The sequence below is a fragment of the Eleutherodactylus coqui genome, chromosome 5 (assembly GCF_035609145.1).
Source record: "Eleutherodactylus coqui strain aEleCoq1 chromosome 5, aEleCoq1.hap1, whole genome shotgun sequence".
Taxonomy (NCBI): Eukaryota; Metazoa; Chordata; class Amphibia; order Anura; family Eleutherodactylidae; genus Eleutherodactylus; species Eleutherodactylus coqui.
Genome location: NC_089841.1, coordinates 58,225,066 through 58,297,154, shown reverse-complemented (window position 1 = coordinate 58,297,154; position 72,089 = coordinate 58,225,066). Strand labels below are relative to the sequence as shown.

At 45.2% G+C, this 72,089-nt stretch overlaps 1 protein-coding gene across 3 annotated transcripts; it reads right to left on the bottom strand.

Annotated features, from left to right (window-relative positions):
* Window positions 1–17,511: 17,511 nt before the first annotated feature.
* Window positions 17,512–71,728, bottom strand: SMAD2 (SMAD family member 2). Of its 3 annotated transcripts, XM_066602584.1 has the most exons (11): window positions 71,376–71,728; window positions 55,214–55,477; window positions 40,428–40,517; window positions 37,588–37,781; window positions 33,707–33,841; window positions 31,276–31,350; window positions 29,615–29,668; window positions 23,279–23,491; window positions 23,043–23,180; window positions 20,928–21,072; window positions 17,512–19,151 (listed from the first exon to the last, which is right to left on the bottom strand). In XM_066602584.1, exons 2-11 carry the CDS (start codon window positions 55,447–55,449, stop codon window positions 19,028–19,030), a joined length of 1,404 nt encoding a protein of 467 aa, XP_066458681.1. In that variant the 5' UTR covers window positions 55,450–55,477; window positions 71,376–71,728; the 3' UTR covers window positions 17,512–19,027. The 3 variants fall into 3 exon arrangements, with proteins under 3 accessions (XP_066458681.1, XP_066458683.1, XP_066458684.1); XM_066602586.1 differs by lacking the exon at window positions 29,615–29,668; XM_066602587.1 differs by lacking the exon at window positions 40,428–40,517.
* Window positions 71,729–72,089: the final 361 nt, after the last annotated feature.

The window sequence follows — 72,089 nt, the reverse complement described above, 5'->3', positions numbered from 1 at the left end:
CCAGCACTTTGTCAGTCACTGTCTCACATACCCTCCCCCTCTGTTCGAGCCAGTGGGATCGGACACTTTTAGCTGTCCTGCAATGCGTCCTCGACAAGGCCGTATCACCTTTTCTTCTTGGCCCTCCGAGGTCAAAGCTCCAGGCTTGGGGGTCTCCTAGTTTTACTTGTCTGACAAGTTCTCTCTTTCCACATGACTCATCACAACCTTGCAGAGTTTTATCAGACCGTGCTCTCACAGCTTGCAAGTTGACATCCAAGTGCAAGTTCGTATCCTCTGTGGCTTGTGACTTATAGTCAAGTCTCTCTACCTGACCTTTCATTTCTTCTATTTGCTGTTCCAAGGCTTTAATAGACTTTTCTACTTTAGGTACAGTCTTTTCACCGCCATCCTTGGAGCTAACACAGTCCTCCATTTCAGTGCAAGTCGGCTTGTGGAGACTTTCTAACTAAGCCTTCCTTTTGAAGGGCTCTTCTAGCTCAGGCTTTATAAAGCCTGGTACCAGCCTCACCTGGTACGTGGGAGTGGCCATCCCAGCCTCATGTGATCTAGACTCTATGCTTCTCTTAATACATCCCAGAATTGTGTTTGCCTTTTTGGCTGCTGCATCACATTGTTGTATTATGTTCAGTTAATGATCTATTAGTATACCCAAGTCTTTTTCACATGTGCTGCTTAGTCCAATTCCTCCCATTCTGATCATGCTTTTTTCATTTTTCTTGCCCAGATGTAGGATTTTGCATTTCTCCTTGCTAAATACTATTCTGCTAGTCGCTGCCCACTGTGTAAGCTTTTCCAGATCTTTTTGAATACTCTGTCTCTCTTCCTTAGTGTTAGCTATCCCTGCTAGCTTTGTATCGTCTGCAAATTTGATCAGATTCCTATCAATTCCCGCCTCCAGATCATTTATAAAAATGTTGAACAACACTGGGCCTAGGACAGAGCCTTGTGGTACCCCACTTGATACATTCTTCCACTTGGATGTGCAGCCATTTATGACCACTCTGAGTATGATCACTCAGTCAGTTGTGAATCCACCAGTTGCCTTGTCAATCCCATATTTGGTCATTTTTTCAATAAGTATGGCAGGAGATACTTTGTCACATGCTTTACTAAAGTCAAGATATACTATAGATCTACCGCATTTCCCTGATCAACCCAGTCGGTGATTCTGTCATAGAAGGAAATTAGATTTGTCTGGCATGACTTGTTTGTTACAAACCCATGCTGGCTCTGGTAATTACTGTTTGTTTTTTTTATCCAAGTACTTGCATACATGCAGTTTTTTAATTTGTGGAAAGATCTTTCCCGATATAAAGTCAGGCTCACAGGCCTGTAGTTTCCTGGATCCACCTTCTTCCCTTTTTTGAAGATAGGGACAACATTTGCCCTTTTCCAATCTTATGGGACTTCTGGTCTCCAGAAATTTTCAAAGATTATGGCAAGTAGTTAATCAATTACCTCTGCTGCTTCCTTTAGTATCCTAGGATGTAATTCATCTGGACCTTGAGACTTGACTTAAATTAAGTTATCCAAGTGTTCCCTCACCATCTTTCTGCTTATAGATAGCCTGCATTCTTTTATCCCCCCTTCCCTCCTTAATAGCACAGGGGAGATCAGTTGATGTTCCACCTTCTTTCTGAGAGAAAACAGATACAAAATAGGAATTCAAATGTTCGGCCTTCTCAACATCATTCTTAACCAATTCCCCATTGTCATCTTGTAAGCATCCAATAGCATCTTTGACTTTTCTTTTGCTTTTGACATACCCCTAAAATCGTTTTTTATTGCCTTTGGCCTCTGTTGCAAGCCTCAATTCATTATTAGCTTTAGCTTTTCTGACACTTGCCCTACAGTTTCAGCAGATGGCATTATATTCTTTTTTAGATATTCCCCCCCCCCCCTCTTTCTATTTGATAAACATATTTTTCTTCATTTTTAACATGTGTGCAAGTTCTGTAGTCATCCATCTTGGTTTCTTTAAATGCTTCCCATTCTTCCTTCTTTTAGGCACTTGTGTTTTGAGAATCTCATTTTGCAATATCTCCCAACCTTCTTGGGCATTTCTGTCCTTAAGAACATCCAGCCACTGGATTCTTCCTACCCTCTTTCTGAGTTCATTGAAATCTGCCTTTTCTGAAATCCAACCTTGAGGTCTGAGTTTTCTCAGGGCTCCCCCCCCCCCTTTTTTTATCCAACATTCAAGGATAGCCAGATCACTGCCTCCTAAGCTCCCAGCCACCATTACTTCCTCAACCATTCCCTCCCTGTTGGTACGAATTAGGTCCAAGATAGCAGATCCCCTTGTTTTCTCTTCTACCTTTTGGAAGATAAAGTTGTCAGCAAGAGCAGATAAGAATGTGTTGGATCCATTACTTTTACCTGAGAGAGATTCCCAACAAATGTCTGGATGGGTAAAATCTCCCATGATCACTATGTTGTGCGTTTTTGAGAGCCTGGCCATCGGATGTAGAAAGAGTTCATCCATATCTTCTGCTTGTCCAGGTGGCCTATAGTAAATGCCTACAATGGTGTCCTTTCTGTTGTTCTCTCCTTTTATTCTTACCCAAACAGTTTCTACAGAACTCTCATGCTCTGAAGCTGGACTCTCTGCGAAGATGAATGCTTTCCTAACATACAACACAATACTTCCTCCCATTTGTTTTAAGTCTGTTTCCTATAAATAAGTTGTATCCTTCAAGCCTTGTATTCCAATCATGTGTATCATCTCACCAAGCTTCCGTGATGCCTATGACATTATATTTCTCTTCCTGTGTTAGGAGCTCCAATTCTCCCTGTTTGTTTCCCATGCTCTGAGCATTTAAGCAGAAGCATTTTAGTTTGTGATCGGTGTCTCTTGCTCCTGTACTTGCTTTCTGAATTTTTTGTCTTTGTTTTTTCTTTCCACTTCTAATAGCAAGGTTCTCAAATGTATCAATTAGCTGTATATTTGTACATGGATACAAATAGGGATGGTATGCATACAAAGTAGACTGGATGGTCATCCCCCATGCATCAAAAACGCATGCATCCTACTTTGCACGCATCCATTCATCGCATTCACGCAGTCCGTCCATCCTCCACGCTTAAAAAATTAAGTAAACGCCTGTGTGAGGGAGGCCTTAACTGCTCAGCTCTGATACGTTTGCTGAAATGTTGTATCTAAGCAGATCTTGTGTGAGAGGATCTGCTTAGATACATCTGCTCAGCAGATGTATCACACAGCATCTGCGTAGATTCAGCAGACATATCGAAGTCAGTCTTGTGTGATACGTCTGCTGAGATGCTGTATCTAAGCCGATCATCTGTGATGCGTCTGTTGAGCAGACGCATCACACCGGATCTGCTTAGATACAGCAGCTCAGCAGACATATCTAAGCAGATCTCGTGTGATATGTCTGCTGAGACGCAATATCTAAGCCCATCCTTTGTGATACATCTGCTGAGCAGACATATCTGAGCCAATCCTGTATGATACATCTGCTGAGCAGACGTCTCTAAGCCGATCCTGTGTGATACATCTGCTGAGAACACATCACACTGATCCTGTATGATACATCTGCTGAGCAGACGTATCCAAGCCGATCCTGTGCGATACAGCTGCTGAGCAGACGTATCCAAGCCGATCCTGTGCGATACATCTGCTGAGCAGACGTATGGAAGCCGATCCTGTGCGATACATCTGCTGAGCAGACGTATGGAAGCCGATCCTGTGCGATACATCTGCTGAGCAGACGTATGGAAGCCGATCCTGTGCGATACATCTGCTGAGCAGACGTATGGAAGCCGATCGTGTGAGATACATCTGCTGAGTAGACATATCTAAGCCGATCCTGTGCGATCCTAAACCAATCCTGTGTGATACATCTGCTGAAAAAACATCACACCAGATCTGCTTAGATAAATCTGCCGAGCAGACTCACACCAGAGCTGCTTAGATACATCAGACGTATCCAAGCCGATCTTCTGCCATACGTCTGCTGAGCTGCTGCATCTGAGCAGACCCTGTTCGATACATCTGTTCAGCTGCTGTATCTAAGCAGATCCTGTTGGATACATCTGCTCAGCTGAAATATCAGATAGTATTGGCTTAGATACAGCAGCTCAGCACACATATCACATAGGATCGGCTTAGATGTATCAGCTCAGCAGACAGCATCACACGATAGTTGACCTAGTAGTAATAGTGCCCCCCCAATAGTTGCCCCTGCAGAAATAGTGAACCTCAATAGCTTCCCCAGCAGTAATAATGAACCCCAACAGTTGCCCCGGCAGTAATAGTGACCCCCAATAGTTGCCCCAGCAGTAATAGTGACCCTCAATAGTTGCCCCAGCAGAAATAGTGACCTTAAATAGTTGCCCTAGTAGTAATAGTGAACCCCAATAGTTGCCACAGCAGTAATAGGAACCCACAATAGTTGCCCAAGCAGAAATAGTGACCCCCCAATAGTTGCGCCAACAGTAATAGTGACCCCCAATAGTTTCCTCAGCAGTAATAGTGACCCTCAATAGTTGCCCCAGCAGAAATAGTGACCTTAAATAGTTGCCCTAGTAGTAATAGTGACCCCCAATAGTTGCCACAGCACTAATAGGAACCCCCAATAATTGCCCAAGCAGAAATTGTGACCCCCCCAATAGTTGCCCCAACAGTAATAGTGACCCCCAATAGTTGCCCCAGCAGTAATAATAACCCCCAATAGTTGCCACAGCAAAAATAATGACCCCAAAAGTTGCCACAGCAAAAATAATGACCCAATAGTTGCCCTCTGGCCATGTTACCCTCCAGTGATACATCGGGTCTTCTGTTTGTTACTCTCACTGTCCGGGCATACGCAGCAGCTTTCGCCAGCACCACAGCTCAAACACACCAATCCTCCTATCAGCTTTTTCCGCAATCCAGCTTTTACATCCATACATGGCTGTGGGGATAACGGTTTGCACCATCCTGCGTTTAGTTGCTATACCGATATCCCTACTTTTCCAGATTTTGCCCATGTGTAGCATCGCACTTCACCCCAATGCTATCCTATGTTTTATCTCTGGCATAGATTCTCCAGCCTGGTCATTTTTTGAGCCAAGGAAGATGAAGTATCGCACGCATTCCATGACCTCATTGTCAATTTTGATTTGAACTTGGCTATTTTTTGCAGTTCTCATAATTTTAGTCTTCTTTACATTCAGGTATAGGCCCATTTTTTCACTTTCAGTTTTAATCTTACATATCAGCTGCATCAGACCTGCCTGTTTTTGCAAGCAGAGTTGTGTCATCTGCGTAATGGAGATTGTTGACGTTTCTTCCACCTATTTTCAACCCGATTTCCAACTTACCTCGGTCCATTTTACACATGATCACTTCCACACTTGATACTCTGTTGGTCACGCAGTTCCATCCGATTTTTGACTTTGATTGTGCTGTTGTGTGCCAAGAAAGGTTTTCAGGCCATCTTGACCTGTGAAAATAGTCCTCACATATGGCCTTTCATGGCTTCTGCTTCGAGTTGTTTGCAACACTCAATCTAGTCTATTTCCTTGACGCTCGCAGAAGTTCAGCATTTAGTTGCTGAACTTTGCCTTTGTTGCTGTCCGCCTTTGCTGGTCATCTTTTATCACCCATTCTGAGGGTTTGTTCGGACAACTAACAGCCAGTAAGCATCTCACCTATAAGAAGCAGGAAAAACGACGCCGTTTCCATAACTGTGAACTGTATATCGTGCCATAGTTCCTCTGGATGCTTTCCTGATGTGTTAAGCAGTTTGAATTGGTTTGCTACCTCAATAGTATATGATTAGGGGATTTTAGAGGTGTCAATGGAGCACTTTTCTTAATGCTACAGAATTTGATCTTGATCTTAGCTGCAAGGAGTTCATGATCAGTGCCGCAGTCTGTGCCAAGAAAAGTTTTTATTGCAATGACTGAACTTCGCCAACGATTATTAAACAGGCTGTGTCCGATCTGATTTCGATAGAAGCTATAGGGTGATCTCCACATGTACATGTTGCATAAACCATGTGTTTGCTATCCTGAACCGGTTTTCTTGGCAGAACTGTACCAGGCAATCACCGGCTTCTTTTCTTTCACCAAGGTCAAATCTTCCTGTGATGGCTGCTTCTTGCTGGCTGCCGACTTTGGAACTGAAGTCACCCATAATGTGAATTATATCCTTTTTTTGGCACTTCATTTAGAGTTTTCTGGATGTTGGCATAAAAATCTTCAATGGTTTCCTCATCGTCATCAGTCATTGAGGCATAGACCTGTAAGTTTGAGATGTTCACTGGCTTACCACATCATCGGGAGATCAATGATACGGTCGTTGATTGTTCTAAAACTTTCTACTGCCTTTGAGGTCTGCTTGTTTGTAACAGAGCCTACTCCATTCCTCTTTATTTCCCCATGCCCATCGGACTGAAAACGGGAATTTTTCTTACCGATAATTCCCTTTCTTGAAGGCATCATGACAGCATACACCTGGAGGTTGCTCACCTGCTGACCTGATGGGACAGGAAGAGGCAGAACATAAAAGGCACCTCCCCTCCACCAAAACACCAGTGCGTTCCAAATAACCACAGCGACAGTATAGTTAAAGGAGATGTCTCGAGGCAGCAGTGAAATATTTTTTTTGCCCAGTCCCCCTTCTTCAGCATACATTACTAAGTACCAATGTAAATGGCTTTTAAAGGTGCTTTTTGCGGAGTCTGATGACTAGCCGCCCCGAAAGGGTAGGGTATATAACCTATTTTTGGAGGTCATGTCTCCTGACCACTACTTTACCCCTGGCCATGTTGGATAGGGCTGCAACGCGGGCTCCGAAGCGGACCCAGTCAAACCGCCACAGAGCGAGCCACCAAGGTGGCCGCAGTGTTAGCTTTATAATGAGACTGGACATGAACCAAGCCTTACGCATGGTCATGTCTACTTTGTTGTCCATGGAGTCCTTTAAGTGGGACGTATCCTCAGATGGTACCCAGTTCTTTTAGACACCATAGAGATAGCTGTGTCAACATTTGGTGTCTCCTCAAAGATAGCCACTTCATTGTCTGCAAATAAAGGACGCTCCGAAAATTCTTTAGAAATTAACGGAGCTTGATCCACACAATTCCAATCATTAAGGATTAATTGTTTAAGTGTGGCGTTTACAGGGAATGTAGATTTACGTTGTGGAAGCAGACTCGCAACATGACGTCCTGCACAGTGCAAGGTTTCTCTGTTGGTGTTTTTTCAAAAACGAGATATTTTTTCTCCCCCCGAGACACTTCCCCAAGATCTTCAAGATCGAATTCTTCCGCCATGTCAGAGTCGGACTCTAACACTGCCGGAGCAGACCTTCTTGTGGCCCCTAAGGGCCCTGGTTGGAGGTCCGAGAGGTAGGACTCCAGCAAGCGACTGCGCTGATTGGTTCATCAAGCGCCATATCAGCCAATCACAGCCATTCAATGTCATTCGTGAACCAATCAGAGCAACCGCTTGCTGTAGGTGGGGTATTTAAGCCCCGCTACCCGGAAGAAATGCTCTGTCCAGGAGTACACTGAACCCTGCAGCAGCGTCTGAGACCAGTGCGAGCAACCCAAACGCCGGCGGAGTATTGTAAGACACCCCCCAAAAATCAGACACCGTGCCACTTTTGGGGGAAAAATTAATATAAGACAGTGTCATTTTTTGGGACACACAGTAGTAGTGGCCAGTAAGTTTTTTCCATTGCCGAGACTTGGAGTTGCAGTCTCTAGGAAGTTTGAAATGATTTGTTCTATCTTGGCCTTTCCCTTCCAATAGGTTATTAATTTTCCATCTCATTACCAGCCCCATCAGCTCATTAAACAAGGTGGATGCAAGGCTGAGGCGATATCAGCTTTTCCAGTGATTAGTGTGACTTGTGTCTTCCTCAAAGAGTATTCTGGTATTTTAATATGCCCATGTAAAGGCCCATTTAGATAATGATTATCACTCAAATAATCGTTGCATGTAAATGTGCCCATCTTTCAGTTTTCTGCTGAACGACAGACTTCAGTTCAGCTTGAAATCCGTCGTTTAGCAGAACATTATTCACATGAGAGATGTTTTGTAGCAATGATTTTGTAGTGAGATTGTGTAGCCCATCTAAAAGAGGCCTTATGACTCCAGAGCTGCACTCACTATTCTTCTACTAGAGTAAAAAAAAAAAAAAATCAATACAATACAAACAAACTCTATATTTCATGGCCCAAGGCTGCAGTGCCACATTTAGAGGCCATGGTGTTAATACCAATTTTTGAAAAACACTAATAGGTGGTTCTCCATTTTGGATCCTTATCTAGTAGCGAGAGCAACTGAAAAGAGCCATTTACTCTGTAAGAGCTGATGAATCCATGCATTACACCAGTGCTCCCCAACCTGTGGCCCACCTTAGGAGTCCTGCATTATGACGGAATACTCACGCTATTGCAGACATCATATAACCACCAGTCAGCACCAATGTGAACGGTCTAATCCGAGCGTCAGATGTCACAGTGAAATATGTAGCAACAAATGTTTACAAATTCATGATATCATGTACCTCCATATGAAAATAGGTCTCTCCAATGTGGTTCAATCAAATTTTATTAATTTTCCAGATAGACACTTTAGAAACAGTACAGCCATCAGGGATACCTTCACATGACCATATTGGTAAGACAGCCATCACAACTTGGTATAAGGTATCAAATGTCGCATGTCAAATATTAATTTTCTGTGTCTCTGACAAGCAATTGAAAAATACACATGGTAGGAAATATCTAACTAAAAACGTAACTGGGAGGGGAGGGGAGTGGAGAGAATAGGAAGGTGGGAGAGGGGGAAAAGGGGGCTAGGATATAGAGTCGACCTCGCTTACCAGCTCTGATTACGGTTTACTAAGCCAGGCGGCCTGACTCCAGCCAGGATTTGAAGTGATCTGAAGCGCTCATCGAAATCCAGGGGCTCCATAAGTCGTGGGTGCCCATTCGCTCCTTCTCATTCTCGGACCCTTCTTCTTCATATCTCATGAGTAGATTTAACTTCTCTGTCCATATTATTCTTGATGGAGGGGTCATGGATCTCCACAATCCAGGGACAGACATTCTCACAGCCAATATGACCAGCCTCAGTAGGTCCGCCTTAATTCTGGCGATTGACCCAGGGAGCATCAGGAGAAGGGCCACATTCCCATAAATCTCCACCAGGGATTTCATTCCGGTTTTTGTAACCACGTCTCTGACTCTTGGGGTAGGGGAGCTAGGGAGGGACAGTAATGAAGTCTTGTTTCTGGCTGCTGGGAACTGTGGGTTGGCCATCAGCAGTGTAAGGGGGCCAGGTATAGCTACCAGTCCCAGTCCCAGTCCCGGGGTGAATATCCCCCAAATCTTGAGAACACCTAATATGAATGGTGACAGGGATTTTAGGTCTCCCAGAAGCCATCTTGGAATCCACGGGGCTCCTTGTACCCCCCCTGGTGTCCATCTCGTACTCCATTTCTACCCATAGTTGTGTCATCTTCCCTTGCATTAGAGTGAGGACGGAGTTAGCCAGACTGGCTTTGTAATATAGCGTGAAATCTGGGAGCCCCAATCCTCCCTCCTCTTTGGCCCGCATAAGCAATCTGTAGCTAAGTCTAGATTTACGCCCCATCCATGCAAAGTTGATGATTAGAGAGCGGATGCTGAGGAGGTATTGCTGATCGAGGCTTATCGGGAGGGTCTGACAAAGGTATAGAAATTTTGGGAGACAGTCCATCTTTATGGTGTTAATCTGTCCCATCCAAGATACGTACAATGGGCTCCACCTGTTCAGGTCCGCCCTGAGTTTGTTTACATAAGGAAAAAAATTTAATTTGAAGATCTGTGCCGGATCTGCCGGCAGCTGAACCCCTAGGTATTTTATGGATGAGGATTTCCATTTGAAGGGAAAGGAATCCGCGAGTACTTCGATCTCTTCCTGTGGGAGGGTTACGTTGAGAATCTCTGATTTCTGGAAGTTAACTTTAAAGTTACTGACCCGGCCGTACCTTTCAAATTCACTCATCACAACCAGCAGCCCCACCCTAGGGTTCAACAGGAACAGGTGGTGATCATCTGCAAATAGTGCAATAGGGGCCCTCCGTCTGACCCCTGACTGATCCGTTTTTCCTGATGGCATTAGCCAGAGATTCCATGGATAGGGCATATAGCAAAGGCGAGAGGGGGCAACCCTGACGTGTCCCATTCTTTATCAGTATGGCGTCCGACAAGGCACCGTTCACTCGCACTCTTGCAGAAGGGCCATTATCCACTCTCTCATTCTTTACCCCAGGCCCATCCGACGGAGGGTCCCCTCCAAGATTCTCCACCTGACCCTGTTGAACGCCTTTTCCGCATCTACCGCCAGCAAGCACAGCGGTTTACCCACCGATCTTGCACGGGTAATCAGGGAAATAGCTTTAATAGTATTATCCCTTGCTTCCCTGCTGGGGACAAATCCTACCTGATCTTTATGTATCAGGCCTGGGATGTGACTGCTAAGCCTGTTTGCTAGGAGTTTCGCCATCATTTTTACATCTAGATTTATCAGGGAAATAGGCCTATAGCTGGCACATGAGGAGGGGTCTTTGCCCGGTTTCGGGATTACCACTATGTGAGCCTGGAGAGCCCGAGGAGGGAGGGGATTCCCCCTGGAGATCGCATTAAAGACTTGTATTAAGAATGGGAACAGTTCCTCTGTGAAGAGCTTGAAGAATCTAGCCGAGAATCCGTCTGGGCCTGGGCTCTTGCCTGTCTCTTGACAGGTAAAATCCTCCTCCATAGCCTCAGACTCTCCCGCTCCCAGGGGGCCCGGGCCATACTCATCGAGATAGGATCTTTCTTTGTCGGGTTCCCCGACGACTGCCTGGGCGGGCCGTTCTAGGTCATAAAGTTTCTGGTAGTAGAGGCAAAATTCCTCTAAGATGTCTTTTGTGGAAACCGCAACCCCTCCTCTGGCCTTCTGAATCTTGGGGACGACCGTTTGCGGAGTTCTGGAATGGAGCACTCGCGCCAGTCGACGTCCAGAATTATTCCCCAACCTCGTACGCTTCTCTGCGGAGCCCATCTCTGAAAGCTAGTGTCTTCTGGTCTAAGATTGATACAATCTTTTGTCTCAGCGACGACATTTCTGCCCGAAGGATGTCGTTCGGAGAACTCTTATTCGCTAACTTGCTCTCCTGCAGTGAAAGCAACAGGTTCCCCAGTTCCCTTGAGCGTTCCTTTTTTAATCTGGCCCCTTGCGAAATTAGAATGCCTCTTAGGACGCATTTTAAGGCCTCCCATTTGAGTGAGGACCGTGTGGGATCGTTTTTGTGGTCAACTAAAAAGTGGTTTATGGCTGATTTGACTTCCTGAACACAAAGGGAGTCTTTTAAGACATTATCGTTTAATTTCCACCCTCGTATTCAAGGATCTCCTAGGGGGCCGTCGAGGTCAACGTATACCGGGGCATGGTCGGACCAAACGAAAGGTCCAAACGAGCACGTGGGCTGGGAGTCTAGGAGGGCATGGTAAATCCAAATATAGTCGAGCCTACTGTAACTGTTGTGGGCTATCAAATGAAATGTGTAGTCCCTGACGCCCGGGTGCAGCAGATGCCAGAAGTCCACTAAGTGCATGTTCCCGAACTTCAACAGGGATCGTGTTGCTGAACGAGAGACTGAGGACTTACCGGATGACGAATCTAGTTCTGGGTCTGACGTCAAAGATCTCTTGAATTTGGAGTTGAATGTAGAACCCCGACCATCCCTCAAAACTGTGGCTCACAAGGCATAAAATGTTTGGGATCGCCAAGATGAATAGGGTAGGCGGCAAGAGAAATAGGGCAACCTTTCTCAATCTCTCAATGGAATAGCGCGCACACATGGGCATATAAAGCCTCTTCTTGTGCAAATCTAATGGAAGTCCATTGCAAAGTAGTAACAAGATGGTATAGGTGCCCAGTAAGACTATCTGATTTCTTCCCAGATACTTCGGATAAATGTTGGAGAGGTTGTGGAAAAAGAGGATCATTGCTTCACATTTTTTGGGGGTTGCCCAGGTATTCAACCAACTCGGCAAGATTTTTTTCTCTCAAGTGAAATTGCTGGGGTGAAAGTTCCCTCGTCACCGGAGCCAGCAGTCCTGTTGCTTGGGATAGATAGCATCCCCGTTAAAGTCAGAAAAATAGTAGCACGTGGTCTTCTTTCAATTAGACTACTAATAGCGAGGAATTGGAAAATGAGTCATACCCCCAATATTAACGGAAATAACCCAGCTCATTTCAGAACACTGTGAAAAGATACATGCATACAGAAATGACAAACTTAAGATTATTATAGGAACCTGGGGGCCCTGGTTGGACAACTTGCATTTGGAAAATGTTATACCAAGACACTAAATATACAAATGTTGGATTTCAACTTCTATCCCGAGGTATACACTGTGAAATGCCTATGCAGAATATACTGATCAACCATTCTCGGCTGGAGTACTTGAAGTATGCATATAACAATGGCGATAAAGTCTACAGAAATAAAGAATGGATCCTCTGCCTTTCCTTTCCTCATCCCTATTACCCCCATCCCCCGTTTTATTAGTTTTTATTAAAATTAAGAATGACAATGTTATTTGCATACGAACAATGATCACACAGCATTCTTATGGTTTTGGAATTGTGTTTTAAAAAGAGAATTTCTCTGATATGCTGGCGAATATGTTGACTATGAATAAAAATAACTGACCATTAACATGTTGGGGATCGCTGCATTACACAGGCACTTCGAACATCACAGCTGAACGTTGATGGGTCCAACAGCAGGACTCCATGTGATCAGCCACAAACCACATTAACCCCATCATCATAAAGGATTACATGTACTCCATAGCATTTCTATTAAAGCCTCAAATGGGTATTTGGGATGGCGAGGAGCCATTGGGTTGTCATGCTAGACCAGGGATTTCTGTATTTCTGCCTATTAGGTTGAGCCTGGAGCCTGCTCTAATAGAATGCTGGCAGAAAACACACGCACACACGCTACCACTGTGTCCTTAATAGTCCAATATATCAAAATAACTATGAAGCCTGCAGGTTGAACATGGTCAAAAGAAAAATACGCCATGCCAGAATTGCACTTTTGTTAGTCTCCAAGAAAAAAAAAATGTAATAAAAAGCAATCAAGTCATATGTACTTGAAAAAGGTACCGATAGAAATCGTACTGACCCACAGAATAAAGTTATGTCACTTCTGTTGCAGTGTTTACAATGTAAAAAAAGACCCCACTAAAAACAGCAGAATTGTGGAGTTTTTTCCATTTTACTCCACTTGGAAATTTGAAAAAAAAAAAGTTTCAGTACATTATATGGTATATTAAATACCATTGGAAAATACAAGTCATCCCACAAAAAAGTGAAAAAACCCACAAGCCTTCAGCCAGCTACGTTGATGGACAAGAGGGAGAAAAAAAAAATAAAAAAATAGGCCACGTTCTTTCAGGGATTAAAATCCCTGCAGTCCATCGAGATCCATTGGAGTCTGATCAAAAATGCATCCAAGAATGACAGCCGTGAGAATCCATCTTGCCTCAGGTGTGAAATCTGCTGACGTCAAACCTATGTAGACATAACCTTAAAATGCAACAAACAGTAATGTTCAGACTAGAAAGTGTTAAACTTTGCATGTATACAACCTTTAACTGAAGGGCTGTGGCTCCATCTAGTGGTAGAGCAGCATAATGCATAAATGGTCGCAGTGAAGAATGACAAAATCGGACATATAGTTCAATATGTTGGCATCACAAGAGAAAACTGTACATCCTATTAGAAGAAAGCAGAGAAGCATTCATCAATGGGATCAGTTCCCCCTATTTTGGCAATATACAGAGGGATACTCAGGAGAGACACTGTTCTGCTATCACAATAGGCAGTTTATTATAGAGGGGTCCGCACATGATATTTTTAACACTTATGCCATCTAGAAGGTTTACATTAACTCAATGTGCCTTGCCCTTCGACTTGCAGTGGATAGGTAGGTGGGTCTTCAACACACCATTAACTCTCCATGGATCAGGAGGGGTACAGTTTCTCCTTAGGGAAAGTACGTAGAAGGTTGATTTACACTTACAAGGCCATGCAAGCTCCTCTGGGAAATGTATCTAAGCAACAAGATGGAACAATACCTCTACAACGGCACACATTGGAAGGCAGCATTCCTGAAAGTCTATGTCAGACCTTTTAACAAGCCTTGTAACACTGACTGGGAATATAAGCCAGAGTCTTCTGACATATTCCCAGTCAGCAGGAAGAGATAACCATGTAAAGAGACTGATTTGGGGTCTTCGCTCCTCATCGGTGTACAGTAGGTCATTGGCAGGCTGACAGGCATGAGAGAGACAGGACAGTTATGGCCTCTCCAAGCCAGCAATCTTCTGCACATTGATGAGGAGCAATCACCTCAAAACAGTCTGTACATGGTTATCTTTTCCTTCTGGAGAAGACTCTGGCTATGGCTTATATTCCCAGTCATCGTTACAAAGCTTGTGAAAAGGTCCAACAGAGTGGCGTGCCATCTTGTCATACCCTTCATGACCACCATGGCATCTTCTAGCAGGATAATGCCTGTCCATGCAGCCATCACAAGAGCTTGGAAGGCATCATGACCATGGATTGGCCCGCACACTCCCCATATTTATCCCCAATAGACACATCTGGGACATCCTAGGTAGACGCATTGTCACATGGCCAACCACAAAATGTACAACTGACTGTAGAAGTCATGCAGGTATGGAAAGACCCAAACAAGTTATCTGAACCCTTGATTTGATGTCCAGAACACCCCACCTTCAACAAATTGTCAACTTGTGAGACTGGGCACTGCATCCCAAAGTTTCAGGCAGTCTCTCTGCTTAGAAAGTTGGCTATCCAATTTTCTTGCTCCGGTATGTGAACTGCCAAGTGTAATGGAAGTTGATCCCTGGCCCAGGTCAGGACCTTGGCTGCTTCTCCCATGACACTTGTGATACAGGTTGCAACCTAGTGATTTTTGTATTCTACCGCTGTTGCATTGTCGGTTTGAACCCGAACTGGTGACCCATCAGTTGGGGTGTGAAATGATAAAAGACAGGAAAATTGGGGGTTGGGTGAAAAACTGGGGGGTTGAGTGGAAAATTCTATGGCAAACCCAAAGAGACGACCTCCTGAACCCAGGCATCTGAGACAAGGGCGAGCCAGGACTCCCTAAACAGGACAAGTTGTCCCCCAACCAACTGAGTAGGGACACGTCATGTAGAAGGTTTAGTAGGACGACGATTTAAGAGTGCTATAGTGGTGGACGACAGGCAACTTTGGGCTTAAAAATGGGCCCTCGTTTTTGATCTTGCAATGTCTGCTCCAGATCCCCCTATGGGTAGAATTAGAAAATGCAGCATGCCCTGGACTTTCAATAGATCTACCTTGGTATCTTGTAAAAGACGACCAGCCATTTTGTACCTGGCCTTGTCATGCTTGATAGCTTTATAGGATCAGCTGAGATCTCCGTTCCCCCTAGATTCACCTCATAAACCAGCTACGCCCCCCAATATTCCAAAATTCAATTTCAATGGTGAATTAAAAGATTTGGGATTTTTTTTAGGATTGGAGACTGTGTATTAGACCATTAACATTCTTCTGTACCCTTCACAGTCTACCAGACTGAGCACTCTGGTTATTACCAGATTATGCAATTTATTAAAAGCCTCGAAGCACAGTGTAGATCTAACTGCTAAAACCCATTTTGAAACAGTGTTTAAATCCATCCACCACTAGAGCAGCAATCTCATTGAGGATATATAAAATGTTAATCGCCCATGTCCGATAAATTAACATATATGCAGAAGTTGGAAAAAGATGGAGGATCTTGACCACTGGGGCCAAATGGCACAAACCACAGCCAAACTATGAATATGTCACTGGTGGAAGCTGAAGCTTTGTCATTATGAGGTTTAACAGTCATGCTTCAAGAAATCTGAATTGGGCACAATGTACCATTTATGGTGTCAGCGCCCAGTTGCTCATAGATTTTAGATCCGTAGTTATCATTTATTGGGTCACAGATATTAATCTAAAAAGGAGGATCCATCACAACTAGGGATGAGCGAGCGTACTCGGAAAAGCACTACTCACTCGAGTAATTTGCTTTATCCGAGTATCGCTGTGCTCGTCCCTGAAGATTCGGGTGCCGGCACGGAGCGGGGAGCTGCAGGGGAGAGCGGGGAGGAACGGAGGGGAGATCTTTCTCTCCTTCTCTCCCGCCCGCTCACCCTGCTCCCCGCTGCGACTCACCTGTCAGCCGCAGCGGCACCCGAATCTTCAGGGACGAGCACAGCGATACTCGGATAAAGCACATTACTCGAGCGAGTAGTGCTTTTCCGAGTACGCTCGCTCATCTCTAATCACAACCCTTATTAAATGCCCACATATCCAATAGCCCAAGAAGTACTAAAACATTAATATTCTATTTTTTTTTAAGCAGCAAAAATAACTTTGGCCAGGAGATTGAAAACTAATACAATTCCTTGGAAAATTGTTAATAAAATGGGATGAATACTTCTGAATGATCCGCTCACCACTATAATACAAGACACTATATCTAAAGTTTGAAGCTGTATGGTCTCCCTCGATTTCATTATTTCACTTTTTACCTTCCCCTTCGAAGGTGAATGTGAAGAGTTTGCATGGGCAATATTCTAAGTGGTTTCTATAAAGTTTACATTTTATGGAACTTAAAAAATTCTTTCCATAATTTTTATTGTATTTTTAAGTGGTGCGAAATGGAAAAAAACAAACCCCTGCAGTTCTGGCATTCTGTATTATTCACCGTGTGATATAAAAATAGAAAAATATGTTACTAGTTCGGACTTTTACGAACAAAGGTATGCGATGTTTTTATGGTTACGTGAGTTCCATTCAAATGAATGGAGTGCCAACACCAAAAGCTTGGCCAGCGCTCCATTCATTCTGACAATCACTGCACAGAGAGAAAAAGATCCTGCAGTGACAAACAGAGGGAAATCTGGGATCCCCAATCTAGAGATCAGCAGTGAGACATCTCCACTGATCACCAACTATCCCCTGTGAATAAGTGATAAACTTGTAATCGTGGTAAACCCCTTGAAACAAGTCGAACATAGCTGCCTTCCCCTGAACACAGCTCCACCCTTCTCTATAAAGGTTGTGTGTGGTATTGCAGCTCAGCGCCACTGAAGTGAATGGCAGCTGATCTGCAACATGAAACACAACCCATGAACATGGGGTGGCACTGTGTTTGGAAGAAAGCAGTGATTTTTTTTTCTAACCCTGGACAACCCCTTTAACTAACTGCCACGATCAGAGCTAGCCCCGATTGCCACACTGTCTAGAAACGGTCAGCTGTCAAAAACTTAGCTCCTGAGCCTGCTGCCTACGCTGTTCATGATCGCACAATGTAACCTTACCATCAGCGGTCAATTATCAAAACCAGGAATACAGTAAATATTAGAGATTCTTCAGAAACACCATCGTCACACCGTGTGAGAATTGATCCTTTTATTAGTGTATTCACATACTCGGCAAATGCAACACGCACAAAGCTTACGTCAAGTTCACAAGTTCTACCAATACACCAATCTACTGGTAAAACTAGTTCACAAATGTTAAATGCTTTGCCAGTTACTGTTCAATGATTTGGCTGTTTAACACCAGTTTGTTTTTTTTGGTTTTGGGACTGCAATATATGCAGCACAGCAGGGGGTGGGGTCCTCAGATCCGGTACAGGGCATCTTATCAAAACTGGACGCAAGGCATTCTTAGCCGCCGGCGTCTGCTTCGTAGTTTGTAGGCGGAACCCTCAAACTTCTGACCTATTGAGGGCGGGCCATTATAAGCCTATCAACATCCATGAATCAGCCTAATGATAAAGCCTGAGTAACACTGGCCGCTAGTTTGTTCTGAAAACCTATGGATGCCCACTAGGGGTACTCCCAAAAGTACGCCACTAATGTCACCGACACAGTCCAAGGTGATAGCGAGAGAAAGAGAGAAGAAAGGCAATTCTGACACTGTCACGTTTATAAAAGGATGACAGACAGCTACAGAACAAGTACTTGTATGTTAATAAGATGTACACTTAATTCTGAGTACCCTTTACTACACAACCTTTGACCCCCACCCATCCCTAACCTTGCATGTCCATTACATAAATCTAAAAAAAGGTCTTTTTTTAGAGGGTGCAAAATGTAGTGTCCAAGGGTTCAAAATAACATGCACTTAAAAATTAAAATCTTCCTTTATTTTCACCGTCTGATCGGCCTGAACTGTGAAAAACGGACAATTTTAAAAATTATTAAAAAGAAAAAATAAAAAGCAGCAAACCTTTGTTGTCCAAAGCCGCGGAAACTACGGTTCTAGGTCTATGTGGCTGCAGCGAGAGGATGATGAAATGAGGAAAACTGAGCAAGCGGATGCAACATGACTAGGGCGACTTATAAAATAGATGAAAAAAATACAGATAGGCTAAAAGGAGAAGATAATAATGGAAACGCAACCCGCGGTTGGAGGTTTCTGGAACAATTGAAAGAATAAGCAGACAAGCCCTATCTGGGATCTAAAAATGTATACCAGCGAGAAAAAAAAAACAACAAAAAAAACAGGTTAACTATACATGACGAATACGCAAAAAAGGGGGCTACTCATGTTATTGTTAAACCGTTTGGACACTTCCGCTATATGCTCAATAATACAATAAAATGTCCTTTTTTTAAAATATAGCTTCCCGGTAAGGAGTGACTTCACATTGCACTTTCTTCTATGGGATGTTTGGAAAAACAAGGTGCTTTTCAAAGCTGATGGGACCTCAAGTGCTGCTTCTCGGTATTTTCGCTTTTTATTAACGATTGTAAACAGTTCATGGGGACCATACACAAATACTATGACAGACGAGCTGTTTTTTTCTGTAAGTCTGTTGTTGAGGGGGTTAAAACCCGCAGATTGTATGGAAAAGAGAAAAAAAAAAAGAAAAAAAAAAAATACAATTTGGAGAGGTCCCCCATTAGGACATGCTGGAGCAACGAACTGAAGGAGAACCCATCTGAGTCAACACTTTGTCCAACCATTGCAAAGGTCCATTCAGGTGAAGCTCAATCCAACAGGGAGTGCTTGTAACTGTCTGCCGCCTGCAAAAAGGTACAAAATGAAGACAGATCATGAGAATAAAGCACTGATTTCATTCATTACTAAAAAGGAGAAATAGGCTGTTATGTACATTGATGGAATAGCAGGTAAGCAAGAGAGAAGACGACCAGGGCACAACAGTGAACGAAGATGGCTCATGCCAAATGTGTGTACATTGACCTTCGGTCACTTTTCCACGTATCCCAGTCGCGGTTGCTTCAGATGCAGTAAGTGCACATGGACGCCAATTATGCAGGTATATACATTTTTTAGGTAAGGAGCAAGACAAGATGGGGGTCAAAGAGAACATATAAAAACTGGTAGGCAATGGTAATTATTGCACTTTGGAGTAGCATACATTACGAGGGATCGGAGAACCCGACATCCATGCAGAATGAGTTTGTCATGCACAAGATGAAAAACTGAAGCATGTCTTTTTGGACATGCATGTAAACCAGCAGTGATGTATGAAGTGAATCCGTGGGAGAATCTTATGTACTTAAAAGCGGCTATCCAGAGAAGGAAATACCTACCCTATCCAGCCGTGCCAGCGCCTTCAATGCCAGCCAGGTTCTGGCACCAGGTCACGTGATATGGAGTTTTCCCCACTCTCGAAGTTGGTGACTCAAAGGGGCTAGCTGTTCGGCTCATTTTCATAATTAAGCTAGTTATGGAAATGAGCCAAACAGCTAGCCCCCTTCAGTAAGACCCCATTTACACTGACAAATGATCGCTCAAAAGTCACGCGAACGAAAGATCGAGTGACACTTTTGAGTGATCATCTCTGCATAGTCTATAGTAGCCAAGTAGCTACTTAAGAGCTATGCAGACAGAGCAGGACACTGCCGCTATTGCTCGGCGAACAGCTGTTCTGCATAAGCAAACAGCTGTATTGTTCTCCGCGCTTACAGCTCACGTCCCACTGTGAACTACCAGCGGGACGCGAGCTGAAAGAATCTTATCAGCGCTGCCGACTGTGATAAGAGCCTGCACCGCTGATGAGTTAATCGCTCAATTCAAGTAAGCTAGAATTGAGCAAGGAACGACTCGTTAATGAAAAAAACTGCACGATGTCCGTGCATTTATACCCAACGATTCTCGCTCAAAAGATGGCTTTGAGCGAGAATCGTCGGGTCTAAATGGGCCTTTAGTAACCAATTTCAAGAGAGTGAGGAAAACTCCATAAAGCAGACAGAGAATGGGCTTGGCCCCTACAATGGCGTCACTGTCAGAGATGGGGAAGAAACCATACGCAACCCAGTGTAAGAATCGGAAGTGGCAGCGGATAATCTTTTTATCAAGAATTTTTTGCGTAGTTCACTGCTATAGATTGCAGTGCAGCACAGAAACAATGTGTGGAAATACCATAAGAAAAATCTTGTACACAGCATTTTTTGAAAGTAAGCCATTGCAGGTGAGCCAGTATTTTAAGCCAAAACCATGAGTGGATCCAGCAGGAAGTAGTTATCAGTTATTCCATTACACTTCCCGTTATCACTCAAATCCCCTTCCGGCTTTGACATAAAAAAAATCTGTGTGTGTAAACACAGAATTGTGAATTTCCAGTCTAATGAGCCCCTTTACATAAAACAATTATTGTTCACACAAACCATTGGATCATGGAATTCTAACGATAATCGATCAGTGTAAATGCGGGCAGCGATTGAACGACGAACGAGACTTTGTTTGCTTCTCGTTCGCCGTTCATTTTACGCAGGTATAAAAATCATTGTTCGCTCATTTACACGTCATTGCGGTTTTCCAGACTGTTAACCCACCTGTATTCGGCACCCCAGCCTTTTACAAAGCTCATTCTGATGGTGCACATTCTCGTTAACTGGTAAACTGCTTCAAAGCCCTGGTTCACAGACTGAGCAAGGAGGGCAGCAAATTCTTGGTTATTGAAAATCTTCAGGTTGCAGCCTAAGAAAGAGTTAACAGAAGAAACAAAGATAAGCTGCTAGTCCTGGGGTGAACAAGACACTGCAAACAATGACTGGTGCCACAATTCCGCAAACACTACGTCAAAACTAATGTGTGACTACAGTCAAATGAAGTAACGGACCAACTAAATAAATCACATCCTTTTGTTATTACCCAAGAGCAATTTATCTCCACATACTGATATGTCCCCGGAAATAGCAATGACCCAAAGTACCTTTACGCAGTATGATCTCCGGGTGCACAAGCTTTTACACAGGAAGAATAGTCTGTCGGAGCATTTAGGTGGAGCAGGCTGGAGATTTCTCCCCGTCACCCGCTCCGTTGACAGTAAATAGGAGTCCTTTAAAGATTGAACGACTCCATGAACTGAAACGGAACGACCAACGACTATTTTTTTTAAAATTCGTTTTATTTTGAAAAGAGCATTGCAAAACACAGAATGAAGAAAAAGACTTCTGTTAGGTACATCCTTCTTCATATATACTTATTCCGTTATGGTTAAACCGATGTAATCCTGTTACTGCATTTCTTAAGTTACTTTATTGAACAGTTATAAAAATAAACTTTTTCCAATCGATTCTGCTCTGACTTATTTCGGTCTTTAGTAGAAAGCGAGGAACGTAAGTCTGCGGACACTTGTCTGTGGGGGGGGGGGGGGGGGTCAGGGCTCGCGGTCAATGACTATTGAGCAACTTCTCGTTTGAGTGATTATACTGCGACTACCAGCCCATGTAAAGGTACCTTAATTGACTGGTATTAAGTAAAATATCTATATTAGATCTCACAATGTACGCCCGGTCACTGCAGAGGAATCTTTAACCCCCTTAACAATTGCAAAACTTTTCACATTGGGGAGTAACTCTGTTATACCCAAATGATTGTTTAGAAGTGTCCCTAAACCTGAACGGTTTATGTTAAAGTAAAGCAGATTGCTGTAAGAAGAAAAAAGAACTATGTCCAGCTTTCCAACATTAAAAAGTTAGTCAAGACACCCCCCTTTTAAAAAATAGCCAATTTCCTGATGTTGGGGGGGGGGGGGGGGGATGCATTTCCACCCAAAGCAGCATTACACAAAAGGGGCTCTCCATCTAATGCACAAGATCAGGTCTGTCAGTGCCTCTTACAGTATATCTCCATGTTCAGTCTAATAGGTGAGGTTCCAAGCAGGGGACCCCCTCCTTTGTAATGTTCATATGCAATGGCGGCCCACATGTACAGAGGCAGTCTTAAAGAGAAAACTTAAGTGAATCTTTCAGCTTCAAAAGTTGCCCTGAGTGAGGGCAGCACATCAGAGCTACAGGTCTAGATAGTCAAAAAAGTTTATACTAAGGACTCAAACTATGGCTACTAGAGGCACTGAAAGAATACACCAGACACACAGCAGGTAAATTTACTTCAACTGGTATTTTACATACCAGTCTAAGCCAAGACTGCGCTGGAGAGAAGTGCACCAAGTTTATAAAAGTGACCCCCCCCCCCCTTTCAGAACAGAATTCCTTCCCTGGAGAAGCTTTGTTGATTTTGTCAGCTGTAATTCAGTTTCACCAGTTCGGGCCACTACCATCTTTAGACTGCCTAATGGTCCTTAGTGCACTGGTAGGGTTAGGACTACCAATACACTATAACTGCGCTGTGATTGGCCAGTATTGCTTATGTGATCAGCGCTGGCCAATCAAAGGGTAGTACATAGCGTAACTAGAAAACGGCGGCCTGAGAAAAGCGAACCAGCAGAACTAGACAATAGCCAATACAATCAATCAACTACAGCTAATATAACCCCTCGACCCTCTGGTTCTAGCACAGGCGTCTGCCCCAAAACCAGAGGTTTGCTTTAAGGGGTACATAAATTTGGCGTATTTCCGGCCAGTCCACGCACTAGATTAAAGAGTGGATAACTCGTAGCTGGTTTACATTTCAAAGATTCCCTTCTAAAGTGGAGCTGGGCTTACCTGGAGGAATCTTACACACTGTTGCTGGATGCCAACCATACCGCTGGTTACAATTAGGACTCTGGACAAAAATAGCACTATCACTTAGGCACTCTGCAAAAACTTCTCCGCCGATGTAATACAACCGCACTCCTCTTCCTGCGAGAGCAGAGAACATGGTGTTTATAGGGTGAATCTAAAGCAATGGAAAAATTAAAAATAATATATGGTCTTCAACTGCTGTCAATCGCAATTACCTATATGGCGCCGAGTCATTTCCACCGTGGCGTTCCGGTTCACGTTCGACAGTAAACCTAAACAGAATCTCTCAGAATTTGATGGATCTGTGAAGCCGTCGACTGTGAGGGAAGGTTGTGATGCATGAAAGGTCTCCCCCACTCGCTGGTTCAGCTCGTAATAAGCTATAGAGCACCAGAAAGCTGGTTCAGAGTAAGTGACTGGTTGCAAGTCTGTAGGACACAAAAATAAAAACATTGAAATATATGGAAAACCTTGTCCACAAAACGCAAAGTGTAGTGACTTTATAAAGAGTTATATCGTATGAAGAGCAACAAACCACAAACTTTATATCCCAGCAAAACTAAAAAGTTTCCCCGTTCCTTACATCTAAGATGCCAAGAGAACGCGAGACTAACTGGGCTTCCTTCTGGATTGAGACATCTGCATAACTTAGTTTTTGGGAAGCACTGCAGATAAATATTAATGTAATGGTTCATTTTAACTAACACTTCGGTAATACTGTTTATTAATCCCTTCAAGACTTATAGCTGTACAGGGGCTTGTTTCTTGTGGGTCGAGTTGTATTTTTAAGGATACCGTTTAAGGTACCGTATAATGCACTGAAAACCGTTAAAAAAAAAAAATAATAAGTGGGGTGAAATGGGGGAAAAAAAGACAAAAACAAAAACGTGTGTATGTAATTATACTGACCCCCAAAAAGTTCCAATGTTTGTACTGCACAGTAAGGTTATGACAGTACTAAACATATGGCTCTTTTAAAACTTTGTTTTTTGCTGATTGGACAAAAGAAAAGAAAAAGCAATTCTGGCATTCTATATTTCAGTGTAATATAAATAGTACAATTTTTTTTTTTTTTAAATAGCTCAGACTCTTCCAAAACACAGAGCTATCAAATATGTGAGGTTTGTGAATTGGTGGAAATGATGTTGAGAAGGCTGAAGTTTTACATTCCTATTTTGTATTAGTTTTCGCTCAGAAACTAAATGCAACATCAGCTGATCTTTCCTGTGATATTGAAGGAATAAAATAATGCAGACTATAAGCAGAGAGATGTTGAGGAAACACTTCGCTAACTTAAATGAATTCAAGTCTCAAGGTCCAGATGAATGACATCCTAGCATACTAAAGGAAGCAGAGGAGGTAATTGCTAAACCGCTCACCATAAATCTTTGAAAATTCATGGACAAGAGGAAGGGCAAATGTCCCAATCTTCAAAAAAAAAAAAAAAAGGGGGAAGAAGGTGGACCCAGGAAATTACAGGCCTGCGAGCCTGACTTCTATACTAGGAAAGATCTTTGATCTTGAAATATTAAATGGTATGTACGCAAGTTCTTGAATAAGAATGGAGTAATTAACCTGATCCAGCATGGGTTTGTAACAAGTTATGCCAGACTAATCCAATTTCCTTTTATGATAGAATCATGGATTGGGTTGATTAGGAAAATGCAGTAGATATAGAAAATATCTGGACATTAGTAAAGCATTTAATTAAGCATATCATACCATCCTTATGGGGAAAAAGGACAAAATTTGGGATAGACAAGGCAACTGTTAAGTGGATTCACAACTGGCCAAGTCATCTAAAACGGCTGCACATCCAAGTGGAAGAACGTGTCAAGTGGGGTACCATAAGGCTCTGTCCTAGGCCCAGTGTTGTTCAACATTTTTATAAAGTTATCAAGAGAGGGGAATTGAGGGAAAACTGATCAAATTTGACGACAACATACAGCTAGGAGGGATGGCATACACAGGGAGAGGATTCAAAAATATATGGACAGGCTTGAACAGTGGGTGGCGACTAACAGAATGATATTTAACAAGGACAAATGTAAGGTCCTACATCCGGGCAAGAAAAATGAAAAAAGCACATACAGAATGGAAGGAATTGAACTAAGCAGCAGTACATGTGAAAAAGTCTAGGGTATACCAACAGATCAGACTGAACACGAGTCAACGGTGTGATGCAGCAGCGAAAAAGGCAACACAATTCTGGGATGTATAAAGAGAAGTATAGAGCCTAAATCATATGAGGCAATTTTCCCCCTCTACTCTTCCTTAGTCAGACCTCATCTGGAATACTTTAAACCCCCAATTTAAAAACAAACAAACTGGAGCAAGTTCTGAGAAGAGCTACCAGAATGGTGAGCGGCCTGCAAATCATGTCCTATGAGGAATGGTTGAAAGATCTAGGAATGCTTCACTTGCAAAAAAGGCGGCTGAGGGCCGACTTAATAGCCATCTACAAATATCTGAAGGGCTGTCACAGTGCAGAGGGATCAGCCCTATTCTCATTTGCATAAGGAAAGACTTGAAGCAATGGGATGAAACTGAAAAGAGGGGAGACACAGATTAGATATTAGACAGTGAGGGTGATCAATGAGTGGAAATGTCTGTGATAATTTAGTGAATCCTGCATTGATGTCTGTCCGGCCTATGCTTGAACAGAGCAGAATACAGGTTGTCCTCATCTCGCCCATGGCTCACTTCCTGTTTCGTTAGGGCGCAAGGGGTAATCTACTGGGCAGCTAAGGCTTGAATTTAGCCCCAGATTCAGCCCCAAAACCACTCCCACAGGGCAGAGCCAGATCGTAGCGCACTGAGAGGGGCTCAGCACACCTGTCTTCAAACTCTGTGATCCTGTTGGTTCCCACCTATTCCCTTTGCAGAGACATCCCTCACTTCCTGTTCCACATTGGATAAGACACCTTGGATCCACTCAGAACTTCAGCAGCTTCTATTGCTCTACAGAACAGCTCCAGTTTGGGTAAGCTCTGCCCGATTCCTGCAGTACGCCAACTGTCCGTGGTGTCTGTTTAGCGCCATGTCCGACACCAAAAGGCAAGAATTGAGACAGGTGTCAGCCAGAGCTACATACTAAGCATGCTCTCGTTGTAAAACAAAGTTTGTATGCGGACAGTTAAAGCAGTTTTGTCCTAGCTGTATTCCTGTTGCGGCAGGTTGTCCATAGACGCTACTGCTGGTACCCCTCCCATTCAGCGCTCTCAGATAGCAGAGCTGGAATGGGCACGCTCTTTGTAACTGGCGGTTCCAGACCTGACTAGATCTTCCACTGCAATCCATATGTCCAGGCCACCTGGTTGGAATGATGGAGACTACTCAAATTTGCAGAGCTCATCTCATGGCAAATCACGAAAGAGGTTTAGACCTTCTTACTAAAGGCAATCATCCGGGTTACTTACAGAGCGGCGCTGAACGGGGAGACCAAGTGCGCTCAGATGGAAGTTTATTCCAGACGCAATAGTCGCTTAATGAGCAATCTGTCCGAGTCTCCCTCAGATTCCAATCTGGAAAAGGAATAGGCTTCCAAAAACTCTCCATTATGGTGGATAGCAGCCGTTATGAATACCTTGCAGATATTGGATAAGATGCCTACTAGGTCTGCAGCGACTGTTTCCTTCAGGCACCCAAGGTGTTCTCCCAAGTACTTTTCTCCTCAGGAAAATTCAGACGATGTGTTAACCAGGGAATGGAATATTCCTGACAAGCGTTCTCTATGCCTAGGCACTTAGTGCTTATGCTTCGCTACAAGTGGATCCACCAGTGCCCAACTTGGCTAAACAGATCAGGCAATATACAATCTAGCGCCATCATTATGGTTATCCTCCTCTCAACACTTTACATGTTTATTTTCCAAACCATTTGTGGTACCAAAGGAGGAAGGGTCTGTCAGACCCGATCTGGACCTGAAGAACCTGAATCGGTACGTGAATGTCCGACATTTTCGTATTGAGTCAGAGACCTGTCATTGCATCCATATCAGAGATGCCTACTTTCATATGCCAATCTGTCTAGCGTACCAGTGTTTTCTCTGATTCGCTGTCCGGTTAACAACTATAAATTCACGGCTCTACCATTAGGACTGGCCATGAACCACCGGGTATTCACAAAGGTCCTGGGGTGAGTGATGGCACTCCACACCAGCGGGATAATAGCCATTGGCGCTATACAAATAAAGATTATTATTATTCCCTATCCCAAAGATACATTGATGTAGGCCCAAACCCAGGTGACCAACTTTGAAAGTCTTCACATTGCTCTGGACACACTGTCAAAATTCAGATGGATCAACCATCCCAGGTCCTTCCCATCACCCTCACAATGTCTGGAATTTCTGGGCTTCTTTCAACATGGCTCTAGCCCATGTGCTGATGCCACCAGGGAAGCTGCTCCGCCTCCAGAAGCGGATAAGTTCTCTAAAGACTCGGAATCCCATCTCTATTTGCCACTGCATGAGTGTATAGGGGCTGATGGTTTTCTCCTTAGAGCATGAAATTGGCTAAACGGAATCCTCTCAGGCTCTCCAGTGGTCTATTCTCCGAGGACTTCTTACTTCGAAAGATCTGAGTACCTCTGCAAATACAGGGCTCACTTAGTAAGTGGCTAGACCACCTCATGAGTTCATCTAGGACACGCTTTTCAATGGCAGTTATCACATGTCAGCCTCTCCAGCTGCAGGGGTACTATGGAGAACCGCACATGTGCAAAGCACTTGGGCCAAACAAGAATCCACACTGCCGATAAAGGTGTTGGAACTCCAGGCCATTCTTCGGTCGCTTCATGACTTCACACCCCAGCTTCCTGGTTCTGGTCCAAACCAACAACGAGACGGCCGTTGCGTGCTCAAGTCAACAAAGTGGAACCTGCAGCATGAGGATATATCGGGACCCTCAAGATAGAGCAGTGGAAACACTCTTAATCCTATGGATGGGCTTCCGGGTCCCATATGTCCCCCTCCACCCCTCCTTCCCAGTAATCCCACGACTTCTCAAGGAATGTCAAGATGAAGGGTCTCTCTCATAGCCTTAGATTATCCCTGCCAGCGTGGTACACTGATCTAGTTTATCTGCTCATTGACTCAGTGGCGCATCTCTCTTCAAAACAATCTTACAGGGACCCCTCTTCCACTGGAGCTCAGAGCTTTGCAGAACTTGTCATTCAAACTATGTTGAAGGCTAGAAAGTCTCCCTCCTCTTGGATTTATCATCAAAGTTTGAAAAGGTTTCTCACTCTGGTGCGAACATGACAATTTCCATCCTGTCCTTTCTACCTTTCTTATCTCCTGTCCTTTCTACCAGACGGCCTGGATATGGATAGTGCGGATACCTGATCTTTCAGAGATCTATACTGTTTTAACACCCACTGGCTTTAAAGCCGTCCATCAGTAATTTTCTTGAGGGAGTCACTCACACCTCAATACCCTTCTCCTGTACCACCTTGGTACCTTAATCCCGTACTGGACAAGCTGCAACTGTTAAGTGAAGTCCCAGTGAGTCTATTGACTTACAAGGTGGCCCTCCTGGTATCGTCACCTCTATCCACCGAGTTTCTGAGCTTGAAACCTTGTTGGCCAAACCTCAGTATCACCTTGTCCTGGCCAGTCTCCTTTTTACCCAAGGTGATGTTGGCTTTCCATGTTAATGAGAACATTGTCCTCCGTTCCTTCTGTCCCAACGCATTTCATCCGAGAGAATGTGTCCTTCACAAACCAGATCTAGTGTGAGCATTGCAAACCTATCTATCTTAAAACGGTTCCTTTCAGACGCTCCGATTCCCTGTTTGTAATCCTGGATGGCCTCATGTGTGGCCTTGCAGCTTGCAAATTTGTCATTTCTTGCTGGGTACGATCCGCAGTGGTAGAGGCCTGTCGTGCCACAGGAAGGGTGCCTCCATTCCGTGTTACAGCACATTCTACTCGAGCAGTGGGCGCTTTATGGGCAGTACGCTACGAGACCTCAGCTATGCAGATGTGTAAGGCAGCTACCTTTTTAAAGTTCTACTGGTTGCATTTGTTTGCATCTGCAGACTCATCTTGGTTGAAGAGTTTTGGAGGGGGCTATAGGCTGTTCGCATGTGTCTTGACATAACTACCCACCCCAGGGGGACAGCTTTGGAACATCCCATGGTCAAAGTGGTGTACCCCAATGATATGGACAAGAAAAAAAAAAGATTTTTGTATTTGCAATCAAATCTCTCAGCTCGTTTATTGGGGGACACACCACCCACCTAGTTAGGTTTTAGTTCCTTTACATTTATCCCTCCTTCTTGGAGTACTCCCTTTGTTGTTGCACATGGTGCTATGTGGAGTTATAGTTTTGTTATGTCAACTGCTTTTTGTGTACCCTACTTGGCTGCTCCTACTGCTTACATACAAACTGTTTAGTTTGGTGCCTGCAGGAAAGGAGATCTAGCTAGTGGGAGTAGCTAACACTTTTCTGCTTAGCGTCTGTCTCCTAGTGGCAGTAGCTATATCCATGGCCAAAGCTATGTCCCACATGCTCGATAAATTCATGGTACTAGATAATCACACTTACCCAGGTTATGATTGACTGGAGAAAGTGTACTAGGAGAAAGTTCGGCTGGAGAGCCTATACACGATAATAAGAAACATAAGTGAGAAATCCTGGATTAACTACTTCTAGTCACACATAACATGATTCACAGGAATTGGTGTGTCTTAGAGGTATTCTCAGCTGGCTACACAAGGCGACGATGGGAAGGGAATATCAATCTCTACAAAGTGGAAAGTAGAGGAGGGGAGGGACTTACAAAATCAGCTTTAGGATAGGTTCACACACAGCTTATTTTCGAGCAGATCTGCCCCAAATTCTGCAGAATATTTTGCTGTGGATCCGCACCAAATGATTTCACACTTTTAATTGAAAGGTTGAGACTTGCTGTGGATCCGCATCAAAGACCAAGCCGCACCAATGGCGTGCACCCTATGGGTGTGTTCACAAGTTGCAGATCACTGCGGATATTGGTGCAAATCTACAACAGATTCCACTTCACCAATTCAATTCAAATTGAAGGGGTGAAATCTGTAGCAAATCACCAACAGGTGAACGTACCCTTGGACAGCCCACTCTGCTGTTCCCATAACTCCCGGCCATCATATATATAGCTGGGCCAGGGGCCAGAGGCAGAACCAGAGATAGGTGAGGGGCCAAGTCTATCAGATGTATGGAACATCCTGTGTCTATGCCATGCAAGTCCAAATGGGAATAAGTCTTTAATTAAATGATAAAGAAGACCTGTGGATACTCATGAGCTGCTGGCTGTCCTGTCCCACCCCACTGCTTTCTCTCTATACTGTGCAAAGGATAGAAAGCTGCCAAACAAACAGCGGTGTAGGGCGGGACAGTCAGCGTATGAGGACTATAAAGCACATTTACAGAAACCCTGATTTTAGGAAAAATATAGCACAAATCAAGGAATAATCAGAGCCTCTCACTAGTTATGCTGCACAAATCTAGACAGATTCCTTTTATTTCAATGAAGAATTACATAGATGCATTAGAATTCTGTCTCAGGCTGCACCACAAAACTGGCGCACATACCTTCCACCACATTTATTGTGCATCAGGCACCTTGTACACAAGTGGGCGAGGTTTGCTCGGAAGTGGGTCTGACTTGAAATGTCACTTAAGTTTTATTACGAAGTAAGCCAACTAATAGGTGGTGTAAAGTTAGAAAAGAGTCTAAAGATGTGCTCAACTTATCAGCCAACATAACCCATTGATGAAGCGGGTTCAGACTGTCCAAGGGCCCTTTCCTATCTGAAGATAATTATAGTTTACTGTAAACGCTGCCAGCGACTGAATAAATCACTTATTCATCGCTCAGTTTGTGTAGGCATAAAAATCAAATGCCAACCGGCCAGTGTAAGCAGGCAGTTCATCTATGAACGACGACCCGTTTACTGTCATTCGATGCGACAGGGCCGAAAGTGGTCACTGAGCAATCATCGCTCCTGTTTGAAAGCACAGGAGTAACCATCGCTGGGACAAGGGTCGGGTGCTTCAGCCTTTGACAAACGCCCCATGTAAATGGACCCCAAGTTTACACCATTACTAGACAGGATGAGCAAGTCTGCCCCAACGTGTTTAATATTTGCTTTGCAGGAAATGCTAAATGCAGCATGCCTTCCTTCATTACTATCAATCTATACAAACCACAATGAAGGTTTGGGTACCTGTGTCCATGCTTTGGTTAAGCTGCTGATCGCTAGTCTCGCCATCTTCACTAATGTATCCAGGAGGAGGAGTTTCTGCAGAAACAGAATTAATTAGCTACTAAGCATACAAAACTATATAAAATGTAGTTCAAATGACTGAAATCAGATTAGAAATGCAGCTGTAGACAGGAGGTTTGCATCCCTTTTCCACAAAACAAATACCGTAACCCTTTAACTTCTCCACAGATAGTCACGACTTTTTTTTTTTTAAAGAATTGAGTTACCATATATACTAGAGTATAAGCCAAGTGCTGAAAAAGCCCCCCCCCCCCTCTTGGCTTATCCTCGAGTGAGGTTAAACAAGACAAACCTCAATAGTCACCTATCAGCCGGCGTCTTTGTACTTAGTGGCGCGGCCAGTTGCTGCAGTCTTTTCCCCGCTGTCTTCTCCCTTGATTGCTTTTGAAATCCCCACTGTTAGCGCTGTGATTGGATCAAGCGCCGGCCAATCACAGCCAGCGCTCGATAAACCAATCACAGCCAGTGATGTCATTCTGAATGGCTGTGATTGGCTGGCGCTCGAACCAATCACAGCGCTGACTGCGGGAAATTTAAAAAGCAAGCCAGGGAGAATACAGCGGGGAATATATATACACATACACACACACCTGGGCCTTATACTCGAGTCAATCAAGTTTTACCAATTTTTTTGTGGTTAAAAAAACAAAAAACACTTATTGACTCGGCTTATACGGCCCATTTTTTTATGGTACAATTTTGATGTAAATACAATGTAATAAATAACGTTGATTTTTAGTCTTTGAGGGATGGAAATCAGTTTGGTAATAGTTTTCTGGGATTTGTTTTAACAATGCTCTGCATGCGGCATAAATTAAAGGGGGATTCGTTTTTCGTGGGACAGTTTATCATTTTTTTATAATACCATTGAGGGATATAGGACATACTGATTAAAGCAATCTTCCAGGCCTGGGCAAACAAAGATGCTTGATTGAACTGCTTCTCTAAACTACATGCTGCACTCTGTACATTAGTATAGATCGTTAGTCTTAGACACTACATGCTGCTCTGACTGGTTGGCACTGCTCATGTGGACAGCACTGGTCAATAAAAGCCGGTGTAGCGTCTTTGACTACCTGATACACACTGTACATTAGTATGCATTATTAGTCTGAGCAGCGGTGTGGCCATATTGCTTGTCCAGGTCTGGAGGGTCACTAAGTTTTTTTTCACTGTGTGGAATAAACAATGTCTCAGGACTCGAATGGTCACATTAAAGCATTATCTAGTACCCCTCTTCCTCCTGGTCACATTAAAGCATTATCTAGTACCCCTCTTCCTCCTGGTTTAGCACCGATCCACACTTCCTGAGGCCACTTTTGGTAGTCTAACGTGCTACTCTCGAGGTGCCAATGCTGAGCAGAGCTGGCCAATCTGAGCTCTGTATGCAGTGACTATAGATGCACAGCTTGCATTTAATAATGACAGGAGAGCTGCATCCGTCTTGGAAGACTGCAGAGGGACCCAAGGAACGCCCTATGCTGCCTGGAGAACTTTTGCTCCAATGACTGGAGTGTCGTATTAATCTCACACAAGTCATTATGGATCCAGTGATACAAACTATGAGCAGTTTTTCTTGTTTTTATTTTTTTTCCCCTAATAAAACATTGTGTAAGGGCTAATCATCACTCCCTTCTAGAGATGAGCAAACCTACTCGGCCACGCCCCTTTTTCACCCGAGCCCCGCGATTTTCGAGTACTTCTGTACTCAGGCGAAAAGATTCAGGGGGCGCCGTGGGTGAGGGGGGTGGGGGGGGAGAGGGCTCCCCCTGTTCCCCGCTGCTACCCCCCGCTCCGCCACGCCTCCCCCCGAATCTTTTCACCCGAGTACAGAAGTACTCGCAAATCGCGGTGCTCGATCGAGTAATTACTCGAAACGGGTACATTCGCTCATCTCTACTCCCTTCCTATGTAAAACCACTCAAGTACTGCGTTCACTATTGAACACTGCATCTAAGGTGTTAAACAGCCAAGACCAGACTTAGGGCCTACGCCAATTATGGATGGTGAGGGGACAGCTTAAAAGCCGATGTCATAATAGCATGGCATGTTATGGGAACTATCTGCTCACCATGCCATACTTTTTATGGTGAGGTACAGGAAGCAAATAACTGTTGCAGCAATAGATTAGTTTCTGCTGTTGTCTTGTAGAAGTCTTACTTCATAGCCAACAAGAGGTTCAATAGGAGAATCCACAAACCCCATGAGTCCTCAAAAGCACCAAAAAGATACTGAAGGGCTTCCTAGGAGACTCATCGGTGTTGCTGGGCAAGCAAGGGCGTTCCGCCATGTAATTCCCTTTAGCAGGGGTATTTTTTTGCCCCTACCTCGATATCTGATCTATCTGTATACTACAATGGCTGGAACTCACCAGGTATATAATTGCTCTGGGGCTCGATTCCTGCTGGAAAGTTAGTGTTCTCCGGAATGGAATGCGTGTAGTCATCAAGCGGAGGAAGTTCTGTTAATATCTCCGTGTGCCGCGGCACCAGTACAGGCGGTAAAACTACAAGGGGGAAAAATATATGTATTCAGTTACAAAGTACAGGGAAGTAATGGAGACTTTATCTCTTTAGAAAATATCCCTTAACTTTATGAAATCCACAAAATATCATATTCCTCCCCCAAAATGCTGTGAAATTCTTGGGTCAATGAGGCCAGTTGCATAGCTTCACAGTTTTTCTTTCTCTCTACCACCCCTTCACCTCGTTCCCTTATATCGAGTCCCGTTAGATTCTGCTCAGCGCAGCCTTCATCACTCACTGACATCACCCATTGACAGTGAGTGATGGCACATCCTGTGTATATGCCCAGTGACAGCATAGAGACAGCCTACATGCATGACAGATTCAAAACACCCAGAGCCGAATTTAATGGTACCCGGCTGGCCTGGGGGTGGAGGTAGTTAGAGAGAAAAGCTATGAAGCCCTTGTGTCCCAAGGACATGACAAGTCCTTTAAGGTAAATGTACAGCGTTTTGAGAACGATACAGGATCCAATACTTTTTACATTGGCACATGGAAGTTTTTAAATAACAATGTCACATAAATAAGAATGATTGTACGGATACAAAGGGGTTTTTTTTAAGTCTATTGGAGTAATGTAAAAAAAAAAAAAAAAATTTTGATTGCGAAGATGGACAACATGTTGACTGCTAAGGACGTATGTAATTTGTCTGGACTTTAAAAACGTGCTATTGCTAGAAAATGTGTGTTTTTTAAAAGGGGTTGTACCAAGATTACAAGTTGACCTCTGTCCATAGGGGGGTTAACTTGCTGATTAGTAGGTGTCTCACTGCTGAGACCTCCGCCGATCTCAACAGGGGTTGCAGTGTCCCCTGTCATCACTGCGCAGTTAATGCACCCCCCGCAGTGAGAAGACTTAATGGAGCACTGGTTGCATACGCACACTGGTCCTCCATTCACCTTTAATGGGACTGCCAAGATACCAGAGCAGCAAGCGTGCACTTCATTCATTCTGAAGCCCCCTTAGGGGATAAAAAAAAGCAACCCCTGCAGTGACAGGCAGAGGGAGACACTGGACCCCCAATCTTGAGATCAGCAGGGCTCTCAGCAGTGAGACCACCACTGATCAGCAATTTATGCACAATCCTATGGATAACTTGAAATCTTGATACAACACTTTTAAAGGGGTTGCCACTGTTTACTATTGATGATCTATTCTCAGGATTCGGTATCTACAGCAGATCATCAGGGATTCTCCACTCTGGATCCCAGCTGATCCTCCAGCACACTGTCCGTGCATCCGGGCCAGATGTCCACGTTGGTCACAGCCTGTAAAAGATCTAGGTGTAATATCTGTGGAGCAGGATGAAGAGAAGGACTACCTGGTTCTGCTTCTCTGTGAAGATCAGGTGGAGGGAACTGCAAGTGACATTAAGAGGAAAGATCACACCCTGCTACCGGTATCCCTCAGGCGACCCCAGTGAATAGTTATGCATTTATTACACTTTGGCACAAAATTTCATGAAGGTGTCCATTAAGACAACGCTGGGTTCTATTTTAACAATGCGTCAGGTGTCCATTTTCATATAATATTTGGGTTTGAGGGGGAAATCTCATTTATTAATTCAGGTTTTATTTGTATGAAAACGAGCCTGTAAATGAGAGGGTTACGCCACCTGATCCATTGTTTCCCAAAGACATAAGCAGCAGAAGAGATAAGACCATCTTATGGCAGTAAACATGTCGACAGGGGGAGCTGTACTTACCCGACAGCTATGTAAACTGTGTAGAGGACAACGGTAAGTGGCAATAGTGACCCTAGACGTCACTGATCTGTTTTCAGCAGTATTCAAATGGGAAGATGGAAAATTCCTGTACAGTGCCACCTATTGGAAGGCAGCATTCCTGCAAGTCAATGTCAGACCTTTAAACAAGCCTTGTAGTCCTCTCCAGAAGGAAAAAGATAACCATGTAAAGACTGACCGTTTTGGGCCCCTCATCAGTGTGTGGCAGGTTTGTGGGTGAGAGGCCTATACTACACACTGATGAGGAGCAATCACCCCCAAACAGCTGTCTGTAAATGGTTTTCTTTTCCTTCTGGAGCAGACTCTGGCTTTGACTCATAATTCCCAGTCATCGTTACAAGGCCTGTTAAAAGGTGTGACACCGACTTGCAGAAATGCTGCCTTACAACAAATGGCGCTGTAGAGGCATTTTTCCCCCATCTTCCAATTTGCATATTTCCCAGAGGAACATGCATGGTCCTGTAAGTCTCCGCTCACCTTCTAGCTGCTCTCCCTAAGGCGAAACAATACTCTTCTCAGCCAGAAGTATTACGTCACATACACTATGTGAAGGGCTCTTTCAAAAATTCCCTCTACAGTTTTACATCATTGTTTTTTTTTCTTCCAACGAGGGCAAACTTCAAAATGAAGGAAATGTATAGGATGCAAGTCATCCCCATTTTGTGGAACAACCCCCTAATGCCTCTACAAATGTTTACTTTCCTCTTAAAGGTGTATTCCCACCACAACAAGTTCGTCCTATCCACAAGGGAGTGGATAACTTGCTGATGGATGAGGGTCCAAGCCACTGGACTTGTACCGATCCCAAGTTAACAGCTCTGGCACATTTCCAAGTGTGGGCAAAACCTACGCTCCATTCAGTTCAATGTGACTGCCAGAGACACGAGAGGCACTTTGATATCTCCAGAAGTTCCACTGAAGTGGACAGAGCAGAGGTGCTTAGGTCTTCTAATGGCCCTACTTTAGGACAGCGTGTGCCTTCAATCTCAAAATCAGTAGAGGCCCCAGCAGTCTCACTCCCACCGATCCACAAGTTATCCTTTATTTTCTACATACAGGATAATTTGCTATGATGGGGATAATACCAATTTAATAAATCCCTCCATTAAAAAGGATTCCAGGACTTAATTTTCTTCTAATGACGACAGACAGGTCATCAATAGATGATCAGCAAGAAACCACTGATGGGGGTCCCGCCAATTAGCCGATTCTCAGGGCTGCTGTCACTGTAGTCGGCGCAAAAAATTTAAAAAAAAATATTCTACTGCATTCATCAGGCTTCCCCGATTATCTGTTTTAACCCCTTAGGCCTCATGTCCACGGGGAAAATCAGGCCCGCTACGGATTCTCCATGGAAAATCCGTAGCGGGTCCCTCCTGCCCCGCGGACATGAGGGATGAAAATAGCAATTACTCACCTCTCCGCACGCTCTGGATCTTCCCTTCTTCGCAGCTTCATCTTCTCTCAGTTGCGGCCGGATCTTCTTTCTTCGGCCCGGCGGATGTGCACGGCACGTCAGTTCCGTGCCGGGCCGAAGAAAGAAGATCCGGCCGCGACGGAGAGAAGATGAAGCCGCGAAGAAGGGAAGATCCGGAGCAGGGGAGTATATTCTGATTTTGACCCACACGAAAATGGAGCATGGTCCGGATTTTCTCATGCTGTGGATTTTAAATAATCTTTTGCCCGTGGACATGAGGCCTTAAGGACGCAGCTCTTTTTTTTTTTTTTTTTATTTCCCCCCCCCCCCCTTTATTTTCAGTTTTCCTCCCCACTTTTAAGAAAAATCATAATTGTTGCAAGAAACAGCCGATGCCGGCATTGTATGGAGTGAGTTTGCCCCCCAATCCCTCTCCATACAAACCCCCATGATGTAAATGTATGTCCTGGAGCGTTAAGGGGTTAAAAAGGATTCAATTTGGATCTGTCAGAACTGGAAGCCTTGACACCAAAGCAAGCATAAAGCAAGTATAATGGGCACTTACCCGGAGTCTCCACCCTCTGATAGTGATAGGGGTTGACACAAACTTCGTCTTTCTTAAGATTAAAAGCATATTCACAATTTTCAATCGCCTTCAGTTCATGATGACTATGGAGATCTGGCCAGCGCCAGAGACGACAGTAGATAACGTGCGGTAACCCCTTGCGGTGGGACACTTGAAGGCGGCCATCTAGAGACCTGGGCAGAGCAAGAATGGATATTAGGGAGGAAAGAAAAAAAAAAAAAAGAAGCTTTAAATTATACCGTCAGGTTAAAATGTGTAAACATCGAAGCAAAGCAAGAGAAATAAAAATGGAAGAGCACAGAGAAAGCAGGAGCTAGGTCAGCATTCACCGAGACGAGGAGGTACAGAGGCGTCACGTACCCGCCACTTACACATAGCACATACACCTGGCAAAAGGACATCAGTAAAGACAGAACAAAAAAATAAGGATACAATCGAGTTTATAACCAAGCGGAGAGAGAAGCTGTAGCAAAAAACGGAGGCTAGATCATCATGCAAACACAAAAACGGCAGCATCAGCACTGGAAGAAAGAGCGAAGAACATAAGCAAAGCCGTAGAAGCCAGACACGGACATGTATCCTAATGTTTACAGGAGGTGGCATACTGCACAGCAGAACCGTCCTGAAGAGGAAATCAGGACTCTACCTATAGCGCCCCCTGTCTGTTCTACACTAACGGTTACCTACACTTGTCACAAGTCCGACTAGTATAAAAGCAGACACTATCAGCCGCGAGATGCATTAAAAGAGAAGAGTGGCAAAATAAAAGCAGTCTACATAACAAACATGTATGAGGCCCGATATAAAGCCTGTCCGCTATTGAACATCATTTTACTTAATGAATCTACGTTAATAGTGGAGGCACTTTATATACATAATTAATCCCGAGTTACCACCTGTATTATACTCCAGAGGTGCGCATACAACTCTTCTGGCTTCAGAGATGTAAGCATCCCCTGCTTGTTCAGCATCTGATTATGGCGATTTGAACTGGATGAACAGTTTTTAAAAAGGGGTTTTCCCCTTACCCAAAACTGCTTCACAGCCAATCCGTACTTACCGGTTGCTGCTGACCAGGCCATGTGACTGCTGTGGCCAATCACTGGCCACAGTGACTTTATAGCCAGTGATCGGCTGCAGTAGTCACAGGTCCTGGTCAGCAGCAACCAGAAAGTACAGAGTGGCTGTACAACGCCTTTAAGGCCCCTATACATCTTCAGTGTTGGACAAATGATCGTTTGGCTCAGCGAAATTTTCATGTGTTTAGCGAGGTAAGCTACAGCTAGAAGGCTCTGGTGGCTTATCTCCCAGGGAACAAAATGGAAAGGTGCTGAAATTCAACATTCCAGATCCTACTTTCAAGGTTGAGCCACCCCCATACATATTGAGAGCCAGCAGATTCAGTCAACTAAACTGTTTGAGGACTTTTACACACCAAGCACGGTACAGCAGAATTGTGAGTGCAGCTCTGGAGTAGAATTCTAGTCTGTAACTCTGGATCAGTACAAGTAACGCAGTATATTTACAAAGTGACTCAACGATTTAAGTACATTGTAGACTTAATGGGGTTCTTCAGGGTTAGACTGTTTTCTAATAAACACAGCGCCATTCGTCCCTGGTATTGCAGTTCGGCTTCCATTCACTTCAAAGGAGATGAGCTGCAATACCACACACAACCCTATGGACAAGGGTAGCACTGTTTGGAAGAAAGCAGGCATGTTTTTCTAACCGTGGACAACCCCTTTAAGGGCCTTTTACACGGTCCAACAATCAGGCAAGGACATTCGTAGGAACCTTTGTTTGCCCAATCATAGACATGCTGACGGTGCCACTAAAAACCCATCGATTGAGCAAATCCTCATTTGTCAGAGGATTGCATTATTTATGCAGCATCAAAAACCATCGTTAGCAGCAGCATATCTCCCCGTGTGAACGAGGGATGTGCTGCCCACAGCGATCAAACAGTACAGGGGATCATGGCTCCTCTCAGTAGGATCGAAGCCTGCCTGTGTGAAGGCCAGGTCAACGAGCGCAGAAGTCGTTGATCGCTACTTGCCTCCAGCCATGTAAAAAGACCCTCGCACTTTAAAATGATGTTCAACGGTGAACGTACCATCTTTAAAGCCCCCTCCAGCTTGCTTTTCGCACAACAGACCATGAAGACTAACTGCATATGTACATACACAAATGCAGATGTAAATGGGTTATGAAACGGACAAAAACAACAAAGGTGGACAGAAAAAAATAAAAAAACAAAAACAAAAAAAAAAACACCTGAAACAAACCGATAAATATCTAGTACTGTGAAGCGTGGAACTTGCTCCCCAATACAAGACGACTGACAACAGAACCGTGGAATGATGAGTAATAAAGCTCTAAGACTAAACTCGGGGTCCATTTGTGCAATACATGAGGTAAACTAAACGTGAAAGGCTTTAAAATGTACGTGTTGTCTAGCACGGTCGGAAGGGAATCCGATTTTGGGACGCCACGGCCAAACGAGAAAAGCGAAATCGTAGAAGTGCAACTTCACGATGTCGGCAGCTCCCCAACAATTGGCCATCGTGGCTACTTCCGCCATGACCACCAACAGATACACTCCAAAAGCAGATATCGTTGGTCAAAACATCAGCTAATAAAATCAAAGTAAAAAACACAAAAAAAGGAAAAAAATAAATAAACTTAAAAAAAAAAAAGTTAAATAAAAAACATCCAGAATGTATCTGTAATTTCAGAAGCAGCAGCATCCTGTGATACACGTCTCTAGACCCTCGCCCCCCTCCCAGAGAGCTCTATGCGACAGAGTGCAGAATATTCACCTGGTTTGTTCAGAGAAGCTGTAAAGGGCTGTGGTATCCCACTGATCTATGGTATTTGGTGTACTCAGTCCCCAAATTTCAGAGCAAGTGCTGTGCAATAAATTGAAAAAACAAAAATTGATGTGAACAATGGAAGGCATGGTCACTTTTGATATACCATGAGGTCAAAACATGGAGAGAATGTACACAACACTTCCTTCACATATAAAGATACAAAAGAATGGCATCGTTAGTGTAAAGGAAGGGGTTAAATGGAAGAAGTGATCGCAAGGAAAAGCTATGACAATGTGGAAATAAAAAACTAAAGCTGAACACTGAGGAGCGGAGACTGGATGGAGATCACAATGGAGATACCAAACCCGCCCATCCGAAAGTGAGTGGAACATGAATGACACACACACAAGTCATGGCGTCACGTAATAATGGGAATGGCACAGAACGGTCGGTTGGAGGCACTAGATTGGTTGACTGTAGAGACACAGACCTTACAGGGTATTTTAATACAATGTACAAATACCAATAGGTTATAAAGATTCGCAGTAGACTAAACCCCATCATATCACTGAAGAGGACTGAAAGGGATTCGGTCACCAGGTTATGTGATTGGCTGAGCTCCAAGGCACGGGGGCGGGCCGTGCAGGCTTCTCCTCACCCGCAGCATGCAGATTGACAGCGCGCTCCCTATACACAAAAGGAGAATAAGCCGTCTGTCTGCATGATGCGAGCAGGGAGAATCCAATGCGGCCGGTCTATATGCAACTCAAAGCTCAGTTTCATGAACCCGGTGATAGAATCCCGTTAAAAAAAAACAAAACAAAAAAAACCACACACCACACACACAATTTCCCATTACAAATCAATAGAAAGCACATTACAAGCGCGTTTTGGAATCTTCACAAAAATACACCATGTGAACATACCCCAAAAATCATACAAAAAATAAAAAGCAGTGTGAACGCACCCCAATGCATAAAGGCTGGTTCACAACAGTGCTTTCACTTTCCGTTGCTGGAAGCCAACGCGGCCCCTTATGGTAAATGTGTACTGGAGAGCTCAGCATCTCCTCTAGTATTTTAGCAGACGTCTAGAGCAGTACTACATTGTCCAGCATTTTGCCCACCAGTGTCTCCTTATAGTGGCTGCAGCAGTGTTGTGCCCGCTGCATGCCCTGACCCGTCACCAATGATATTCCATATAGACAGTACTTCTCCCCAATGTGATCTGTATAGGGGACATCACCGGGCAGAAAGGATCATGTGAGGAGTCACCAGCGTACAGAACGGGGGCATCTTCAGTAAGCAAGCTGCGCACCAGGCGGGGGCAATATACTATTAAAAACCTGCAATATCAAACCCAGAACTTAGTATCAGTAACTACACCTACATACATCCTCAGGTCAGTAACTAGAGAGAAAGCGGAAATTTGTTATGTCGGGTGTATATAATCACAGACACCAGTCTCTAGGCAAGACGACATTGCTGCCCCTCCACGAGATCAGAGTATTTGTATCGGTCGTAGCCTCCTCTGTGCCACAGATTTTTCTAGTCAATTGGGCAAATCCAATCCACCCCAACTAACGTGGTTTCCTCCCAGAGGACATCTCCATTACATTAAACGGCATTGTGGTGGATTTGAGTCTGAAATTGGCTGACAAAATTATACTATTTTACATGGATGTCAACTTCAAATGAGGCTGAAATCCTCCATCCGCAAGTAACATAAATCTGCATCCGAATTGATCTGCGTTGTACATTTTAATTGCGCAGCTTGTCGGCTTAAGGCCCTTTTACACGCAATTATTGCTCAAAATTCGTTTAAACGGCCAAAAGTGAGTGATAATTGTTAGGTATAAATGAGGGCAGTCGTGCTCGATTCGTTCACTTGTCAGGCCGTTCGAAATCCTCTCCATTTGAACGAAAACCGTTCAGACTTTTGAGCGGCTTGCCGACTTGAGGGGAGTAAATGTACTCCTTGTGCTTTCCTTGCATTTGCAATGAGTACATGGTTTACTCTGCTGGGAGAAGACAATAGAATCCTGCTGGCCAGATAATACCTCGCATAAACACATGTCCACCTGAGCAAACAACTAGTTCTACTAAAGGCACTTTTAGACGCAACGATTATCGCTCGTTCAAACGGCCAAAAGTGAGCGATATTAGTTACGTGTAAAGGTTGGCAGTCATGCACTATTTGTTCAATTGTCCTGGTCTTTAGCCTACATAAAATCCATTAACAGCTCAAAAGATGTACTCATTGTGCTTGCCTTGCATGCATAATGGGTACATTGTTTCCGCATGACTGGACTAAACAATGGAATCTTGCTGGCCAGATCATCCCTCGCATAAACACACACCCACCTGAGCCAACAACTCCTACTGAGTTTACTTTAGCTAATGAGGAAATTGAGAATATTAAAAGCCAGTATCTGTACTTGCAATTTTATGCAAAAATGTCGTCAGTTCGGTCCGTCGTACGGCCGCTTTAGCAATCGTCGTTGCGTGTAAAAGGGTCTTAAGTTTACTTTAATGAGAGAAATAGAGCCATTATCGTATGTGTAATTGTATGCAAAAATGTCGTCAATTCATTCAGTCGTTCGGCTGTTTAAGCGATTATCTTTGCATGTAAAAGGGCCTTTACACTGTTTAACACAGATTTCAAATTTTCAAATGAGTTAAATCTGCATCCAAACTCTTGCTTACTCCCGACCTTCATTTATTTCTCCTACTGGCTAGCCAGATACTCAGACATCATTTATTAGACTACAGTAAGAAACACCAGCCACTCTGCCACCATCAAAGAGCAACCAGCAGGGGTGCCAAATCTATTTCTGATGACTATAGCTAAGGCTTGGTGGCCACCAGACATTTATCTGTTGGCTGATTGATATTTCTCCCAACTCTCCCACGAGTTCAGCTGAACGTTCATGTGTTTTGTGGGGCGGCGGGTTATCTCCAGGAGGGACAGAAGCAGCTAGCAATAAAATTCAACTGAAATTCCGAAATCCTCCTTTCCCATGTTTGTACACTTTTCTATAAAGCAAGCTGCGCCCTTTCCCTCTTCCAGTTAGTGGGGTCTCAGGACCCAGACACCCGCTGGTAACTGCTGCCACATCTAGCCACCATTTCTTTTTTGCACCCATTCTCACTTCGATCACCGTCCCCAACGAGGCTCACGGGACAATTTTGCTCTCAAAACATTAATTTGATAAGAAGCCAAGTCAGTAGCTTGTGAAGCGTGGGAGGAAACACATCGAGGACGTACAAACCCTGTGCAGACGACGTCCTTGGTCAGATTCAAATCCACTAAGCCGCAACATGAAGAAAGCCTTATAGGGCAACTTCACTTGTAAGAAACTTGACACGTCAGAGCCACATGTCACAAGTTTTGATCAGTGGTGGTCCAGGTGCTGAGACCCTCACTGATCACTGAAATAGTGAGAGAAAAAGCAGTTTTGTGCCCCTTCGGCTGTCAACATTCTGTTCTTCTCGGGTGTCAAAAATGTAAACCGACTTCTGTAGCCCTCCGTGCATCCGTCCTCAGGTGCCAAAAAAAAGAGCAGACAAGGACAGATGACAGCTGCAGGGGCAGAGCGCTCAGGTGAGCACCTTCTCTACACTTCAGCGATCATTGAGGGTCTTGACATCTGAACCCTAACGGATTTAAACTTGTGACATGTCGCTCTGGTATGTCAAACGTGTTTTTTTTTTATAAAGTGCAGTTCCTCTTTAAAAGGGTGCACCAGCATCACACGTTAAGGAAGAGATGATAACTTGCGCCCACCGATCTCAAGAACGGGGGGGTCTCATGCGTCTTTCTGCCAGTCACTATGGGGATGCAATGAAACTGTAATGCCGTTTTCACGCGGCCAAAAAAAAAACCACGTGAGATTTGTGCGTTGCGAGATACATGAATACAAATGGAGTCCTACACTAAAGTTATTTTGAGTGGTGTAATAAGATGTGCCGCGCTTTGTTTGTTTCCCGCATCACATCTTTGGGTGTGCCCTTGCATCGCCTATTCTCAATGGCGCCGGCGGCAGCAGCACACCACATGCAAGGTGCACACGGTGCAATGTGAGATTTTCTCATTGAAAACAGTTGGTAGAAACTCTGATCCTCTGCCATGGCGGAGGAGCGCTGCTTCCCCAAAGTGATGTGAGGCGGTTTTGAGATAAACACCTCGCATCTGTAAGGAACCCACAATTGGCGAGCGCGATAATCGGCTGTGATCACCCACTCGCCCGTGTGAAATTAGCCTAAGGGAAATGAACAATCATGAGTCCCTGCATACTGTCTGAAACGGCCGTGTGAAGGCCACACTAATGAGTGCCAAGCTTGTTGCTCATTATGTGGCTGGGATCATGCCAGGTAAGAGGAACCTTGAAGCTATGATGCCCTTTGTCGGCCCATGGGCTAGCTGTAGGGTACAGTCACACCTTGCATATTTTAGCACACAAAGACCACAGCATATTATGCGTGGATTTTGACACAGATCCACAGCAGATTTCACCCGAAGTCTGCTGCGGGTGGACAACCTGCACCAATGCTGTGGATTCAGACCCTTTTACACGAATTTGGATGCAAGATTTTCCACTGTGTGTGAATATACAGAAGTTCTATCGACCGGATACATTCATAAATTCACTAACGGCCATAAACACACACACACACACACACACACACACACACACACACACACACACACACACACACTACTTCTAGCACAATCATTAACGGCAAATTCACAAACAGGAAGCGCTTTCATAAACCAAAGTCTGGTCAATCTGCGCCTCCTTTCACTTGTGGTTCACTCCTATAGAAAGTGAAGCGATTAAGTGATGAGTAAGGGCTGTCAGCCTGGAGGACGTAAGCCGCTCTGTCTGATGTCAGTGTCTTTAATCTGCAAGGTCTTATCTGGACGTCTTCTCCCTTATTACCATGTAGCTCAGGTTTAAGCATAATCTGCTTTGCAAGTTATGAACAATATCCAGCGGCTCGGATTACGTAGGCATCCGAAATAAACGGCATGCGAGGATTCAATGGGACAGGACCTGTACAGTACAACAAGTACACCTGCAAACTACCACATCAGCAAGTAGAAGATCCGGGAAATAACTGCATCACAAGGTGTAAATGGATAGACCGTATGAGTGTGAATCTACCACCCATACGCAGAGTCCGGGCGCGGAGAGCACTGCTAGCCGGATACACCCTTCTACTTCTCGGTTATTGGACTATTTCAGGCCATTTCCATTGTCGCACTGAAAGAGCAAACATCAATAGTGGTATTTATTTCCATATGGTATTACTTAGTGGGGCTCCTTTGGCCCTAATGATATCAAAACCTCTCCATGGCATATTTTCCATTAACGTCTGATCCACTTCAGCTGGTATTTCCCTCCATTCATACTGCAAACATCTGGCGAGTTCTCTAAAACGAAGATACATTGGCCCGTCTACAATAGCACAAGCAGTGTCATCATTGGACAGTTGAGCAATGGAAGAATGTTCTATGAGTGATGAATCACACTACTCCATCTTCACATCAGATGGAGGTACCTGGGTGTGTTGTGCCAATAGGTAAAGAACCTGACGCAACCTTTGAGGCCCATAAAGTCAGGTGGCTCAAGGGGTCAGGAAATAAGGAGTCTGGGGAGCTGTGGCCCGTTTCTGCGCTGTATCCCCGTCAAGTCCACACGCGCCAGCAGCACAACTCTTCAGTCTACTGTGTGCAGTCTCCCATAGACATGAATGGGAGAGCACATGCACAGAGCGGACTGAAAAGAGTCACGCTGCAGGCGACCTGAACACCTTTGGGATGAACTGGAACGTCAGGTCAGGAAATATGAACAGTGTTCTTTGAGAGAACTTGTCAGACATTTGCAGGATGAATAAAGGGAAATACTTGCTGAAGTCTATCAGACGTTAGTAGAAGGTATGTCATGAGTATCCAATGTTATTAAGGCCAAAGGAGCCTGCCTAAGTATTAACAAAGCCTAACGATGCCCAGGCACCTACAATAGCTCTAGACCAAAACAGTTAATCAGCAGAGCTCTATTAGCCCTCACCCTCAAAACAGGAGTGGTCCATCTGGCCAAAGGTTCATGTGTTTTCAATAGGGAAGTGGAGAAAGTTGTAGTCAAACAACTTCAGTGGCAACTTATTTCCGTGGGGAACATAAAGTACGAATATTGAAAGTCAACACATCCAGTTTTCCCCCCGCCCGAGAATTATCTGTTGGGAGAACGTTAGGAGGCCCCCCATAACATGCGAGAGTCATCCAGTTCCGGAACATGAGAACAAAAAGGGGGTACAATCTGAGATTAGTTGGGGGAAGATCAGACAACTTCAGGAAATGTTTGACTGAAAGTAGTAGATACTTGGAACAAGCTTCCAGCAGACGTGGTGGCAGAATCAGCAGTGGGGGAATATCAAGCTGCCCTGGATAAAACATATTACGCATTCTAAAAAGAAGGAGGAGGAAATCATAAGGGCGGACAGGATCCATCATGTGATCTTCTATGCCATCGGTGCTTTGAAGAGGAGTGGGAAGACCATAGAGGACGTCTTTGTCAGTGAGGTCACTGCTTTCATATGAATGAAAAGGTCGTGTTTAGGGGACGGATTACAGGCGAAGACGAAACAGTCGGGGATAATGTGACTTAGCCCTGGAACTTTAGAATACTTTCCATGTTTTCTGACCTCTGGTATTTGTATCAAATATTTGAGAGGCCGCAGAGCAAACAAGAGATAATTTAATAGACGCGATTACACAACGCAGGACGCACGAGGAGACGGTCACACACTGCAGCTTTTAGGAGTTGAGCCAGATGCAATTAGACTCAAACAACGTGAAATTATATTTTTATCAGATTATCTCCAGCTCAGACGTCCGACGGATCTAAACCGGTCGCTCTTCAGCTGGTCAAATTAGGCATCTTCCTCGCCCACATTAGAGTTTGAGTCTCTTTGCGCAGCATTTGGAGGGGAAAAACGGAGGTGGGGAAAAGAAAAAAAAAAAAAAACTGATCAATTTAGGGTTTTTGGGGTTTTTGTTTTTTTTTTGAAAACCCAGAATGCTTCGTTTGCTTCAGTTTTTTTAATGGCACAAATAAGGCAGTTATTGAGCAGTTTGACGAAAAACGTCACAACACCCTTTGAACACATGTTGCCTGGTATAACCGCCACAGAAGGCATACATCCAGAAACAGAAACCTGTACTAGTAACGCCCCCGTACTTCCATAAAGCCCCCATACTTCCATAAAGCCCCCATAACACTTCATTTATTACTTTGTTGACTATAGCTCCCACAATGCATTGCGTTGGCATCTCCCCATTACCCTTCATTGGCAGTCAGTGACTCCGCCTCCCAATGCCATCTTTGTACCCCTCACCCGCCCCCTGTACTATATAAAAGTAGTAAGTTGCACAGACACAATGTAAGCTATGGGCTGAGCATGTGTAGTACAAGCCTCCTGCGTCCCAGCCACACATGTCCTGTGTACACGAGTAGTAACACGGTGAGTATAGAATCCTGTAGAAGGGAACATGGAACGGATAAATGGCACGTCAACGGACCCACAATACGATCTGCCAAACTAGTCACTAAGAAATGCAAGCATGAAAAATGGCTCTGCCTAACTACTGCCCCCCACTGATCATGCAGGCCAGTGTGCTTATGCAGCGCCAATTTCTGCAGGAAGCAGGCAATTATGTTCCCATTCATGAGGCCAAGTTTGGTATTACAGGCAAAGTCCAATTGAAGTGAATGACCTGCAATACCAAGCCTGGCCACTGCAACGGGAAAGAAACTGTCTGCAGAAATAAGCACACAGGCCTAACGAACAGCTGATCAGGGTCGGACCTAGGCAGCAGACCCTGCTACTGTATCCATTGATGACCATCCTAGGGATAGGCCATCAATAGTATACAACCCTTTGAACTCCTAATACGATTTAGGCTCTTACCATTTAGTCCCAGAGATCCCCTTTAAGGGTACGCTCACACGTAGCAGAAATGCAGGCCTTCTGCACCAGAATTTGCAGCATTTTAGCGTCAAAAAACAAACTACACACCCAGTGGTGCAAAGACGGATTTTGGTGCAGATCCACAGCAGACGTCACCCCTCCTGCTGAACGGGTGAAATCAGCTGTGAATCCGCACCAAAATTATGCAGATTTGTGTGTCAATATTCTACTATGGAAAGTCCACATCATTTCTGCAGTGTGTGAACATACCCTAAAGGTGCCTATAGATCTTCAATGGCTGTCAGCTACACGCTTGTTATGTCAACACCTATTCCTCCCTCTGACATACATGCCGCCAAGCATGCATTTTTAATGGGAAGAGAGGAATAAAATGCTACCAAATACCTGATTATCTCCTGTCAGAACAGAGGAACAGATACATGAAGTCCAATAGCCGATCTTCAGGACATCCTCATACATAGACAAAGCAGCAACCTGTGATAAACGCTTCATGCAACATAGTAACAATCTGCCAGAGCACGCATACATATATGCCAGAGCAACTCCACACCACACTGAGCGGTCTCATCGCATACATATATGCCAGAGCAGCTCCACACCACACTGAGCGGTCTCATCGCATACATATATGCCAGAGCCACACCACACTGAGCGGTCTCATCTGCACGCCACGGGAGGCAAGCAGCAACAGGGCAGCAATGGGGTGCATCGCTACACGGACAGAAGCCACAGCCAGCGACTCCTGCCCATGGTACAAACCACAGACGGCTTTCTCTGCAGACACTGGAATGGCTATGTATGAGTAACAAAAGGAATCAAAATCACTGTCCTCTCATCTGTCAGAACTCAGCATTTGGGGAGGAAACTTATGGAACAGCCCCACATAGCGGTTGCCGCGCTGCCAGATTGTGTCCGACGCAGTGAGAACGTCTGCGCGGCTTACTACTGAATTAGGCTTCACCCCCCGCACCCTTTTATTAATTCCCCGCTCTGTTTCAGAGCAGAGATGCGTATGAAAATGCCACCCATATGCAATATACTGCATATGGACAACAATTCATGCGCTGCCTATACAAGTGTATAGGGCCCACACTGCGTGGTATGCAGAGAAATAGAGCATGCCTCATTGACTATTGCAATAAAAGTCACATGTTTGCACAAGTGAGGATTTGGGCAAAAGTTTGTGACTGTCTTTTTGCGCCACCCTCACCTCTTTTGTAACGAGTGGGCGAGGCTTGTTGGGAGCGGACATAACCGCTCTGGATGGCACATTTATGTGTCATTTATGCCAGAAACAACCACCATGTTGGACTTAGGGTACAGGTCTGTCTAGGCGCACGGAGCTGCCAAGATACCACTAACATATGAAGTGCTGTGAGCCTTCATATTAGGCGGATCCTATGCTGGGGGAAACCCTATTGAGGCCGGCTTCACATGACCGGGTCGGATTCAGCATGTGGGATCCTGCAGCGGGTTCTTGCTGTGAAGTCGGACAGTGACCCTGCATACCTGTGATTTCTGAATTGCGTCTCACCACAGCGGCTCACCGGCGATCAGGTGCAGTACAGATTTTCTTTTTCAATATTCGTATTTCCTGCGCTGTCGGTAGGCAAAGACGCGGGTATCTGCAATGTTAATTGCATATGGGCCGCGGGTCAGACAGCCTCCATTGACTTCAATGGAGGCCATCCTTGCGAAGTCCGCAGCAAAATAGAGCATACTGCAATTTTCCTCCACTCAATTTATGTGAATCTGAGCGAAAAACTGAACAACTCCAGAATAAAGACGACCACTACCTCTGCCCCATGTACGCCCCCTATACCCATGTTGCATGATACAGTAAAAAGTTAGCATCCCTTGGAGCTATGCAGTACCCAATAAAGTCCAGTTCATTATTATGCTGCTGTAGCCCAACCACCAAGTGCCTGAGTTGCAGTACCAGGCACAACCACATTGATGAGGGTGGCACTGTCTGCACAGCAGATAAAAGGACCGCAGTACTCAAGCCAGACTCACTGAGACCTGTCTTAAAAGGGAAGGAAGTTATCCTCCATCTATTGAGGGGGGTTCCCACCGCCAGGACCCTCATAACCCCAAGACATGCAGTCTGGTGCATCCAGGAATAAACAGAATGACAGTCGTCCTCTGCACTGCCCCAGCATTCATTATAATATGACCGCCTGAGAAATCAGCGTTCATTCACTCGTCCATCTCCAGCGGTGCCCCTGAAAAGAATGGAGTAGCAGCGCACGTGTGAACGCCACTTTCTTCATTCCTGGACGCATAGGACCACCCGTCTCAGGATCATGGGGTTGGCGCCACATCATCAACAAGTTATCCTTCATCCCGTGGACAGGAGATGACTTGCTTTCATGGGAAAGCCTCTCTAAGGATAACACAGGCGAGTGAGGTATTGGACAAAGCAGCGATTTTTTCGACGAAAGACGGAAAAAATAGTATCGCACTCACATAAAACTCACTTACATATAAGAGTGTGATGCATTTTTTTTTTTAAACCTAAAAAGGGCAATTCTGGAACAGAATCGCCCCCAGATGGGACATGCTGCAATTTTCTCATCTTAGACCATCGGTCTGATCAAAAAAATTGCTCATGTAAATAAACATTGAAATTATTGTATTTTTCATGTGCAAGTTCTGTCCATATCGCTATCGGATGGAACCTGCGCTTAAATACGGCCTTAGGACTAGCCCACCCGCAGTGTTGAACCCCCTATGTGCAAGACGTTCTGAATGTGGTTGTGCTGTATGGGAAAGAATGTAATTGTGTACAACCAAAGAGTGAAGGATCACGGCTCACAGCGCTTTGTCAGATCTGCTTTGGTATGGAACGACAATCAAGGAATTACATGGAAAAGGTCAAGCAAACTCTTCTTCGTCCAAGTTCAGATGTCAAGAGACAAATAATGTGAAATGGCCTGAGAGCAGATCAGACTGACAGAATTAAAGCGAACACCCTCTGCCGTGATATAATGTAATGCTTCCCCAAGTCGGCCGGAGCCGTCAGACAGTCGGTCCAAATGCAGCCGAGGTGAGCAAATAGTATTGGGGCGTTCTGAAGTTCCACTGAAGTGTTGACCAAGGAAATATCGCCAAAGTAAACTTTATAAACTTCTCCTCCTCAAAAGCAGGTCACCTCGTATCTCCCTCAGTGACATGGACTATTGCAGGAAGGGGGGGGGGGGGAACGTTTTGTAGCAAGTTCTACAAGGATTAAAAATTGTAGAAAAGACAGGAAAATGCTGCGAAGAGCATCATCTGCCTGCTTATTGCATTTAAAGCGACCCTCCGAGCCTGGAGAAAGATGGCCGCACCACCTTTGACTACCTGATGCTTACTGTACAATAGATCATTAATCTAAGACACTACAACTGCACTGATTAACCAGTCCTGTTCATGTGAGCGGTGCTGGCCAATCAGAGCAGCGCGTAGTGTCTGACTACCAATGAATGCTATGGACATCAGGTAGTCAGAGAAGCAGCGTGGCCATCTTTGTTTCTCTAGGACGGGTGGGTCGCTTTAAGAGTGTGCACTTTTTAGAATATAGCAAGGGAATGCTGAAATTAACATTTCCCCTGCAATCCTACCAATTATTGATTATTCTATGCAAACCGGTTTTTATAATCAATTCGTTTAGAGGGAAATAAGGGAGAGCCAACGGTGCCTTAAAAGGGGTTTTCACACTAAGGATATCAATCTCCTATTTACGTCTAATCATTGGGGGTCCAACAGCTAAGACCACCGGTGAGCCCAAGATTGGCACACTCCCAGTGCACATTTGCCCGCCACTCCACTGATTTCTATGGGACAGATGGAGATGGATGCGCTTGGCAATCTTCCTCCGCCCCACAGAACTGAGTAGTTGTCATGCATACACGTCTCCATTCCATTCATATGGGAAGTTTGGGTGCAACGGTCTCAGGATTGCCAAGTGTGGCCCCAATGATTGGACCCCCAACAATCATTTATCTCCCATCATGTATACAAGAATAAAAGGACTTTAATGGGAAAAGCTTTTTAAAGAATGTATTTCTCCCCAACATTTGGCTATACAGTCACAGTGTACAGTCATACGATGCAAAAAAAAGGCAAAATCTATTCAGTCGTTCATGTGAAAGGTGTGATTATATGGAGGAAAACCATCTGAGATATTCTGCAATATCAGATATCGGCCACTTTTACACTGTGATCCATTAACCATATTCATTAGGGTGATTCCCAATGTCCATGTCAAATAGATCCATAGATCCCACTTCGTTTGGGGATAGGGTTTTCTTCTGGTATAAAAAGCGAAAACAAAACAAATGTAGCCACTAAAACGGACCCCATAATAGACATGTCACACACAGTGGCATCCATCTTCCATACGCTGTCACAGCCATCCACTTATCCGATATGTTGTGAGATTTTCATGACATACCTGTTAGATTCCACTATAGTCCACAGGTGCCCGGTGAGTTTAAAAAGGCACTTTGCTAACTCGTATGAGCCCCCTACTCTAAAGTTATGGGCTCATAGAGGGTGAAATGCTAAATCTGGCAATGCGAGTCTTACACTTACCTTCCCCGCAGCTCCCCTGTTGTGTGCTGTCAAAGCTGCTGAACTCTCCCCGGCGGACTACATGGCATACGTACAGAATGAGGTAACTAGTCCTCTCAGTCTACGCACACGTCAAGTAGTCCACCCGCTGCATTCAGTGACAGCCTTGACAGCACACAGCAGGGAAGGCAAGTATAAGACTCACATCACTGGATTCAGCATTTCAGTCCCTGAGAGCTTTCAAAGAGGTTCTCCAGAACTCCATTGATTACCATCCTCAGGATAGGTCATCTACAGCCGATCGACGGGTGTCCGCCGCTTGGGATCCTCGCCCATCAGCTGATCACTGGGCTTGCTGTCAGTGCTGGAAGTAGATAGCTCTGCCCTTATTGAAGCCGCCCTGTTTGGTACTGCAGGCACAGCTACCACTGAGGTCAATAGCATCAAACAAGGACACTGCAATGTTGACAGCACAATCTCAACTCGCAGCAGACCCTGAGAAGTCATCAATAGTAAAAGTGCAGAGAATCCCTTTAACCCTTTCCAAGCCAGTGTCTGACCTCATCCAACATTCAAGTTTCCATGCAAACAGGTTTACCACTATGCAGGAGAGAGGTCCGTCTGAGTTCTCCCCTACATATGTATATTACAGTATGCAGAAGAGGTCCGTCGTCTGACCCCTCTCCTGCATACTGTAAAAAAAAACACAACATTAACTCACGTTTAATTTCCAAAAATGGCTAATAAAAATCATAACTTAATTTTTATGTGTTTGTTGAGTAATTCCAAGAAATCCACAAAACGCTTTCCTACCCAAAATAAGTAAGACTGTACCAGAATCACAAGTTACCCCCCATCTACAGGATAATTTGCTGATTGGTAGTGGTCTCTTTAGAGACCTCACAGATTCTAAGAATGGGGGTCCCATGTCCCTCTCTACCCATTCCTGCAGGGGTCGCTTCACCGCTTGCAGTGACATCAGAATGAAAGGAGCACTAGCAGAGCATACGCCACTCCATTCACTTCAATGGGGCTGACATTAGCGTCTGCCGCTTGGCTATTTCCACTACGCCACTGAAAAGAAGTGGAGGCACGCAGTAAAGCAACAGTGAAGAGGATAGGGGGCCCATTCCATTCCTGGATTAGGTGGTAGTGAGACCCCCAATAAATAGAAAAAAAAATAAAAATGAATATGGGATGCCATCATATCTTATGGATGACAGAGACTGCTGTCAGCTTCTGCTAGGCCGGGCTCACACGACTAAATCGGATTCCGCATTTAAGGGCAGCAGAAGATTCTGGGTGTGAGCCCGGCCGCTGGCCCAGCGTACAGCACTAACCTGTATTGCGTACGGCCGCCTAGGCTCACTGGTGGTCGTGCGTAGTACAGTTCTAATTGGTTTGTATTTCAATGTTAATTACATATGGGGTGTGGGTTGGACACTTCCATTGACATCAATGGAGGCCGTTTTTTTTCGCGGTAAATGAGCATGCTGCGATTTTTCTTCCGCTCGCGGAAATATGCAATCTTGCATCCGTGAGTGTGAAGGAAAAAAAAAACTAAATTGAAACTGCATGAATTTCATGCAGCAACGCTATGGAAAGCGTTCATTACGTTCCCCGCGGCCGGATTATCGCTACGGGGAATGCAATGCATAAAAATCGCCCATGGACAGGCAGCCTTAATCAGAGATTAACCACTGAGGCGCAGATTATTCCAGGTTGTCATCCTGATACCCAATGTCAATTCTCATAATAAAAGAATACAGAATATATGAAGAAAAGGACTGCAAAAACGTAGTGACTCCAATGTGTGGACACATTAGTACTCAGCTGCTTGACAAATATAGCCATTATGTTGCAGAACCCCTCTGCGGCCCACCAGGAAGTAGTGAGGTCACCGGGATGAGTAATTCAGTGACGTCGCTAGCTGCTAATAAGCCGACGGCCTCCGTGTATTATCGTAGCTAGTTTAAGATCCTGCAGAAACAGTTTTCCAGCTGTTAAAAAACACCCTTTTGGAGCAAGAGCAAAAAAGCCCGTTGTTACAGATTACAAGACCGCTCATACAGACGTGTGAGGAAAGCACAAGACTCTGTCAAACCTGCGACGTCAAAGGTTAGTGATGTCACACAAGTTAGGAAAACTGGTCTGAGCCACGCTCTGCCAAGGGGTTAAACAAACACTACATTGGCGCGCTCACCCGAAAGCAAGATAATGTAGGGTGACCGGAGGTTATACCTGGGGATTGTGACACATTTGGTATTGCAGTTCTGCGTTGTGATTGCCTTCTCGAGTTCGTCCAGCTGGCCTGTCTTTTTTAGCTTTTTCACCAGGCTCTTCACCGCTTTTTCACACCACTTCTCTTCCTGACCGTTCTGCTCCCCGCCGCCGGCTCCTGTGGTGCCACTTGCCGATTTCTTCCATCCCAGGAGACGTTTCACAACGGGAGGTGTAAAGGGCAGTATGGAGGACATAGTGCTGCAGTTTCAACTCAAGTCTGACCTAGGAAAAAATAAAAACAAAAGAATTGACATGACCGTTCTTGATGCGGATTCCACATCACGAAATCCGTATGCGGATCAGCCGCGCTGTATGAAGCCAATTATCCACATGCGGAGCCGCAGCATCCTAAAATGCTAATCTGCAGCTGAGATCTAAGGCTCGGCCACGTCCCCATCACAATCTGCACCATTAGCGTTGTTTCTAACCGATTTAGCCGCAAATCTGCAGCGATTTCAGCCTGCGCATTACGGCACTCCTCTCACTTCTGACTACTGAGAGCTCACTGCAGGCACACTGTAACTTTACTGAGCGCCGGCATCTTTCCCTCAGTGACAGGCAGCCCACTTCCACATCACCCGACCAGCGGGGGCGCTCAACTGCATTGCTGGGTGACTGGGCTGCGCTTTAGGTGCCTGCAGTGAATGCAGGCTGAAGTCAGGCACACAGACAAAGGAGTCAAAATCCAGACTAATGATGCAGATTTTGACATTGTTTTTGATGTACGCATGCTGCACATTGTGATGTGGATCTTCCACTGTGAAAAACCAGCAGCATTTCTGCAATGCATGAAAATACCCTTAACGAGCCTAATCCATGACTGCAGCCATGCACGCCTGTGGCAGAAATACAAGCTTTTAGGGCTCAAGTGGGTGTATGCAATTTCGGCCTATAAAAAAAAAAATAATGCAGTTTTCACTGCGAGTGTTACATCATTCCGCTGCGCATGTGCGGGGGTTTCCACATTAAAAACGCATTTTTGAATATACCAAATTCAATGGCTCTGTGTGCGGTCCATATTCAGGGAGCAGAAGAAAAATTTTAAAAAGAAACCGAATCTGGAAAAAAAAATAAAAAAAATATATTATATATATATATATATATATATATATATATATATATATATATATATATATATATATATATTATATATTATATATATACACACACACACACACACACACACACACGTGAATGGGCCCTTAGCTGAACTCCTGCCGTGCGTACATACAGATGCAGCACACATTAAGGCGTTATGATGACCTGACTATTGTAGTCAAGTTACCAACTGCTACACCTGTAGCCTAAGGGAGTCTGCACACAGGCTGATTTGAATTGCGGAATCCGGAAAGGGCGACCACCTCCAGATTCTGCAAATGGCACCAATAGCATGCAATGCAAAAATGATTCTTCAAAAACACAAGTGGAAACCAATTGCGGCTTACGCTCACGGATAAAAAGAAATGGCAGCATGCTCCATTGTCCTGCGAATTCTGCACGTACAACGAGCGGTGCGGACACTAGATCTCTTCAATACAATGAAATACTATATTGCAGTGTAAAACTGACAGGCATGGTACCGGTCCAGTCTTGGGCAGATCTCTCATACACTGCAGACCTGGGGAGGCATTCTTAGCCTCAGGATACAATTGCAACCCATTGACAATTTTTCCATCGGTGGGCCAATAATTTTAGATATTAAGTACCTAACCCACCCCCACTGATAAATCACTTCGATGCAATGGTCTGTATTGCAAGGGGTTAAATAGCTGTGATCTGAGCTAACTGATCTCTGCAGTGTAGCAACTTTATATAACCTCTAAGAAAAGTATTGACAGTACTGTGCAGAAAAGGGTCCGCTGGAGCTATGGAAAAAACTGGATGCGGATCCACACGTCAATTTAGCCCTTTTCAATGCATGCGGAATTCCCAGCGCAGAGTCTAACAGGCCGCTGTCATCGGCTTAATAGTACACGCTACTTAAAGGGGTTGTCTCGCGGCAGCAAGTGGGGTCATACACTTCTGTATGGCCATATTAATGCACTTTGTAATATACATCGTGCATTAAATATGAGCCATACAGAAGTTATTCACTTACCTGCTCCGTTGCTAGCGTCCCCGTCGCCATGGATCCGTCTAAATTCGCTGTCTTCTGGCGTTTTTAGACGCGCTTGCGCAGTCCGGTCTTCTGCCTTGTGAATGGGGCCGCTCGTGCCGGAGAGCTGGTCCCGCTTCGTCATCGTAGCTCCGCCCCGTCACGTGTGCCGTTTCCAGCCAATCAGGAGGCTGGAATCGGCAATGGACCGCACAGAGCCCACGGTGCATCGTGGGTGAAGATCCCGGTGGCCATCTTGGAGAAGGAAGAAAGTCGTCGTCGCAGAGCGGGGATTCGGGTAAGAGATATATATATATATATATTTTTTTTTAACCCATCCTTTGGGTTTGTCTCGCACCGAACGGGGGGCCTATTGAAAAAAAAAAAAAAAAACCCGTTTCGGCGCGAGACAACCCCTTTAAATATGAGCCATACAGAAGTTATTCACTTACCTTCCCTGCGCTGGCGTCCCCGTCTCCATGGCTCCGTCTAACTTCAGCATCTAATCGCCCGATTAGACGCGCTTGCGCAGAAGGGTCTTCTGCCTTCAGCTCGGTCTGGCACGAGCGGCGTTCTGGCTCCGCCCCTTCTACGCATCATCGTGTAGCCCCGCCCCGTCACGTGTGCCGATTCCAGCCAATCAGGGGGCTGGAATCGGCACACATCATGGGGCGGAGCTACGCGATGACGCGTAGAAGGGGGTGGAGCCAGAACGCCGCTGCTGCCGGACAGACCCGAAGGCAGAAGACCCTTCTGCGCAAGCGCGTCTAATCGGGCAATTAGACGCTGAAGTTAGACGGAGCCATGGAGACGGGGACGCCAGCGCAGGGAAGGTAAGTGAATAACTTCTGTATGGCTCATATTTAATGCACGATGTATATTACAAAGTGCATTAATATGGCCATACAGAAGTGCTGAAAACCACTTGCTTTCGCGAGACAACCCCTTTAAGTAATGCAGTGTACTATCCTAGCGTTCGAATGATCACCAATCCAAGGGACTAAAAAAATAGCATCAAAAAAGTCCAAGAAAATTTTAGAAGAAAATTTTTTTTTAAATAGATAAAATCTAAAATAAAAAGCAACACACAATAGGCCTCACCGCGTTCATAACGACCCAGACAATAGTTTATTTATCTCGCTTTGTGAATGCCATAAAGATTTTAAAAAGTTATGGAAGAATTGCTATTCTTTTGTTCACTTCCAAATAAATAACTAAATATAAAATTGTATATATTTATAATAATACATTTAGGCCCAATGTCAACGGGCAGATTTTAATTATAGAATCCATGCGAGTCTCCCATGCGGGAGTTCCGCAGCTCAACGGAACCAGTAGGGAGGTATTAGCATCCGCAAAACATTTTTAAGCTTTTTTCCCCAGCATGTGGATCGCATGTGCGGGAAAAAATAACCACAGCATGCTCCATTTTTACTATAGATCCCATGGGACGGCTTCCATTGAAGACCCACGGCACAGCCACCGCTGTCACTGTGGTCGTGCCGCGGATCCGAAAGAAAGCAGATTTAAAAAAGAAAAAAAATTGCACTGTGCATGTGTCCAGCACATCGCCGTCGCGTCAGAACTCATCCGCCATGCTGAAGAAAGAAGATCCGGCCGGCACAGAGGAGCCCTAAGCTGGATCTGGACAGGTGAGAAATAGAAGTGTCACGGGTCTCTGAAGGAGATGCTGCAGATGCAATTGTTCTTATTGCAATGAAGTATTTAAAACAAACAGTCTATATAAACCCGGTATTGTAGTAATCGCGCCAATGCAGATTGGTAACCGTAAAATAGTGAAAACCGAGGGGGAAGGGGGGCAGATGTCCAGAAATTCCACCATTGTTTTAGGGTTTTGTTTCTGTCTCCCCCCTTCAAGGAAAAAAAAAAAAAAAAAGTAATGAAAAAAGTTATACAGACACGTTATCTGTACCCCGGAGTGGTACCGTTACAATGTACAACTCGTCCAAAAAAAAAAAAGCTCCACACAAACCACGAGCCCTCATACAGCTATGTCAATGAGTTATGGCTCTTGCAATGCAACAATGAGAATTGCTTGGACTTTGAAGCACAAAATATGCAGGTTACCAAGGGGTTAAAAGGAACACCAAACCTAGAAATGAGTGATACAAGTAAAGATAATCTCCCCCCCCCCCCATAGATAGTCATGTCCCAGGATTCTTTGCATCTTCATTGTAGAAATCCTGCAGAGAACACGGGGTTAAAGGGGATTCCCAGGGAAATACTATTGACGACCTATCATCGGGATAGGTCATCGGGACCATGACTGATCAGCTAAGTGGGCGCATGCTGTGAGAGCACAAATAACACCGAGGTAGGAGCACACACCATGACATGGGAGGTCGGCACAGAGACTTCCGCTCCAAATACACAGAAGTCAGAGCGGAAGCCTTAGCGCCGACCTCCTTATAGTGGCCAGCCCTCGCAACTGAGCCGGCTCAAAATACCAGAAGAAAAAGTGGTGCATGCAACGCTTTCCTTCAGTCTCAGGGCCGGGCAGCTGAGCGGAAACCGGAAGGACCCAATTATAGTCAATCACATCCATACAGTCCATTCGGCGTGTTCCGTTCTGTCCCGAGACGGAGCCATTCAGCCGCAGGAGCAGGTGTGAAACCACCCTTAGGCCGCCTGCACACGGCAGAGCCAAAGTCAGCATGCGGGAGCCCACAGTGGCAGCGTCTGTGCATACCTGCCATTTCTTGACGCGGATCTACATTGGACATGCAGAATACAGATTTTTCCCACTTTTTTTTTTTCGAATCTGTGACCTGTCTGCAATGTCAACTGCAGCAGGGCCGCAGGTCAAAAAGCTTCCATTGACTTCAATGGAAGCCATTCGTGCAAAAATAGAGCATGCTACAATTTTTCCTCCGACTTCCCATAGTATGCTATGGACAGTATTCGCTGTGCACCCGCGGCGTGGACACGGATTCTGCAGCACAAATCCAAGCAGCTGGCCGTAATCATAGCAAACCCCCACCAATCACATTGATGGGCCATCTTGAGGGTAGTCTATTCATTTTTAGAGGCTGGATAACCCCTTTAAGGCTGGAATCAGCGGGTTTGTGTATTTTTATATATTTAGCGTTCATTTAACGCACTTGATAAAACTGTGAAAGCTTCACCAACAGAATTACGTACCCCAAATGTCGCATTGGCCAAGTGACCCTCTCACAACAACGTCGGGGTAGTATTGTCACAAATTCAAGAATTCACACATTTCCAGCGCCGCGCTGAGCGCCACAGTCAAGGCTTCCACTCCGAACAGGAAGAGAGGCAATCTGTTATTTCTATTACACTATGACATAAAAATACCGAACATAACACATTCTTGTGGGGAAAGTACAACGCCGCAGAGAAATGGAGCGCCGTACTATTTCCACTTAGGGTGTCTGAACCACGGAAAAAACAAAAGGCTCGTGCCGTCTGAGGGAGGACGATGGATCTGTTCACTTGTCAGGCGGCAACAACCCAGAACTTGTGGGCTTACAATGGGGATTGTGGCTCCTAGTGCTTAAATCCCATGGCAGAAGGTTTCGGGGGCCTACAGGTGGCGACACCTGCCCTGATGCCCCCCTATTCCTGGAAGTAATGGCAATAAAAAGTTACATCCTCTGTTGATATACCCCATTAGGATCGATGGATACAACGGGGTCGGGTTCCCAATACCAACATCTCCCACCCTGGAAGACTAAGGCCCAATGACTACAGGCGGGTTTGATTTACGGAATCTGCGCAGGGCTCCACAAATCGAGCCGCCCATAGGGAAGCATGGGCATCTGCAAATTAAATAAAGCATGCAGGTTTGATTTGCGGACCTTTTGGTCCAAAAAACAAGTCGCAGCACGCTCCATTTCAGTGCGGATCCCGCATGGATGGCTGACACTGAAGTCAATGGAAGCCGTCCGATCTGTGATCCGTCCGCATTTAAATTGCGGACGGGCTACGGATTCCGTGGGAGAGCAGGAGTTAAAAAAAAAATCTCCACTGCGCATGAGGTGCAGCAGGCCCTTCCTCACACATTCGTATTACAGAAGAAAGAATATATGGACAGGTACGTATGGTTGCGGGCAGGAGTTGGACTCTGTACAGGACTCCCCATGCGGAATCCACGCGTGCTGTGGACACAAGGCTGCGTGTCGTGGCCCGTCAGCTTGTGCATTTTGGCCAAAATGCAGATCCAACACCCACAGCCCACTGCTTGTCAGTGAGAGTTGCTACCCTGTATGGTGGGCCACATCCATCTCTGGCTGGCTTCTTTGGCATCGTTCACACGTGCGGGCTATGTTTGCAGTCGCTACTCCCCAATAGGGGCTGGGTTGAGTGGGTGATGGCTCAACCTATTTTCCCCTGAAGGTGCGAATGTTTCCGGCGCTCATGTGCAATGTTAATTGCGTATGGGCGGCGGAAGACTCACATCTATTGACTGCAACGGGGGCCGACCGTGCTGCAGTTTCTGTGAGCCAAAATTAAAAGAAAAGAAAAAAAACACGCCATTCCCATCGACACATCTGAGCGAAGTTGCAAAACTTCATACCTTTCAACGGCTGTGTATTACCGCGTATCATCGACGGAATATGCAGATCAAATCCACCCGTGAGGCAGAACTATGGGTGCTTTTACGCTGGCCGACAGGCACCTAAATAAATCGGTCAATTGAATGATTACAGGCAACCGTCAGCCTGTGCGAACACGGCACCCAACAGGGTACTGAGCAAGAAGTCGCTCAATAGTCGATGGGCGCTGCAACGGAAGCACTAGTGAGCAACTTCTTGCTCAGCATAAACAGGCAGTTGCTCATCTATGTAGGACTGCCTGTTCATAGTGAATGGAGACGGGCGGCCAACAGATCTCTGGTGCGCTCCCTCCACCTCCATTCACTGAACCAACGCTGCTATGCGACAACATAGCAGCAATAGCCGTTGAGACTGCAGTCACGCGCTTCAGTTCCCAGCAGTTGTCCTCTCTAAAACCACCATAAATATATCAAACATCTAAATAGCACCCCGTAATTAAGATCACCCCACAATAAAAGGGATATTCTGATGGACATACTTGACCAATTAAACATGCATGACATATCTAATTAGGGCAAGAAAAATCTCTTTAAAAAGGTATTATCCCACTGCTAGCTGCTGCAGGAAGACGACATCGCTATACATTCCACAGTGGCTGGGGTTGGTACTGCAGGTTGAATCCTCATAAAGTGAATGCGAGTCACCCTGCAGTACCAACCCGAGCCACTGTGGAATGTATGGCGGACCACGTTAGGTCTGAGATCTGATGAGCGATTTATTGCTGATCAATTGACACTGCGCAATTATCGATCTACCGAGCGATTTGCACTACAATTGTGCTTAAGTCATTTGGATCTGACAACCCCTTTAAATTCCCTTTGTAAATCGGACAACCCCTTTAAATTCTAGCAAGCAGTGGGGGTCACACCTAGTTGTTGTGTGCCATCAATGCCTCTCCCATGACAACCCCTATTAATAGTGTGGCATCCTTGGATGGTGAGCCCATAAAACCGATGTCAAAGATGTGCCGCGGTGACCCTCGCAGAGAATACCTCATCCTGAAATGTAAGGAATAGTGTGAGGGTAGCACCGGAATGTGGAATGCAAAGGTAGTAAGTTACAAGAAGAAGAGTGTAAGCAACAAGTCCCGACCTCCGGCCACACGAGGCGCCCTACAGAAGCGTGCACGACAAAGATGTGTTTTATCCCACAAGCCAAACCAGCACTGAAGGAGACTTCTCCGCAGTAATGACTTGATCTACAGACCTGCCTGCGCCAATTACTATTACTCGTTGATGAACGCCACGGCCCGTACTGCGAGGACAGACACAGCACGGCCGTTCTCAATCACGGCTCTCCAGGTTTACTATGGAACATTTAGTGCAGACACATTGATTGAGACTGGATCCTTCCCTGCCAATAAGTCCCCCCTGGCCTAGAATCTGGGGGAGGGGAGATCCAGGAATGTAAACAGCGGGGGAGGGGGGACTGCAATCACATCTCCGCTACAAACCCAGTATGCAGAAGCTGTAATACAATATAGGGAAAGCTCCATGCAGATTCTGACACCATCCACCATGAAGCCGCCATAGACGCCACATCCAGCGCACAGATGATGCGGTTCATGACGGGTAACGTACACATATTTAGGGTACGTTCCCACGAAGTGGAAATACAGCGGAATTTCCATGTAAAAAGCCCCCATCAGAGCGGATTGACTCTCCGAGTGTTCCGCTGCGGACATTCCGCCCCGTGTGAGCACACGCCAAGGACACAGGTTCACGTGTAAATGGGGCGAGATTGCCACACCAAAATCTGCAGCAAAAATTGCGTCCAAGCTATAGGTGCGGATTCTGTCCCAGAACTCACTGTGGCCCCGCAGCAGACGTCCCCCCCCCCAAAGAGTGTGAAATATGCTGCGGATTTTGACACAGAACCACAACAAATACGCAGCGTGTGACTGGACCCCGATTCTCTAGCGTCAGGTTTTTCCAGATCGGGATCTGACACTTAATCTGCGGCAAAAATCCAAGGCGGAGACTCGACATTCTGCCACAGATTTAGCCGCATTCAGCGGGCTAGATCTAGGTGCGTCCGCCACAACAGATTACAGAACATGTGCTGTATAAACAGCGGAGGATGAGCTGATCGCTCAGTGTAAATAGCAGCCGTTCAGTATTGAACGGCTGCTACGTTAAGTCAATGGAGAGGGGTGGGGGAGTGTGAGGAGAGAAACCTCCTGCAGCGCCATGCTGTGAGCCAGCGATACTAGCTACCGTGCAGCAGCACAAGAGCTAATATGTGCGGGGATGAGAGTCGGGCATCCTTTGCCCAACATTCGTCCCATCGGAATGGGACTTAACAACTGCAATCTACTAGAGAGGCGATTACAGCATTTTAGATCAAGGTTGGTCAAATCTACCAATTTCAGCAGGACCGACCAACCATCTAATGTGTATGGGGGCCTTTCTACCCTCCCCCTATGGCACGTCGGAGAGAAAAGGATCAGGAAGTTGGACTTCAACATCTCAGATCATGTTGCTCTTGGGGAGAAAACCTCTGGCAGTGGCTCTGCCCATTTGAAGAGCATGCACGCTCCGCTAACAACTCGGAGGAGATAGCCGTCGGCCCATCAACAGCTACCTGAAGTGAAGTATTGTTATACTCAGATGGCAGTCTCGACAGACATCCCTATACACATCCATGCTCTGCTTGGCCTGAGGTGCATGTGTTTTGGATGTAGAGGGAGAGAAACCAACCAAAACACCTCTGGCAGCGGCTTATCTTCCCAAGAACGAAAGCCAAAAGACCAATCCTGCCCTCACACATCTCCACCAGCAGAATAGTGATTGCAGCTCTGGGGTATAATACAGGATATAACTCAGGATCAGTACAGGATAAGTAATGTATGCAAACAGTGACTGCAGCAGCAGAATAGTGAGTACAGCTCTGGAGTATAATACAGGATGTAACTCCGGATCAGTACAGGATAAGTAATGTATGTACACAGTGACTCCACCAGCAGAATAGTGAGTGCAGCTCTGGAGTATAATACAGGATGTAACTCAGGAGCAGTACAAGATAAGTAATGTATGCACACAGTGACTCCACCAGCAGAATAGTGAGTGCAGCTCTGGAGTATAATACAGGATGTAACTCAGGATCAGTACAGGATAAGCATTGTATGTACACAGTGACTCCACCAGCAGAATAGTGAGTGCAGCTCTGGAGTATAATACAGGATATAACTGAGGATCAGTACAGGATAAGTAATGTATGTACACAGTGACTCCACCAGTAGAATAGTGAGTGCAGCTCTGGAGTATAATACAGGATGTAACTCAGGATCAGTACAGGATAAGCATTGTATGTACACAGTGACTCCACCAGTAGAATAGTGAGTGCAGCTCTGGAGTATAATACAGGATGTAACTCAGGATCAGTACAGGATAAGTAATGTATGCACACAGTGACTCCACCAGCAGAATAGTGAGTGCAGCTCTGGAGTATAATACAGGATGTAACTCAGGATCAGTACAGGGTAAGTAATGTATGTACACAGTGACTCCACCAGCAGAATAGTGAGTGCAGCTCTGGAGTATAATACATTACGTATCCTGTACTGAGTGTATTTACTTTTTATGTAGATTTGTAAAATTACATTAAGTTACTCAACATAACTATTTCATCCAACTAAAGCCCCATTCACACGGGATGAATGTCGGTTACACACAAGCGTCACTGGTTCGCTCACAGAGCGGCCAGCTGGGGGCCGGGGCGGCTGGAGAAGATCTTATTCCTCGCTCTCCCCAGCCCCTCTGCATTCACTTCAGTACTGAATGGCCGCTGTGTTAAGTGAATGGAGAGAGGCGGGGGAGAGCGAGGAGAGAAATCTCCTCCAGCCACCCCACTGCGAGCCAATGGCATTTGCCCCTCTGCAACAGCACATGAGCAAGTACATGCAGGGACGAGTGATGGGCATCGTTTGCCCGACAGTCGTCCCGTGTAAATAGGGCTTTAGAAAGGAGAAAGCAGGGTAAGCAGATATTAGCACAAAGCAATAGCATAGTTTGGTCCTAGACAGAAGAGCTAGCAATCTAATCTTATATGCCACAGAACAAACTCTACACACCAGTAAGTACCATGGCTGTGAAAGCATGCTGGAAGTTGGTTGGGCCTCACTGGTCTAGACGAGAAACACTATCAAGTCGGACAGATGAGTAGCAGCGACTTCTAGGTTGGAGAGCTTACAGAATACACAGACGTGGCCAGCTAGTGAAAAGGGGGAGGGTAGATTCAGGACTGGACTGAGGAGCATGCAATCTACTAACACATGAATGAGGGGGTCATTCACTGCTGCAGTGAAGAGCTTGCAATCTTTTCTTAAAAGAAACCGGAGGATGAGAAATTCCTATAGCATCTCAAAATGAAACCAAGAAGAGTGGACCTTGTCCGAAGAGCTCACAATTAACTTTGAGAAGATCAAACTGCCTGAGCTCAGGACTGAAGAGCTGGCAATTATAAAAGGTAAGAAAAGAAGTGGTAAATGGACATCTAGACTGAAGAGCTTGCACTCTGACTATAATACTAGGAGGCAGGCTGTAGTCTAGACTTAACTGGAAATCTAACCTTATAATACAACTCTAAAGTGGCTGATTCTGGTCTCAAGAGCTTGCAATCTAACCTCTTTCTGCAACACTAGGGGAGGCCAAGTCTGGTCTAGGCTGAAGAGCTTGTACTCTATTAATATAAAGGAAATTAGGTCTAGACTGAAGAGCCTGCAATCAAGTTTTATAAGAGGTATTCACATTTAACGTAGAAGACGAGGAAGAGGTGTACGGGCTCCTTCACACTGGCGACTGCGATACCGCCGCCAGAGAATTCGCAGCGGAAAAAAGGAATAAAATGGCAGTTTTGTTCATGAGACTTGAGAGTCAGCGATGTTTTTTTCTTGCAAACACAACGGCCACTTGTGATCAACACAGAAGTCAATAGGGCTTTCAAGTGTTGAAAATGCATCGCACAAAAAAACAAAACAAAACCAAAACACAAGTTTGTGCGATGCGATAAAAAGGAGGCTTCACAGGGAAACATGGGAGATTTTTTAAAAAAATGCAGAAAGTTGGTACATCATTCGATTTTTTTTTCTCGCGACATCACGAGTGAAAACATTGCAAATTTGAAGGATTCCATTGAGAAAAAAAAATAAAAGTCAAAAATCACTGGTTTCAGAATTCTGTGTTTTCACTCACTCGCACGCTTTTATCACCAGTGAGAAGGCGCCCTTAGACCGAAGAGCTTGCAATCCAACCGTATAATACCTAACTAGGAGAATGAATCTAGTCTAAAAAGCTGACAATCTGACACTATGAAGGCTGATCCTGGTCTAAACTGAAGAGCTTGCGATCTATCCAATTAAGCAGGTCCCATTATTTTTTTTTATCTGCAGCTCATGTTAATTTTAATGTGATCCACGGCTGCAGTTACAAGCGCCGGCCACTACACAGAGGTCGGAGCAGCGACTCAGACCCCTGTGTAATTGTGGCGCTGTCAGCGGGCGCACAATCAGCTGATCGGTTGGGTTCCCGAGTCAATCAACGCTTGATGACCGATCCGGAGGATAGTATTCTCCCTGGAAAACCCCTTTAAGAGCTGGCAATCTAGCCTTACAATGCAGCAGAACTGCTGTGGAATGAAGAGTGGCCAATCCATATAGAAGACACGGGCAGATTTGAATTGCGGAATACACGGCGGGCGTCCGCCTTCGGATTCTGCAGCAAATACCACCCATGGCATGCTATGAAAAAGCGATTCTTCATGCACACGAGCGGAAACCGATTGCGGTCTCTGCTCGTGGATGAAAGAAAACAAAATCACAGCATGCTCCATTTTTCCATGGATTCTGCGCGGTCGGCTTCCACTGAAGTCAATGGATACCGTCTGATCCGCGACCCTTCCACAATCGACATTGCGGAAAAGTCACGGATTCCGAGTCTCGAAAAAAAGTACTGCACATGTCCGACGGCGAGCCGTGCGGACCATCCGCAGTACAGAGAAGCGAGAGAATGACAGGTACGTAGGGTCGCCGGTCAGGGCAGGATTCCGCATGCAGAATCCGAGCCACCCGTGAGCATGCGGCCTGAGGAAGAGAGGTTAGATTGTAGAGCTTGCAATCTAATCCTATACATTAAAAGCTGGAAAGGGAGCAGAAAATTCTAAGCTAGACTGAAGAGCTTGTGATCTAACCCATAATACATCAGTAAGGGAGCAGGAGTCTGGCCCAAAGAGCTTGCAATCTGTCTAAAGGGAGACTGAGGGATGGGAAAATCAAAGTCTGGACTGAAGAGCTTACAATCTAACCTTATAATGCATCATTAGGGAAGACCGATCCCACTTTAAAGCTAAAGATCTAGCACAGTACTTGAGTCGGCTGCGCTGATCTAAACCGAAAAGCTAAAAGCAAATGGGAACGGCATGCGATCTATCGCCATCATGCAATACTAGGGGAGGCCGATCCTGATCTAGGCTGCAGAGCTGGCAATGTATTACTCTACAGGAAATCAAGTCTTGACTCAAGAGCCTGCAATCTAATCCTGTACCACCACTAGAGAAGGAATATTATGTCATAGACTGAAGAGCTTGCAATCTAATTCTATAAAACATCACCTTGTGTGGAGGGATTCTGGTCTATAGAGCAACTTAAGGTGGGGGGGGGGGTGGGGGGGAGAAAAGTCGACCCTTGACTGAAGAGCTTGCAAACAAGCCCAACAGGAGACACTAATGCCGTTCTCACACAGGCGTCTGTTCAAACGTGTTCAATAGCATTTGGAGTGCATTAAAAAAAAGCGCTGAAAATGCACGGAAATTGAAAGTCGCAGCGTTAAACGCCGTGTTCAAACTCCCCTTTGAGAAGCCCCATTAAAAACAATGCAGGCGTTAATGCGGCGTTTGAAACACTGCGCTAAACGTGAAAAATGCGGTGTGTGAGAGCGGCCTAAAGGTCTGTTTACACCAAACATCATATCGAATGAATGAATGAAGTCGGCGTTCGCCCGGTTTATACAGACCCAGCGCTGGTTCACTTAAGCAAGTAATCATTCAGTCGCTCATTCACTGTATAAGTGAGAAGGAATGAACGAGCGCTGTTTAAACCGAATGATTAGTCAACGAGCCAACGATGGTTCAGTCCTGAATAACATGAATGAAGAACAGAGCGATCGATTTATCGTTTGCCGTTCGGTCGTCCGCTGCATTGATGCCGAATGATTATCGGTCGCTTTCGCTTGTTTGAACGAAAATAGTTTGTAAAAAGGACCTTAAAGTGGTGAAAAGAGGAATAAATATGGTTATTATGAAGGTGAAAGAGCTTGCACTCTAATCCTAGAATATATCATTAGGGGAGGAGGATTCTGGTCTCAAGAGCTCGCATTCTATCTAAAGGGAGAGGAGAAAGCAACTTGACTGAAGAGCTTGCAATCAAGTCTTATAGGAGACTTGAAAGTTTAACAATCAATCAGTGTCGAGAAAATAGGAATGGGTTTTAGACTGAAGAGCTTGCGATCTAACCCTATAACACAACAATAGTGGAGGAGGATTGTGGGTCTAGACTGAAGAGCTTGCAATCTAACCCTATAACACAACAATAGTGGAGGAGGATTGTGGGTCTAGACTGAAGAGCTTGCAATCTAACCCTATAACACAACAATAGTGGAGGAGGATTGTGGGTCTAGACTGAAGAGCTTGCGATCTAACCCTATAACACAACAATAGTGGAGGAGGATTGTGGGTCTAGACTGAAGAGCTTGCGATCTAACCCTATAAGACAACAATAGTGGAGGAGGATTGTGGGTCTAGACTGAAGAGCTTGCAATCTAACCCTATAAGACAACAATAGTGGAGGAGGATTGTGGGTCTAGACTGAAGAGCTTGCAATCTAACCCTATAACACAACAATAGTGGAGGAGGACTCTGGGTTTAGACTGAAGAGCTTGCGATCTAACCCTATAACACAACAATAGTGGAGGAGGATTGTGGGTCTAGACTGAAGAGCTTGCAATCTAACCCTATAAGACAACAATAGTGGAGGAGGATTGTGGGTCTAGACTGAAGAGCTTGCAATCTAACCCTATAACACAACAATAGTGGAGGAGGATTGTGGGTCTAGACTGAAGAGCTTGCAATCTAACCCTATAAGACAACAATAGTGGAGGAGGATTGTGGGTCTAGACTGAAGAGCTTGCAATCTAACCCTATAAAACAACAATAGTGGAGGAGGATTGTGGGTCTAGACTGAAGAGCTTGCGATCTAACCCTATAACATAACAATAGTGGAGGAGGATTCTGGTTCTAGACTGAAGAGCTTGCAATCTAACCCTATAACATAACAATAGTGGAGGAGGATTGTGGGTCTAGACTGAAGAGCTTGCAATCAAGTCTTATAAGACACGCTTACAAGGAAGGAGCATGAGCCTGAAGAGCTGGCAATCTGTTATAGGGTTAGATTGCAAGCTCTTTCACCTTTATATCACTAGGAGAGAAGGATTCTGGCCTAGACTGCAGAGCTCGCAATCTAACCCTAACACATTAATAGGGCAGGGGGATTCTGGTCTAAAGAGCTTGCAATCTATCTAAAGGGAGACTCCAGTCTAAAGTGAAGAGCTTGCAGTCAAGTCTTATAAGACAAACTTAAGTTTTACACACAACGTTAAAGTAGAGAGAATAGGTTTTGGACTGAAGAGCTTGCCATCTAACACTTTAATACATCACTAGGGAAAGCAGCCTCCAGTCTGGGCTGAAGAGCTCGCAATCTAATCTTATGCCACTAGGACTTGCACTCTAAAGCTGCCTTCACATCTGCAGAGCTTGCAATCTGTCTAAAGAGAGACTGGGGGAGGGGAAATGAACTCTAGCCTGAAGAGCTTTCAATCTGCCTAAATGAAGCTTGGGAGGTGAGCTGGCAATCTAATCCCATACTACAACACTAGGGGGGCGATCTGGTCTAAAGAGCTTGCAGTCTGTCTAAAGGAAGATTTGGGGAGGGGAAGTCAACTCTAGACTGAAGAGCTGGCAATCAAATCCTATACTACAACCAAGGGGGAGGGGGTGTTCTGGTCCAAAGAGCTTGCAATCTGTCTAAAGAGAGACTGGGGGAGGGGAAAGCAACTCTAGCCTGAAGAGCTTGCAGTCTGCCTAAATGAAGCTTGGGAGGTGGGGAAAGCAACTCTAGACTAAAGAGCTGGCAATCTAATCCCATTCTACAACACGGGGGGGGGGTCTGGTTTAAAGAGCTTGCAATCTGTCTAAAAAGAGACTGGGGAAGGGAAATCAACTCTAGCCTGAAGAGCTTGCAATCAAGTCTAACAGGAGACAGTAAAGTGCTGCGGAGGGGAGTAATAGTCTGCAGGCGGTGGGGGAGGGGAGCTCAGGAATGTAAACAGAGGAGGGGGCTCACACTAGGCTGAAGAGCTGGCACTCTAGTAATAGTTACCTGCAGGAGGGGGCGGCCGCAGGAGGCCGCGTAGTCTCAGGCCGGGCCCCGCTGTGAGGAGAAGACGCCCGTCACCCCCCCGAAGGCCGCGGTCTAGGCGGGATCCTCAGCCCGGCGGAGGGCCTGGACGGCCGGGGAGGGTGGAGGAAGAGGAGGAGGGGGGAGAATACGCAACGACGACCCCTATTCAAGATGGAGGGAGGGTGAGAGCCCGCTCCGCGGCGCCCCCCGCCGTCCGTCCCGCTCCCGCCCGGGATTATTATTAGACTTATTATTAATAGGATTATTATTATTCTCCCGCAAAAAACCTCCTCAGAGCCGCGCACGCAACCGGCCAACCTCGCCACGGCCCGCAGCCCCGCCCGCCGCCTCAGCCGCGCAACGCCATTGGTGCGGAGAAAAGCATCCGGGTACTTCACTGGTCGCCTCAACCGTCACTCCTTACTGCCCCGCCTCATCGTCTCAACGGCAGTCTGCCATTGGCGCTCAGAGAAGCACTGAGATATTCTATTGGTTACTCGGACTGTCAGTCACAGCTGCTCCGCCCTCTTTCTTGTCCTGCTCTTACGTCAAAGCTACTTTTTTTTCATGGTTTGAGGGGTATGGTAATCCCCGCCCCCTATAAGGAGGCGTGTTCTAAACTATGGGAGACAATGAAAGTGACGTTTCAAAGGGATGTCAATCAAGAGGAGGCCACGCCTTCAAACGATGACG

Coding starts and splice junctions, on each gene's coding strand:
- SMAD2 (XM_066602584.1), bottom strand. CDS start 55,449: ATGTCCTCCATACTGCCCTTTACACCTCCCGTTGTGAAACGTCTCCTG. Junction 40,518..55,213: donor AAATGTGTCACAATCCCCAG/GTATAACCTCCG, acceptor TTTATTGCACAG/CACTTGCTCTGAAATTTGGG. Junction 29,669..31,275: donor TAACCAAAGCATGGACACAG/GTACCCAAACCT, acceptor TATCGTGTATAG/GCTCTCCAGCCGAACTTTCT.